At 33.1% G+C, this 71,558-nt stretch overlaps 8 protein-coding genes across 19 annotated transcripts in view; 5 read left to right on the top strand and 3 right to left on the bottom strand.

Moving 5' to 3' along the window:
* The first annotated feature begins 10,366 nt into the window (after positions 1-10,366).
* Positions 10,367-12,390, top strand: LOC11405516 (uncharacterized). Its single transcript, XM_003623193.4, has 2 exons — positions 10,367-11,135; positions 11,245-12,390. Exons 1-2 carry the CDS (start codon positions 10,448-10,450, stop codon positions 12,129-12,131), a joined length of 1,575 nt encoding a protein of 524 aa, XP_003623241.1. The 5' UTR covers positions 10,367-10,447; the 3' UTR covers positions 12,132-12,390.
* A 17,028-nt stretch (positions 12,391-29,418) lies between these two features.
* LOC112416655 (uncharacterized) lies at positions 29,419-31,581 on the bottom strand. Its single transcript, XM_024770960.1, has 3 exons — positions 31,024-31,581; positions 30,301-30,903; positions 29,419-29,571 (listed from the first exon to the last, which is right to left on the bottom strand). Exons 1-3 carry the CDS (start codon positions 31,579-31,581, stop codon positions 29,419-29,421), a joined length of 1,314 nt encoding a protein of 437 aa, XP_024626728.1.
* Positions 31,582-33,600: 2,019 nt separating this feature from the next.
* Positions 33,601-45,909, top strand: LOC11413506 (RNA polymerase II C-terminal domain phosphatase-like 2). 8 transcript variants are annotated; one of them, XR_005643149.1, is made up of 17 exons: positions 33,603-34,441; positions 34,727-35,194; positions 37,481-37,691; positions 37,882-38,039; positions 38,131-38,201; positions 38,280-38,385; positions 38,511-38,591; positions 39,201-39,342; positions 39,438-39,790; positions 39,873-39,930; positions 40,720-40,844; positions 40,927-40,980; positions 41,575-41,671; positions 42,401-42,561; positions 42,662-42,776; positions 43,124-43,200; positions 43,660-44,332. XR_005643149.1 is itself a non-coding variant. In XM_039828126.1 (16 exons), the coding sequence occupies exons 1-16, from the start codon at positions 34,169-34,171 to the stop codon at positions 45,601-45,603; spliced, it is 2,586 nt and encodes an 861-aa protein (XP_039684060.1). In that variant the 5' UTR covers positions 33,601-34,168; the 3' UTR covers positions 45,604-45,909. The 8 variants fall into 8 exon arrangements, 4 of the variants coding, with proteins under 4 accessions (XP_039684060.1, XP_039684063.1, XP_039684062.1 ...); XM_039828126.1 differs by lacking the exons at positions 42,662-42,776; positions 43,660-44,332 and adding an exon at positions 45,453-45,909 and having other exon boundaries at positions 33,601-34,441; XR_005643148.1 differs by having other exon boundaries at positions 42,401-42,776; positions 43,681-44,332.
* A 603-nt stretch (positions 45,910-46,512) lies between these two features.
* Positions 46,513-48,864, bottom strand: LOC11409445 (putative receptor-like protein kinase At3g47110). Its single transcript, XM_039827967.1, has one exon. The coding sequence runs from the start codon at positions 48,862-48,864 to the stop codon at positions 46,513-46,515; it is 2,352 nt and encodes a 783-aa protein (XP_039683901.1).
* Positions 48,865-52,389: 3,525 nt separating this feature from the next.
* On the top strand, positions 52,390-54,080 carry LOC11426316 (uncharacterized protein At4g19900). Its single transcript, XM_003623186.4, has one exon. It carries the CDS (start codon positions 52,459-52,461, stop codon positions 53,800-53,802), a length of 1,344 nt encoding a protein of 447 aa, XP_003623234.1. The 5' UTR covers positions 52,390-52,458; the 3' UTR covers positions 53,803-54,080.
* Positions 54,081-55,933: 1,853 nt separating this feature from the next.
* LOC11416568 (40S ribosomal protein S9-2) lies at positions 55,934-56,719 on the bottom strand. The gene has a single exon (XM_003623184.4). The coding sequence runs from the start codon at positions 56,656-56,658 to the stop codon at positions 56,065-56,067; it is 594 nt and encodes a 197-aa protein (XP_003623232.1). The 5' UTR covers positions 56,659-56,719; the 3' UTR covers positions 55,934-56,064.
* Positions 56,720-62,748: 6,029 nt separating this feature from the next.
* LOC11409936 (T-complex protein 1 subunit beta) lies at positions 62,749-68,367 on the top strand. Its single transcript, XM_003623182.4, has 11 exons — positions 62,749-62,868; positions 63,478-63,516; positions 63,608-63,664; positions 63,792-63,857; positions 63,960-64,200; positions 64,893-64,964; positions 65,124-65,239; positions 65,833-65,909; positions 66,159-66,644; positions 67,200-67,515; positions 67,853-68,367. The coding sequence occupies exons 2-11, from the start codon at positions 63,511-63,513 to the stop codon at positions 67,997-67,999; spliced, it is 1,584 nt and encodes a 527-aa protein (XP_003623230.1). The 5' UTR covers positions 62,749-62,868; positions 63,478-63,510; the 3' UTR covers positions 68,000-68,367.
* Positions 68,368-69,551: 1,184 nt separating this feature from the next.
* Positions 69,552-71,558, top strand: part of LOC11408637 (pentatricopeptide repeat-containing protein At4g28010) — a 5,860-nt gene continuing 3,853 nt past the window's right edge. For all 5 annotated transcript variants that reach the window (XM_039827518.1, XM_039827520.1, XM_039827519.1 and 2 more), the window contains exons 1-2: positions 69,552-69,817; positions 70,240-71,558. The exon at positions 70,240-71,558 is cut by the window's right edge and continues 1,173 nt beyond it. In XM_039827518.1, coding sequence (XP_039683452.1) covers positions 70,558-71,558 — 1,001 coding nt within the window. In that variant the 5' untranslated portion in view covers positions 69,552-69,817; positions 70,240-70,557. The remainder of the gene's footprint in view (positions 69,818-70,239) is intronic.

The raw sequence follows: 71,558 nt of genomic DNA, 5'->3' as shown, positions 1-71,558 counted from the left end.
ATAATTATGCTACCAAAATATTAGACTCTTTAAAAAAATGTCACATCAATTTAAAATGTCTAATAAGCATGTATTTTATCAATTCAACATAACACATCTATATGTTTCTACTGTCAGATCACACCAAATATCAAAAGTGAAGGAAATTTAAATAACAGAGGTTGAATAAAAAAACCATCATGAAAGTGAATGACATCCAAAATTAAAAATTTGAAATAAATATTTAAACAAATGACACCCCTAAACTAACAAAAACAAATCATTGAAATGTTGAAACTTATACGGAGCGTACATTAGATTGTATTATGACAGGCTAAGAGAAACCACACAAGTGAGTTTCAAATCACATCTTCATCAAAAGTCTTAAAGTATTAGGTATATTGGTTATTTTACTTATATGTTGCTCAACATATACTCTTACATACAATGTATAATTTTAACTCATAATTGACACATTACATCTTTCTATCAAGGGTCGGACTCACTATGTCAGTGATCCACTACTAAGAACCACTCTTGTTCCCCCACAATGTTAAACTGGGATATGATACCATTGTTGGGACTTGTGGGGGAGGCAAATACAGATGTGGATCGACAGCTTAGAGAGAGCAACCACGCAAGTGAGAATGATAACACATGTTCATACAAAAAATCTAAGGCTTAAGTATATGAGTTTTTTCAAGTATTTGTTTTTTTAACCACTGGTTTTTTATCCAATGTTGGACTTTAACTGACACTTAATATATCACAATATTCTCCCCCTCATGTATCATGAAATTCTTGTCTGTGCTTGGCACGGGTGTCCATACTAGTAGATATAAATGGTGGGTGGTTCAATAGTTGAAACTTGATACCAGGTGAATCAACGAATCTTTGAGGATGCTCTACCATTTTAGTATTTGTGACTAATCCAACCTAACAAAACCGACTTATAAGACAATTACTTTTTTTAATGGCAAAATATATTGTATATAGATAAAACAAGGGACTAACTTGAAAGTACGCAAGCATCAAAGAAATACAAACAAACACCGGCACCAGTAGTGCAAGGGAGATAAGAGAAGGGCAAAATAAACTAGCGAAAAAACGAGAAAAAAGCAACACTACTAACATAAAAAAAAGGCACCCTGAAACATGCCCCCCAAAAACAAACACCAACCACCCTAGGAAAGACAGCAAGCTGCCAGGAAAACGCCGAGCATGGGCAACCAGCCAAACACCCCCTCACAACTATCGCCCCACACCCACAACACCACACACCCTACCGATACCAGCACATGAAAGATTGCACCTCCCACTCGTATAAAGAGTAGACGCACGTGTAACTCTTAGCCTTGAACCATTTTCAAGAGGAGAACTTCACCCGATCCACTATCAACTCGATAGTCTAAGTCCCTCTAGCAAAGATAAGATCATTGTGGTAGTTCTAGACAGTCTACACAACCGCAAGCCAAACTAACAACAAGCCTATACCAACTCTTTTACTCGACCCCAACCCAATGAAACCCTCAAAATGACATATTATAGAGGAATGAGGGACAAAAGACCACCCCAACCACCTAGCTATGGAATACCAAATAGGGACAACATCAACACGCCTGAAGAGAAAAGAAAAAAAAAGGTGGTCCACCAACTCCTCTACGACCCCACAAAAATCACACACAACACTCATTGGGTCCACTATGATACCTCTCCTAAAAAGATTAAGGCGGGTAGGCAACCTATCCTACAGTAGTTGCCAAGCAAAGGAAGCCACCTTACTAGGAGCTTTTGACTTCCACACCCTCGTTAAAGCAAGGACCAAATATTGATCAAGGGAGCTAACTCCTACCTGTCTCCCACCCAATACCCCATATCCACAGCCTCCCTCCTAAGTGGAGAGCAGGAAACATGCAATCATATCATGCTCTAATAATCTTTGTCTAGACATCTGGCCCATGATGTGACATCCTCCATCTCCAGTTACCTTGTAGAGCTAGGTTTCTATGATGGAGATCTTTCAAATTAATACCCCCCCCCCCCCCCCTACACACACACACACACACACACACAAAAACAAAAACCTCATTTGGAGAGAAACCACTTGTTTTCACAGTTTTGTAGGCATATTCATAAAACTAAGGTACAACATTGATATTACAATCAACACTAAGTTGAGAAGAGTGACCCGACCACCCAAACTCACAAACCTATTGCCCCATGAGTCCAATCTCTTAGTCAAAGTATCCATGACCATGAGAGGTATTCAGGTACGCTCTTGTCTCAGATTCTCCCCCATTGGGAGACCAATATATTTGAAAGGAAAACGTCCTTCACTACAATCGAGAAACCGCACCGCCACACCCAAAAACATTGCTTTTAGAAAAACTATATCTTTAGCCCCGAGGCAAGTTCAAAGCACCTAAGGATAGCTTTTAGGGACCGCAGATTATACAGTTGGTTCCCCCAAGAAGAGAGTATCATTAGTGTACTAAAGATGAGAAACTGAGAGGCCAGAGTTCCCTATCTTAAAGCTATAATACAAATTTCTATCCTCAGCACTCCTAATTGCTCCACTCATACCCTCGACTACCAAGAGAAACATTAATGGAGCTAACGGGTCCCCCTACTTCAGCCCTCTCTGGATATTGATCTCCTCCATCGGGCTACCATTAACCAAGACAGAGAGACTTCCACTAAAAATACGATCTCTGATCCAGCAACGCCATATAACCCCAAAACTCAATTTCCTCATCATATAATCCAGAAAAATCCAACTGACCAAGTCGTAGGCCTTCTCAAAATCAACTTTGAAAGTCAGGCACTCTTTCTTTGATTTTCTAGATAAATCAATAATCTCATTTACCGCCACAACCCCATCCACCAGCTGCCGAACTTTAATAAAGGTTGATTGATTCGCTGAGATTACACAGTGTATCACTTTGGCCAATCTCCCTACCAACATGTAACGCCCTCTTTGAATTATTAGATTTATTTAATTATTTATTTGAGTCTAAAATTTATTAAGAAGAGTTTAAAATATATTTATTTGATTATGTGATTTATTAAGTGGCTTATGTTGTTATTTAATAGATTAAGATTTGAAAATAGAAATAAGATTGAGTTGAAAGTTTGTTATGAGATTTTAGAGAGTTTTGGGGGAGAAAGAGAAATAAGATAAAATAGAAAAAGGGTTATAAATAGGAGAAACCTAGTTTAGAAAAAACATAATGTACGATCAATTTTGGAGAAAAGGGAGAAAAAGCCGAGAGGAGGGGGAAGACCTAGGAGTGCTGCGATTTTCATCTATAAGGTAAGGGTGGGACTAACATTCAATAATCTTAAGTCATTGATTCTGAAAATTGGATTTAACATGTTGTAGGTTTTCGTTTTTGAGAATTAGGGTTAAAAGTGGTTAATTGATGATTTTCTAAAATAATGATTTTGGTCAAGTTTTATATGATTTTGAGTCTCTTTTGATCTATATAAATGTTTAGACAAATTTTGGAATCAAATTTGGGCATTGGGAAAGTCAAAATTGGGATTTTTGGGTGAAAAATTGGTTTTTCCCGAGAGCTGCACAGTGACAGCATCTTCTGTTCCATGTTCTTGCGTCTTTTTCACACGTTTCCGTTTTGAACTGGGTTTTGGTGTAAAAATGAAATTTGTAGATAATTTTGTTAGCTTTCCAATGGCTTTGGTGTGGCGTAAAAATGAGTTTTGGTTTAGGAGTTATGATGAAAATACTCCAAGGAGGTCTTAGTGAATTTTTATGAATTTCAGCACAACTTTGTCCGAATTTGAAATGAAAACTGGTATTGGTTGGTACAGAATTGGTCTTAGGTGTAAACACGAAGGTTGTAGGTATAAATGTTAGCTTTCTAATGCCGTTGGTTTGACTTCAAAAGGATTTATAGAACTTGAGTTATGGTCAAATTACTGCACGTAGGTCACAGTGAATAATTGAATATGATTCATGAATTAGTATATGTTTGTGAATACGATATTGTTCATGATTGATGAAGTGTTATATGTATATATGATGTTTTAAGATGTTGATTATTATTTGATGTTGTTATATTGTGATATAATTGTATATGCATTACTTGAATTATATGTGAATAATTGAGACGTTGTTGACTTGCATTTGATATTATTATGTCTTGTTTTTGTATACTGTTGTGTTGCTGTTGTTATTTAACTAAGCTGCATGAGTCGGTCTAAGTTGATTAAGATGATGAAGTTCCAAATTATTGGATTATATAAGAGGTTGTCGATTTAAGATATTACGAGGTCGAGTCCATGCATTAGCATTTCATTGTTGGGGGCTTGATGCCCTGGAGCCTTTGCTCAATTAAGTTGAGGGCTTGATGCCCTGGGAGCCTTTTTACGCTCAAATAAAGTTGAGGGCTTGATGCCCTGGAGCCTATTTACGCTCAAAGATTGGTACCACATGCATGATTAGAAGATTAAGTTGCATAGTCAAGAGGTTAAGTTGTCAAGTTGTCGAGTTGTTAAGTTGTTAAATCATGAAATTGTTTAAAGCTGTGATTCTTTATATGAACTATTAAAGAAGTGAATTATGATATATTATTATCTATGATGAATATTATGATGATTACATGATGTTGTCTATGAGTTGTTAAATATGATTGATGATGCTTATGTTGTTAAATGTAATTGATGAATTATATGCTTAATATTATTGTTTGTGAAATCTCACCCCTTCTGTTTGCCCACCATGGGTAACTAACAGGTAACCAAGAATAGTTGATGTCGTGTGAGCTTTCCTTCTCGTGTGTCTTAGGTGCTCTGATACGTAACGGGATGGGAACTTTGTTATTGCTTTTCTATTCCTTACGTATTGTTTTTGAAGATTTATGGCTATGTTTTTAGATTGGATTTTTATGAGACATTTATGAAGAGGCCTTCGTGCCAAAGACTGTTTTAGTTATTGAAATAAATTCCGCTGCGAAGTATTAAAGATCTTGTATTTGAATTTTAAAGGATAAATAGTTATTTATTCAGTTTATGATTTTAAGAAAAGAATGTGACATTCCGTTTATGTTGAAAAACTCTGATTATTTATGCGAAATTTTTATGTTGGGAAAACGGGGTGTTACAATTGGTATCAGAGCAGGTCGGTCCGTCCGGCCAAGTAGTTGAGTCGTGTCAAGTCGTGTGACAATTGAAATATTGGCTTATGTTGTCTTGATTGTTGTTGTGTTTTCTGACTAATGGTTATGTTTATTATGTGATCATGTTTGATTGACTAACTTTGATGTGGCTTACATGTTTTGTTTGAAGTTTCTATTTGGCTATGTTTGGTTTAAGATGTTTAGGCAATAATTGAATTCCTTTCTTGTGTGCTTTGAATTTCGAGGACGAAATTCTTTTAAGGGGGGTGGAGTTGTAACGCCCTCTTTGAATTATTAGATTTATTTAATTATTTATTTGAGTCTAAAATTTATTAAGAAGAGTTTAAAATATATTTATTTGATTATGTGATTTATTAAGTGGCTTATGTTGTTATTTAATAGATTAAGATTTGAAAATAGAAATAAGATTGAGTTGAAAGTTTGTTATGAGATTTTAGAGAGTTTTGGGGGAGAAAGAGAAATAAGATAAAATAGAAAAAGGGTTATAAATAGGAGAAACCTAGTTTAGAAAAAACATAATGTACGATCAATTTTGGAGAAAAGGGAGAAAAAGCCGAGAGGAGGGGGAAGACCTAGGAGTGCTGCGATTTTCATCTATAAGGTAAGGGTGGGACTAACATTCAATAATCTTAAGTCATTGATTCTGAAAATTGGATTTAACATGTTGTAGGTTTTCGTTTTTGAGAATTAGGGTTAAAAGTGGTTAATTGATGATTTTCTAAAATAATGATTTTGGTCAAGTTTTATATGATTTTGAGTCTCTTTTGATCTATATAAATGTTTAGACAAATTTTGGAATCAAATTTGGGCATTGGGAAAGTCAAAATTGGGATTTTTGGGTGAAAAATTGGTTTTTCCCGAGAGCTGCACAGTGACAGCATCTTCTGTTCCATGTTCTTGCGTCTTTTTCACACGTTTCCGTTTTGAACTGGGTTTTGGTGTAAAAATGAAATTTGTAGATAATTTTGTTAGCTTTCCAATGGCTTTGGTGTGGCGTAAAAATGAGTTTTGGTTTAGGAGTTATGATGAAAATACTCCAAGGAGGTCTTAGTGAATTTTTATGAATTTCAGCACAACTTTGTCCGAATTTGAAATGAAAACTGGTATTGGTTGGTACAGAATTGGTCTTAGGTGTAAACACGAAGGTTGTAGGTATAAATGTTAGCTTTCTAATGCCGTTGGTTTGACTTCAAAAGGATTTATAGAACTTGAGTTATGGTCAAATTACTGCACGTAGGTCACAGTGAATAATTGAATATGATTCATGAATTAGTATATGTTTGTGAATACGATATTGTTCATGATTGATGAAGTGTTATATGTATATATGATGTTTTAAGATGTTGATTATTATTTGATGTTGTTATATTGTGATATAATTGTATATGCATTACTTGAATTATATGTGAATAATTGAGACGTTGTTGACTTGCATTTGATATTATTATGTCATGTTGTTTTTGTATACTGTTGTGTTGCTGTTGTTATTTAACTAAGCTGCATGAGTCGGTCTAAGTTGATTAAGATGATGAAGTTCCAAATTATTGGATTATATAAGAGGTTGTCGATTTAAGATATTACGAGGTCGAGTCCATGCATTAGCATTTCATTGTTGGGGGCTTGATGCCCTGGAGCCTTTGCTCAATTAAGTTGAGGGCTTGATGCCCTGGGAGCCTTTTTACGCTCAAATAAAGTTGAGGGCTTGATGCCCTGGAGCCTATTTACGCTCAAAGATTGGTACCACATGCATGATTAGAAGATTAAGTTGCATAGTCAAGAGGTTAAGTTGTCAAGTTGTCGAGTTGTTAAGTTGTTAAATCATGAAATTGTTTAAAGCTGTGATTCTTTATATGAACTATTAAAGAAGTGAATTATGATATATTATTATCTATGATGAATATTATGATGATTACATGATGTTGTCTATGAGTTGTTAAATATGATTGATGATGCTTATGTTGTTAAATGTAATTGATGAATTATATGCTTAATATTATTGTTTGTGAAATCTCACCCCTTCTGTTTGCCCACCATGGGTAACTAACAGGTAACCAAGAATAGTTGATGTCGTGTGAGCTTTCCTTCTCGTGTGTCTTAGGTGCTCTGATACGTAACGGGATGGGAACTTTGTTATTGCTTTTCTATTCCTTACGTATTGTTTTTGAAGATTTATGGCTATGTTTTTAGATTGGATTTTTATGAGACATTTATGAAGAGACCTTCGTGCCAAAGACTGTTTTAGTTATTGAAATAAATTCCGCTGCGAAGTATTAAAGATCTTGTATTTGAATTTTAAAGGATAAATAATTATTTATTCAGTTTATGATTTTAAGAAAAGAATGTGACATTCCGTTTATGTTGAAAAACTCTGATTATTTATGCGAAATTTTTATGTTGGGAAAACGGGGTGTTACACAACACCTTAGCAACCAATTTATAACGGGATCCGAAAAGAGAGATAGGTCTGAAGTCCCCCATAGACTGAGGGGAATCCAATTTGGGGGTGAGAGTGATAAAATAAGAGGAGAAACACTTAGGGAGTTTAGCTTAAGCAAAAAAATTGATCGAACATAACACCAACTTCCCCTTTCATCATATCCCAACATCTTTTGAAGAAGGAGAAATTGAAATCAAGACGAAGGATTTTATTACCATCAAAAGACAACACCACCTCTTTTATCTCAGCCTCCTAGAAAGGACACGAGAGCACTAAGTCCTCCTCACCTGAGATCCTCACAAATTCAATACCATCTAATTGGGGTTGGTCAACCATACTCTCAATAAAGTGCTCTGTGAAATAGCCTACAACTTCATATTGAACTTCGACCACTTATTCAACCCACCTATCCTCCACCTTAAGAGCCAGAATTTAGTTCCTCCGCTTCCTCGTCTGAAGACTCGCATGAAAATACTTTGAATTTGTATCTCCATCCTTGAGTCAGTGCGCTCTCGATCTATGAAAAATTTGATTGTCTCTACACTTAAGGAGACTCCATAGATCAACAAACCCCTTTGATTTGTTAATATTACCAAATTGTTCTTTGTTTGTATGTGTATTAATGTTGACTTTTCATATTTCAAAATAAGTTAGTAGTATTAATTAAGGATATATTTAGGAAAAAAATGCATCTAATAATTTGAAAAGAGGTTTATATTAAAAGACAAATTTTTAATTAAAATGATACTTACATAGAGGGACAAAGAGTGTTCAAAGTTGTTAAATGATCGATATTCACGAGATGTTTCAAGTTAACATGGTATTTGCCAATAAAAAATGTTACAAAAATTCGAAGGTCTTGATAGGGATCACGTACAGCAGTACCGTTGTTGTAATTTTGTGTATGAGAGATAAACCATATGATAAAAGAAGGAGAAATCATGAAAGAGCATAAAAGGGCACTCCCACTAGGGATCCGCAGATGATGCATTTCCCACATTCTTATCACGTTTTCTTTTTTGCTTTAAAGAGTAGTAATATTTGAACAGCCATATAGGACAATTTAGGTGATAACTTCTTTTTTTTCTCTTTTCATTGGTCAAAATCAATGGAAAGAGAAAAAAGAAGAGAGAGAATAATAGTATAACGTGAGTATGATAGAGAAAGTTGTAAAAAAGTTGTTACAAAATGATTGTACAAATATCATTTCTCTTTAAAAAAATGCTACTTTCGCAAATGACTCGTATGAAGCTTGGATACGTACGGATACGTGTACGATACGATACGGGTACACAGATACGCGGAATTTTTAAAATTAGGATATGATACGTTCAAGATACGTTAAAAAAATATTTATACTAAAATTTATATGCATGTAAAATATTTTTAAAAAAAAAACATTTATTACTCTTCATATGTTAGGTTCTCTCTCTCTCTCTCTCTCTCTCTCTCATCCACCAAAAACATAATTTTTAATTGGTTATCGAAAAACAATTATAGTAATTCATATCTTAAATTGAATCTATGTGTATCTGTCGAGTATCTTATAAGTATCCGATAAAATATATATTTTAAATTAAAATAATTAATTCCGATACTCCGTGGATACGTATCCGAGAGTATCCGCGGAGTATCAGTATCCGATACAGATACGTCTCCATTTTGGAGTATCCGGACTTCATTGCTCGAATGCTCGTAATTAAAAGAAAAGAGTTCACAGATTCTAGCAGACAAAAATGTAAAAATTATTAGGGTTAAATGTCATAATTGAGATTTGTGTGAAAAATAACATACGAAGTCCAATACAACGAAAATGTCGTATGAATTTTTTTAAATTGTTTTTTAATTTTTTTAAATTTATTTTATTATTTTAATTTTAAAAATAATTTTCAGAATTTTAATTTTTTAAAAAAATTTAATATTATGTGGCACGCCACGTGGCAAAAGTTGCACAGTCAGCAACTGCCACGTGGCCAAAATCATGCCAAATCAGCTTAATAGTGGGTCCAGGATCCTTTTTCAAACAAATTTTTTTTTTACAGGGATGTATTTTAAAGTTTTTTTTTATAGGGACGATTATCATATTTAAGCCTTTATATTAAATATGTAACTTTATAATAAATAATTGTTGTTTTTCAATGAAAAGTTACTATTTTAGTAGTCTTAACATGTGCAATATTGCTCATGGCCGGTACACAAACACTTAAGGTATAAGTGTTTATTTTACAAAAATAAACGAAATTTATTCATTAAAATTAATAGAATACATCGATAAAATTTAAATTCAAAATCACTAAAAACAAAAAAGAATGAATATGTAAACAAACTCATAACATATATAAATTAATAGCATAAAAAGAGAATATATATGTGTTTATAAATATGATTATATTCAAATGTTCAAAATACTCTTGCATTTGGACTTGCAACTTGATGATGACAAATTCATTTTTTTTAAGGAACAAATTCATTAATCGTTTGTTTAAAGCTAATTTTTTCAAAATTTTCTTAGAACTGTGGTTGGGATTTTGTGTGTGAAGAGAGAGAGATACCGTAAATAATAAAGGAAGAAGTAATGATGAAAGAGGGAAAAATCATGAAAGAGACATGAACATAAAAGGGCACTAGGAAGCTACAGATGATGCATTTCCTTCATTAATTTATAACAAAAAAAACAACCAATATTAAATTATTAATTTATAACAAAAAAAATTAATTATTAATTTAGTAGTTTTTTTTTTTTTTATGGAACTTGAGTCCTCCACTTTACTGAAACCTGTTTGTTCATAGAATGAATATATACCTTGTCTGCTCTAGCATAATTCACCCAAGCTAGTGAATCAATCTTTCAAGGCAAAAATAAAAACATACAATGGATGATCAGTTCAAGGAGTGGTGTCATTCATTTGCAGCTTCGCTAGGTTCTCTTGAATTTTATAGTCATCATCAATCACGTAGCATTTTCTTGGTTCCAGAAAGACTTAAAAAACCAAACGTGGATGCATACATGCCAAGGGTGGTGTCAATCGGACCCCGATTCAAAGGAAGCAACGAAGACCTATTGCAGATGGAAGATATCAAAATAAGGTGCATGAAGCATCTCTTTCAACGAGGAATACTACGCGACCGCAGTGCTTATGAAACATTGGAATCATGCTGCAAAGCACTTTGGGAAATAGATGATGTGATTCGAGCAAATTACGGGCCCGACATCAACAACATTGAAACACAAGAGCTCACACAAATTATGTTAGTGGACGGTTGTTTTCTGTTAGAGCTTCTGATAGAAAAGGGATTATATGAAGTACCAGAGTCAGTAGTAGACAGCCCCTTCTTTCCTGGTCCAGCAATTGAACTGCTGAGAGATGAAGATGTCTTGTCTGATCTCACCTTGTTGGAGAACCAGATACCGATTCGGATCATCTACTTGCTGCTTAGAACACTTTTTCCTGAGTTGACTGGATATTCTACTTCCGAGGGTGAGACCAAAATTAATAATCTTATCCTGTTTGTTTTAGGCTATCGTCAAGGTCGGATTCTGGACATTCTGGACATTCGAGGTGATCATATTCTTGATATTGTCAACTTATTCGTTAACTGGGTTTTTAATAAAAATTAACGAATTCTTGACATTCGTTAACTTATTCTTGACAGTCATGTTTGTTTTAGGCTATCATCCAGGTCCGGTTCTGAGCATTCATGGTGATCATATTCTTGATATTGTCAACTTATTCGTTAATTGGGATTTTGATCAATATGGTAATTTTCTGGATTTGTTTCAATTTAGGGACGCTCCTCAGCAGCACCAGCTTAAACTGAATCGTTGTGCTCTGAGGCTCCTAACTGCAGGAGTTATCATAAAAGCAAGATTCCCTGAGCATCATGAAGAATATAGTAACTTTAATTTAAGCTTGGTGTGGAGGAGTTTATGTGGTTTGCTTAACAGTATCTTTCTTGTGAATGAGAGGGGCAGGCACTTGGATTTGGATTATATTCACCAAGAGGTGGAATTGAAATGTTTGAACTTTCACTTTAAGTTTGAAAAGGGGAAACTTGAAATTGAACAATTGCATATCACTAAAACAACAAAAGCCAAGTGGTGCAATCTAATTGCTTGGGAACATCTTCAAAGTAATCTTCGAAGTACAACAAGAAGGGGCTCTGGTAACTGCAAATTCACTTCGGCTGCTTTGATTTTCAATGGCTTGATCTGTTCTGAAGACGATGTTCAACTTCTTAAGAACAAGAAAATAGTTGTGGATCATCTCAAGATGAGCAACCGAGAGCTTGTGGAGTATTTCCGCAAAGTAGCATTGGGAGTTGACCATAAAGTAGTTGCTTACAGTATTTATACTGAAATGGTTCGTTGCATCAATAACTCTGAGGCGTTTTTCATTAAACAGATGTGGATAATGGTGTGGAATTCATTCACATGCCGTCAAGAATGGGTTGTAAGATTTTTGAACCGCAACTACAACTTCGTTGCAACGGTGGTCTCTGTTCTCGCTGTTGTGCAGACTGTTTATACAGTCCTACCGTATTATTTTCCCAAATAGCTCCTCTCCATTGCTTGAAGAAGACATGTTTCAATTTTCTGCTATTTGCATTTCTCTGTGATTTAGAAAAGACCCACCACTTCATATGGGACATGTTCTCATTTTCAAAGTAGCGTGACGAGACCTATTAAATTTCACTAAATAAAAGAGTGACTTGTTATTATGTCATTCTTTGATATAGATGCTAATCTTGATTGTGCTAGTTGATTTTTCGATTAATTTTGTTGTATGTTCTATCTAGATTCATCAATTTTGATTTTTTGTTTGTTTTCATTATATGTGATCCAGTTTTGATTATTCCGCAATAAGTTCTTACATTAGACCAACCAATTTCTCATGTTGACACACCTGAGAGCATAAAACTTTATTAGAACATTAAATCTAAAAAAACAAGGTACTAGACTTTCTTTGGTTGTGTTATTAAACTCAAACTGGTAATAACTCGGTTAAAATACTGGATCACCGGTTTACTGATCGAATTAGTAGGCCACTAGTTTTCAAGTCGATTAGTAGTTGAACTATATCATAATGAAACATTTATTGTGCGTACATAATAATGGAACATTTTAAAGTAAACCTTTCGAGGGAATACTAATACTAATAGTTGCAAAAGTTTAACTCTGATATAATTGTAGGAAGATCCACCTTTTGAGACTGAGATAGCTCAGCACTTAGCACTCTATTAATTGAGAATAAATCTTCAAGAATTGAACTTCTAATGCAATGCTATTGCACTAATTTCGTATTCTTAAGTGATGTAGATCAAAGAGCCTTTTCAAGAGCTCATCAAGGCGCATAGTAACATAATTTAAAGGAAAAGATTACATGATATGTTTTACCATCAGTATTAGTAACATGTCCAAAGCAAGATAGTTGTGGCAGGACGGATGACACTTGCATTATCACTCATTAAAAGAAGGGGTTAAATATGTTTTTGTTCTCTATAATGTGTATTTCGGTCAACCAAATAGGACCATGAACCCAATTATTATTACTATCTGCACTCCACCTCTTCATTAACTGATTTCTTCAATGCATTTTTTTCCAGTTCTCGCAATGCAAGTTTATAGTATGTGATGCGACTAATACAATGAGCAACCACTATTGAATTCTTCTATATCTCACAATGTAAAGCTTATGGTGATGCGAGTGAGGCAGTAGCAACTTCAATGTCGCGATGCATGGCTCGTAGCATGCGGCATAAAGTAGGCGGTAGCTGGTTTTCCTGCTTTTCTTCATCCCTTATCCCAATTCTCATCACCAAAACATTCGTAATGACTATACCCCAAGAATTAACATGATAAAACTTGTAATAAGCACAATTCCATCAGAGTTGTTTGGTTTGGGTGACTTTGACATGTTTCAAGGTCTTTTTTCCATTGTTGCTCTTTCATGACTTTTTGAATGATTACTTTACAAAACTCGATTAAAATACGCATAAACTAACTAATTTTACTCTAAAATGATGACAAGAAAACAATAAAAACCCTATAAGATTTTCTGTCATCAATTTCCTTACCTCAACCCAAAGGACTTCCTAACCTTGTGGGATCGATATTTTTACAACGACAATAAAATTGTACACTTGCGATAGTGACACCAAAGCAATTATAGTTTCATGAACTTGTTATGTGTTTTGTGGCATTTTTCACTCACTAAAGCTACCTCCTTTCATTCTATATTGGCTAAAAATTGAATTTTGGGGAAACTTAGACTTAGAAGTGAATATGTCAAAACTATCACAGCGATATTCTAATTCTGTTGTGAAATTGATGCTAGATAGAATATTTATTTGTTTCAATGGGAAATTTGGATTAGTACTTATTGTTGTGGAAGTGATGAAACAACGTAACTACAGTGAGTTGAATTTGGATGTTTGAAGCATTAAACTTTTTTCTGGTTTACAATTCAATCAAGGAGTTGTTCATGAAAGCAAAGTGTCAATATGGAAAGGTTGGGTAGGAAATTAGATAATTGAATGCTTACAAACTTTGACTAACAGACGTTGGAATGAGGGGTTAAAAGATGATATATTTATTGAAAATATAAGGAGGTTGCTCCTCATTTGATAAATAGAGGGGGTGTCGGTGACATTTGAACAAAAATTAAGAAAGGTTAGTGTTTTTTAGAGAGAGTGTGTGTGAAAGAGAGAGAGAAATCTATAGGAGAAAAAACAATACTACATTAGTTGTAGAGCTTTATGCTAAAACTACATTTAAAAAGAAATAACGAGAATAGTAAAAAAAAATTAGAGTTACAAATAAATGATTGAATAACTTATTAAACAATCTTTTAGAGTACAATCTTGTCATAATCCTCGAGCAAGCATAACTCTAATCTACCTTTTCTAATACCTCTCATATTAGTTTCAGATACAAAAGGAATTAGCCAAATTTAGGTGTCTAACCACTTTATACCAAGTTTTAGATGTTAGTTTCAGATATAAAAGGAATTGACCAAATTTTGGTGCCCAACCACTTCAGATCAAGTTTTAGATGTTAGTTTCGGATATAAAAGGAATTGGCCAAATTTGGGTGCCCAACCACTTCAAACCATCATCGTCATTATCTAGTTTTATGTCGGTTCCACCTTCCCATTTAGGTATTTTCACTTGAAACCTAGGTCCAATGGGAATAACGGGTCTTAGTAGATGATTACACCTAGGAGTTAAAAAATTGTTGAGTGAGCAAACAAGTTCCATGTCTTCTTCCTCAGTTGAACTTAACTGAAGTGAGGTCTTACCATCAGTAAAATATTTATCACCCATTGACTTCAATGCTTTCACAAAGTATATATTTGGTTTATCATTTAATGATGGTTTGGTACTGAAGGAGAAACTATTACCAACCATTAAATCTCTAGGTTGGTTTTCCAAGCTCCCTTGATGCATAGGGTAACTCAAAACCTTAATAGAATCTTCAGATTCACTCAGGTGAGAATAGTCTTCTGTACAGGTTTCACAATATTCTCCTTTGTCGTATATGGCAGGAAAAATTTGCTCTTCTGCTACTTGTAAAATAATTTGTTCATCTCTAGGTTGGATTTTAGTGCTTTGTTGATTCATGGGGTAACTTGACCCCTTAATAGAATCATTGGGGTCACATAAGTAAGAACAATCTTCCATACAAATACCACAATGTTCTCCTTCATCATCTAGAGTAGCAAAAATAAACTCCTTTGCTCGTTGTGAAAATAAACACTTTTGCGCCTGATCTCTGACCTTTTTACTACCATATTTTTCTTTATCTAAGAGTTTTAAACTAGTAGTGAATGTACCGTCGTATATATACCGGTCCAATTTCCTCTTCTGAAATAAAAAAATAAATAAAAAATTTACTCTAGTGAAAAATATCTATACCTATCTTTTATTCAAAATCTAAATTATTTTAATAAAAATCTAAATTTCACAAAAACTAACGCTAATAATAATAATAATAATAATAATAATAATAATAAATCAAATGATCACTAATAAAAAGATAAAAATTAAAGAAAGACCATTTTAAACTGGGTGAAATGTAACTCAGATGGTGCATCTATAGGTTGTCCTGGAGCTGCGGCCTGTGGAGGAGTTTTTAGAAACTCCATGTCAGACTTTCTAGGAGCTTTTGCAGTTAATCTTGGAATCTCTAATGCTTTATGCTCAGAACTTATAGGTTCTATGTTGGCCATTGAGATAGCTCACAGGATGAATTGGCGGTATCTTTGGTTAGAAACTGATTCGATGTTAGTTTCCTCGGCTTTCAAGTCTTCCAAAGTGCTCCATTGGCATTTACATAACAGATGGAACAATTGTATTCATCTCATCTCTTCCATGCATTTCTGAGTCACTCATATTTATAGGGAAGGAAACAAATGTGTTGACATACTTGCAAACATTGGCCTATCTACTACTTCTCATGTTTGGTTTTCTCAACCTCCTGATAATATTAGGGCAGACTTAGTGACTAATAAGTTAGGTTTACCTAACTTTAGAATTGCTTAACCTTGAGGTTTTGGTTTTATGTCCCCCCTCTTTCTTGTTTTGTACCTTTCCTTTATCTATATATATATTTTGGGGTTGCAGCAGCCGCTCTAATCTCCTTTGCTTAAAATAAAAAAAAAGAATGACCATTTTATTCCTTCAAAAAAAAAACGACCATTTTTTTTGGTCAAGAGAACGTCCATTTTTTTTTTTGGTCAATTAGCGTAGTCGCTAGAGCTCACACAATTTAATTGTAAAGAAGTGGAGTGTCCGGGGTTCAAACTCCGACTCCTGCATAGAATATGCAATATCCCTACCAACTGAGCTAACCTCACGGGGATACGTCCATTTAAATATGGGTGATATCACAATCAAATCTTTTTTTTTTTTTTACCAACAATCAAATCTTAAATATTGTAGATGTCTTTTTGACTTTTGGATTTAGAATTCAAAAGTACGCCAACTTCTTGTATTTGATTTTGAAGTCTATGGTGTGAGACTTCTTGTCGCAACGTTTAATGGCAAGTTTTCTGAAGCACATCATCGTGTGATGTGTTGTTCCTCCAATGCAAAATGTTCTCAAATATTGTAACTACAAAAATTCACATTTGCAAAGGTAAACATGAGACACCTTCAAATTTTGTGATATGCCCCCTTCTTAAAATAACCTCGTGTATAAAATTTTATGAATCATAACTACTTTCAAATAAAAATTAAGCTACAAAATATGATAACAATATTTGAAAATCAAATTAACCAAAAGATTTAATATAGAACCAAATAACCAAAAGATTTAAGTATATCATAACACATTAATTTTTTTTTTCTTTTTATGTCAAGTACCACTAAAGCTCATACAATTTAATTATGGATAAGTGAAGTGTCTGAGATTCGAACCTCTGCCCCTGCATATAAAATGCAATATCTCTGCCAAGTGAATTAAGGGGATAACAAACCTTGAAAAATTCACGCCCTCTTCTCAAATCAAAATATCGATGAATATATAAATACAAATATGATCCATATAATCGATAATCGATTTTCCTTAAATATTTTTTGATTTATCAATTAGAAATCAATACAAGAGAAAACAATAAATAAATAAAAATAGGTAGAAGCAAATTAAACTCGACAATGGATGATTCAATATTCAATCCCAATCATGGTTTCAAAATAAGGTTATGTAATGAAGCTTCAGAACCTTTCCTCAAAATTTAAAACACGAACTATTTTAATTTTCCACAATTCCTTATTTTCACAATAAGAGAAAGAAAAGAAAAATCCAAATTAACTCATGTTGAAGGGGGACACAGCAGGTGAAACAAAATTCAAAAGAATAAAATACGGAAGCTTTAAAAATTGTTTCATTCTTGAAAATCCAAATATGATGATTTGCAGCCCACAAGAAAGAAAAAAAAGTAAAATCGTTTTACAAACGTCGAAAACGTTAACAAACAGTAATCAATAATTTAGGGTTCATAAGAATTGGGGCCAAAACATAAAACACAAACATGACATAATTAAATTCAATTCAATTCAAGCAATCTCAATAGATCAAACATTAATACCTCGCTCAGATACCACTCGTTGGAAATTTAGGTCAAATTTCATAAAAAAAAAACATGTTCAATATAAAATAAATATATAACAGAAGCAAATAAATCATTGAACATGGACAACATCATCGATTTACCAAGGATAACAATAATTAGGTATTAGGAATACCTGAAGCTTTGTGGCAGCCCTCCAACAATAACTATAAACAGAGGGAGAAGGTGATTTGCGGTTAGCGGCGGCTGATTTGGTTATTCCTTAACCACTACGTTTATCCAAACAACAAGGTTGACTGCAGCTGATTTGGTTCTTCTTCAACAGCTACCTTTATCCACTTAATCTCCTCAAATGGGAGGGGTGATCTGAAACAAGCAAGGGTTAGCGGCGGCTGATTTGGTTCTTCCTCAACCGCCCGCTACCTCTATGTCTTTAATTCTCTTCAGATGGAAAGTATCCTTTAATTATGTTGGGAGAAAATGAAGTTTTGTTGTGTACGATCTACTGCAGATCATAAACTCTTTTATATTAGATGATCGTTAGGTTTCTCATTATTCTGTTAATGGGTCAGACATCCACTCATATTGAGTCCATATTAACTAATTAAATATTGAATATTACTTTTTCCACCCTATCCCTTACTAGCGTGTCCTGTAAATTTTTCAAAAATGCCCTTGTGCAATTCGGATTTTGTAATCCGAATTCAGTTTTTTCTTTGTTATTGGGTGAAAATTTGAGTTTTTCACAAATTCGAAATTTTCGAATTATGTAATCCGGAAACTTCAAAAAATAGGGCTCACTATTTGATTTTTTCAGATTATACAATCCGAACACCCCTCAAACACCCTTTTTCAAGGGAAAAACAGATGGATTATATAATCTGAACTGTATCAGCATAAATTTTAAGCATGTTTGTAACATGGATCGTCATTTTATGGACAATATTAATCTACCTAACTCTCATCCTTTTGTTTTGGGTCATTGTTACCCGTTCTTAGTCAATAATCGGATTTTTCGGGCTACTTGATCGGATTGCTCCGAAACTTCTCCATAAAATCAGAAAAAATTCAAGGATCATGACTCCCTTAGGGACTTCTTACAGGACTTTACCCCTCAAAATCCAAAATTCAATCGTTTAGATCTACTTTTCATTTTTTTTTTATTTTTCATATTCTTAGAAAAATCTGAAAATATTTGCATTAGTTTTATTTGATTTTTAGAATTTTTTGGGGGTATTTTTATATTTTTATGATTTTATTTGACAGATTTTTAGCATTTTTTACTTAGTTTTTTTGTTGTTTTTAAACTCAAAACTATTGAAATATCAGAGAGTTTGATGGCTGATTATACATAAGAATTGTCCGGATTATAAAATTCGAAATAGTGAAACATGAATACGGATTTTAAAATCCGAATTACACAAAGGCATTTTTGGAAATTTTATAGGGCGCGCTAGTCATGCATAGGGTGGAAAAAGTAATACTCTTCTATATTTAATTAATTATCAAATTAAAAATCTAATAGCCTTATTACGGATTAAATTAAAAGTTATTTTGAGATTATATTTTAGAGATTTTATGAAAAATCAGAATCTATTTTACGTTTATTTATTGTAATAAAAATCACTTTTTTAAAACAAATAATTTAGAGCCCGTTTGTTATGGCTTTTTTAGGGAAAAAATCGCTTATTTTAGAAAAATAATCATTTTTAAGAGTTTTGCATCCGTTTGTTACAACTTTTTTAAAAAATCAGAATTTAAAAAAAAATCTAAAAACAGTTTCATGAGAAGCTGTTAAGAGCAGCATCTCAAAAAATAAATTTTCTAGAGAAGGGAGAAAATATTATTTAAAAGATTGAACTAATTTTGTAACAAAAAAAATCTCTTTTATATAGTTGTATCCAAACAAACTAGATTATTTGTTTAAAAAAGTGATTTTTATTAGGGTAAGCAAACGCAAAATAAATTCTGATTTTTCAGAAAATCTCTAAAATATAATCTCTAAATTATTTTATGTCAAAATCACTTTTATTTTAATCCGTAACAAACAAGCCCTTAGTTTGTTTTGATACAACTATACAAAAGAGATTTTTGTTACAAAATTAGTTCAATCTTTTCAACCATATTTTATTTCTCCTTTTAAAAAATCTATTTCTTGAGAAGCTGCTCTTAACAGCTTCTCATTTGAAACTGTTTTTAGATTCTGATTTTTAAAAACTGTAACAAACGGATGCAACACTTTTAAAAGTGATTATTTTCTATAAAAAAATGATTTTTTTTTCTTAAACAAACTATAACAAACAGACTCTATATTTTAGAGATTTTATAAAAAATTAGAATCTATTTTGCGTTTGTTTACCGTGATAAAAATCACTTTTTTTAAACAAATAATTTAGTTTGTTCGAATACAACTATATAAAAATGATTTTTTGTTACCAAATTAGTTCAATCTTTTAAACCATATTTTCTCTCTCCTCTAAAAAAAATTATTTTTTGAGAAACTGTTTTTCACAGCTTCTCATTTGAAGCTGTTTTTAGATTTTTTTTTTAGATTCTGATTTTTTTTTTTTAAAGTTGTAACAAACGAATGCAACATAAAAGTGATTATTTTTTAAAAAAATAATAATTTTTTCCTTAAAAAACTATAACAAATGGACTCTAATTTTTTTTCCATAAGCAAGAGTCTCATTACATAAAAAAGGAATAGAAAGCAGTCCAAAAGATGGAATGTCTTGGAGATTCCAGTTTATGTCAGGTGCTCATGTATATTATAAAAAAAGGAAAATAAATAAATAAATAAATAAATAAAAGAAATGGGGGTCATAAACCTAACTCAATCAATCCACACAAAGTGTATGTCAACCCAAACAGGTGATACAAAGAAATAAAAACAACACCGGTGAATGTCTAATATGCGGTGTATGGACAAACCGTCAACACGGAATGGATCCAAGAACCAACAACTCCTTGCAACAGCAACAAGTATAACGTCTCTTTCGAGCCAAAGAGTCGAACATTAGGTAGACTGATGAGGATTTTGAAAACCTCCCCAAGTTAAATAGAGCCAAAATTGGTGAAGGTGAGAGATTCTACCACCAACACGGATACAAAACCCCACGCCTACAACCCACTATGCTACGACAGTAAGCTTAACGACAATTTCTAGCCAAACCCAATAGAAAACAACTCAAAACCAATTGAAGGCCAGATCGAGGGATGGTCAATCAACGGTCTGAGCACCACGAGCACCGCCAACACAGTAACACCTGCACCCACCATTTGAAGCAACAACGGACAACTAAGTGCATAACCATTTCTAGCCTAGAAGACACATGTTACGAAACACATCCATTATCTTGGAAGAGCAATACAAGAGAATATAAAACAAAAGTGCAAAGCAACCCTAACAGGGAATACAACCAGTATCAAACTACACTTTTTAGGAACAACCTTAAGGGGTATATAACAAAATAAACAGAGTATTGGAGCTGAAGCAAAAAATCAAATCTTGCCCAAAGTTAAAAGAATTAAACCAACATCTTCAAACTAGATCGAGCTCTCAGAACCAGAACGAAATCAAAGATCCATCCCTCTTTGAAGAATTGAAAGAAAATGAAAGAAAGGAGGTGAAGAAGAATGAAGGAAAATGTTGAAGATCTAAGCCTTTTTATAGCCTTAAATAAGTCATAGGTCTTAATTACAATTAAATAAAACGTGTTCCACATTCAAAACCGTCAAAAAATGCATTCAAACACCACTAACCGACCTAACCTTTAGTGAAACATCACCGGCCAAAATGTTTCTGATGGTTTCCGGATTTTATAATCCGAAAAGCATGAAGGTGGTTCGGATTATAAAGTCCGAACTGCACCAGACTCTTTTGTTTGGATCGTTTTCATTGCGATTGTCTTGGAAAAAAAATAGAACAAAGGTACATAACATAAATAGAAGCAACATAAGACAAATAAACAGTTAAAAAAAACCATAATAACAGAAATGACGAATCTTTTGGGAAGGTGTTTTCAAGAGGATTTCTTTGAGTTAGATCTTGCTGGCTTGCCACATGACATATTCATCTGGCAGGCAGCAAGATCTAACTCATAGCAACCTCTTGATATTTTTGAGTTATTTATCTATCAAAGAGGCAGCAAGGAGTATCTATATATATTTGAAAGCATGTTGAGGATCTTCATCATGCTGGCACATAGAGAGCAATCTATTTGTCACATAGAGAGAGCAATCTATTTTGCGACAGCATGACAAAGATCCTTAGCACAATGACAAAAATTTGCATGATCTCTTTGGTGTGTTTGTTTGTATTTTTGACAGCATGGTGAAGATCTTCATCACGCAATCAAATAGAGTTATCTATTTGCGACCGCGTGAGAAAGATCTTCATTTCCTCACAATTTCTCACACTCTCTTCTTTCTCCTCTTCTCATCTTCTATCTACAACGATGTGTTTCAATTGTTGGCCTTTCATAGAAAGAGACCTCTTTGGAAATCCATCAGGGGTCATATGACCGGTCAATAGGGAAGGGGTCAGTCTGGGTGTGAGGTTGGTCTGTCTGGGTGCAAGTTTGGCCATCATGGTCTCTTGCTCCCTAGAGGCCCATGTGCCCCCTCTGTCTCCTCACCAACAGTGAAGCTACTGCTATGTCCTATTCGTAGGAGCCACTGGTATAGCTTACCCCCTATAAATAGTTTTAGGTTCTTATGTAATAAGATTAGAAATAGTTTTAGGTTCTTATGTAAAAAGCTTAAAAAGCTTCAACATTATTGTAATGTATTATTCAAATATCAATAAAATGATTTGTTTTTATCTTTTTGACTTTTTATTTCTGTTTTATATGTTTATTTGCATTTATTTTACGAATTTTAAAGCTTAAAATTGTAAAAGTTATGGAAAAAGACCATTCCAGAATTTAAAATCCGGATAAATCCGGAAAACATTAACAATCCATTCCGGAAAACGAAATCCAGACTAGGGGTAAAAGTGAAAAAAAAAATAGGGCGCGCGAGGAAATGAATAAGGTGAGAAAAGTAAATCTCTTAAATTTTTGTTTGATAAGGAAAGAATGCAAAATATATTGGACCTAGTGGTTGACTTGGGATCTTGGAGTTTGCTCCTTTCAAAGTAGGGGTGTACATGGGTTAGGTCAACCTAGAAAACCAGGTCAAATCTACCTAAAAAAAACGGGTTGAGCCGGGTAAGTGGGTGGGTATGGTTTCTAAAAATGAAAAACTCATAAAAATAAATGGGTTTCGGGTAAAACCAAACTCAGACCCAAAAATCTCATTTATCCAATAATGTCAATCTTCTTTATCTTTATCTTTATTTTTATAGTGTAAAAGAAAAAGGGTTGTGTTAACCAGTGCCCCGACACTAGTTAAGAAAGCTAGAAATAATTTTTTTTATTAAGGACAACAACTTTTTGACTTTTCTAAAGTGGAATATTCCACTTTTCATCATTTTCCAATGCAAAGTTTCTATATTAATCACCTTAACTAGTGGTCCGGGAGCACTAGTTAACATTTCCCAAAGAAAAATATTACTCCCTCCGTCCCAAATTGTATGTCACTTTAGAAAAAATATTTGTCCCAAATTGTATGTCACTTTACAATACCAATGAAACATTAATGTTATTTTTCCTATTATATCTTTAACTATTTATTACTCTTTCTTCTTTCAATTCTTTCATTTATCTTTCCAATATCATTTATTAAGGATAATTTTGTAAAACAACTCATAATATCTCTTTCCCACACTATATTAATTACATTTCTTAATATGTGTGAAATGTCCAAAACGTCATACAATTTGAGACGGAGGGAGTAAAGGTTATAGTCATAAACCAAGTTATATTTGCAAAACATACACATTGTACCCTATATATTGAAAATCAAAACATTATAGAGTTACAAATCAAGATGTTGCACTTTTGGGTTATTTTAATACTAATGTAATTTTTTGTTATGCAACTTTAGTTTGTTGCAAGTATTTTATGATGCAGTTTATTATTTGATATTATAATTTATTATTCTATGATGATAAAATTATAGTAAAAATAAGTTAACCAATTATTTTTAAGAAAAATAAAAACTAGAGTAATATTTAAAAAAAAATTATGAGTACTTGTTATTTTAGTCATTTAATATTAAAAAGAATAGAAAAATAAGTTGGATAACCCATTACCCAATCCAACCCAATCCTGAAATTAATGGGTTTGCCCAAACCCATCCATAACGGATGGTTATTTTACCTCACCTAAATCGGAGTCTCCTATGTGGTTCGGGTTTTGGGTTTGGCCAAACCCAACCCAAACCGACCCATGTACACATTATCTCAAAGTCTTAGGTTCTATTTTCCTGGGGTCAATATCGGTGCAAGTCCATTTAAATGGCCTCCTGCAAGTGGACGGTGAAATTAATCCGTTCATATAATTAATCGGTTCTTATATCAGATACCGAGTTTTAAAGAAAATGCAAAACATATTGATCTATAGATTGTTAACATTGTAGCCTCAATTATAGCCTCAATCTACTATACTATATAGGAAAGTTAATGTCCCATGAATTTACCATTTTGCCTCTATAAGGGGCAATTTGGTAATCTACTTATTGGTTAAGTTTTTTTTTTTTTTGAACCATGGCCTATGAATTTCCATTTTTGCCCCTAACCAATTTTTTTAATTATTTTCTAATTAACTTTTAATTATTTTTCAATTTTTTCTTCCAAATTCAGTTGCTTCTACATTCTTTCGAAGAATTTTTTTTATGCAGTGATTATCTAAGGTTATTATTTTACCGTAGATAAACATTAAATGTAAAAGTGTGGAGGAAAAAATTAGGTTAAAATTAGAGCTGACATTTTGCATAAATTAAATCTAGAGTTACTATAGTAAAGTCACGCGAAAAAATAGGTTAAATCTAGGGATAATATTGCGTCACGGGTTAACATTTAGAAATAAGAGATGACATTTTGCTTAAAATCAATCTAGGGTTAGTATAGTAAAGTCACACGAAAAAATTAGGTTAAATCTAGGGTTAATATTGCGTCATAGGTTAACATTTAGAAATAAGAGATGTCATTTTGCATAAATTAAATCTAGGGTTAATATAATTTGTTTAGTAAAACTAAAGAGAAAAATTAGGAGCGATTTGTTTATTTTGATTTCCCTAACAATTAACGTTAACATTTTGATTAAATTAAACAGTGTTAATTAAATATGGTTAATACAGTAAGATTAAGCAAAGAAGTTAGGTTAAATCTAGGGCAAAATTTTGCGTTCGGGTTAACTTTAAGAAATAAAATAGGCTAAGTATAGCAAGACGGGTTAACATTTATAAATAAGAGATTAAGTTAAGCATAGGGAGGCGGGTTATCGGTTATTCCTTTCCAAAAAAACAGCATATAATTGGGAACATACTTTTATTTTACTTTAGATAAACATTAAATGCAAAAGTGTGGATGGAAAAATTAGGTTAAAATTAGAGATGACTTTTTGCATAAATTAAATCTAGGGTTAATATAGTAAAGTCACGCGAAAAATAGGTTAAATCTAGGGTTCATATTGCATCACGGGTTAACAGTTAGAAATAAGAGATGACATTTTGCATAAATTAAATCTAGGGTTAATATAGTAAAGTCACACGAAAAAATTAGGTTAAATCTAGGGTTAATATTGCGTCAAGGGTTAAAATTTAGAAATAAGAGATGACATTTTGCATAAATTAAATCAAGGGTTAATATAGTAAAGTCACACGAAAAAATTAGGTTAAATCTAGGGTTAATATTGCGTCACATGTTAACATTTAGAAATAAGATATGCCATTTTGCATAAATTAAATCTAGGGTTAATATAATATGTTTAATAAAATTAAAGAGAAAAATTAAGAGCGATTTGTTTATTTTGATTTCCCTAACAATTAACGTTAACATTTTGATTAAATTAAATAGGGTTAATTAAATAGGGTTAATACAGTAAAATTAAGCAAAGAAATAAGGTTAATTTTACGTTCGGGTTAACTTTAAGAAATAAAATAGGTTAAGTATGGCAAGACGGGTTAACATTTATAAGTAAGAGATTAAATTAAGTATAGCGAGACGGGTTAACGATTATTCCTTTCCAAAAAAACAACATATAATTAGGTACATACTTTTATTTTACTTTAGATAAACATTAAATGCAAAAGTGTGGAGGGAAAAATTAGGTTAAAATTAGAGATGATATTTTGCATAAATTAAATCTAGGATTAATATAGTAAAGTCACCCGAAAAAATAGGTTAAATCTAGGGTTAATATTGCATCACGGGTTAACATTTAGAAATAAGAGATGACATTTTGCATAAATTAAATCTAGGGTTAATATAGTAAAGTCACACAAAAAATTAGGTTAAATCTAGGGTTAATATTGCGTCACGGGTTACATTTAAAAATAAGAGATAAGAGATGACATTTTGCAGAAATTAAATCTAGGGTTAATTTAGTAAAGTCACACGAAAAAATTAGGGTAAATCTAGGGTTAATATTGCGTCACGGGTTAACGTTTATAAATGAGCTGACATTTTGCATAAATTAAATCTAGGGTTAATATAATTTGTTTAGTAAAATTAAGGAGAAAAATTAGGAACGATTTTTTATTTTGATTTCCCTAACAATTAACGTTAACATTTTGATTAAATTAAATAGGGTTAATACAGTAAAATTAAGCAAATAAGTTAGGTTAAATAAGTTAGGTTAAATCTAGGGAAAAATTTTGCTTTCGGGTTAACTTTAAGGAATAAGAGATTGCAATAGTTATTATGTTATTTTTTATGTAGTGCTTTAGACTCTGTGTTGCAAATTTTTGGCTTACGCAGTTTTGATTTTCACATTTATAAATGACAACAATTTTCTGTAATTTATAAAATTTCTCCTTCAAAACTAAATTTAAAAAAAATACGTTATTCAACCCGTGCAAAGCACGGGTTTGTAACTAGTTATATAGGAGAAAAGCATGTAAGAGATAGTAATGTTAATGTTATTGAACAACGTCCGGATAAATTTTCTCACATAGTTAATTAAGAGGATTGGGATATATTTGTAGCCAAGCATGCAGTGATGATTTTCTTTCTTCTTCTTCTTCTTTACGGTAAAACAACTTCATTCAAAAGATTAAGCAACAAGCGTTACAAACAGTTTGAGATTGTCGAATTGGGGCATTCCCCATTATTGTCTAAAAGCAAATTTGAGGGAAAATCCTACACACACATGGTTGACAATACATACATATATATATTGTTCAAAAGACAAGAATACATAACCAAACTAAGAACATCAAACTATCATCCTCTCATTCAATCTCTTTTGACCCCAGACTTTGGCAACATAAGAATGGGATATTTTAAGTTATTAGCGTTTAAAATTCATATTTAATATATATCTTGCTAAAAAAATTAATTTTTTGTGCAATTTTTTATAATAATATTCTAAGAGTAGGGCTAGAAACACTATTTTTCAACACTCTCTTAAACATGTCTCACTCATTTATTGACTTAAATCAAGACGGGTCTCACACTTTAAAAATGAGTCTTACTTAAAGTGATGGGACATACATTAATTTCATCTAATGAGAGTGTGAGTGTTGAAAAGATGGTGTCCCTAGCATTCTTCATATTCTAAACATTTTTGTAAAAATTCATTAAAAAAACATGAAAGCTACATATGAGTTGACACAAAAACAATGATCAAAAGTCGTGAAAAAAAAAATTGGAAGACCAAAACTTGTTGAAATTTTTTAGAGTCTAAAAACGAAATTAGAGATATTCATAAGAGTACAAATTTATTTAACCCTAGCAGTTATTTATCAAGTAAGTACATTTTTATTAACCTAATTACTTTTTGATTAATGCATAAAGTTATAATGGAAATTGAGAAAGAGCGTTAAAACCTCAACATACATATGAGTTGCATTTATGAGGTATGCTCGTCTTGAAAAAAAGATGGTATGTGTATAAATGTATTGTACAAGATGGTGAAAATAGTTTTTAAATTGTTGTGTTAATTTGTCAAAATGTATATGGCAAAAAAAAGGGAAAAGAGAGCATGCCCCTTCCTAATAAAAATCTCCCCTCACAAACAAACATTGGTGATCTTTATGTTATCATAAATGTGATGGCTAAGATAATGGAGACGTATGAAGAGATAATAGACAAGTTACATTTAATATAATATAAAAGAGAAATGATATTTGTATAACCATTTTCTTATAACTTTTGGGACAATCCTCTCTCTCATACACTCATTATGTCCTTGCTTTCTCTTTTTATTGTTTTGGTTTTCGTGTCAAGACATACATTTCTTTCTATATTTTTTGTTGTCTCATAAGTTATCTAAAAAGTGGTTGTTCAAATAACATACCTCAATATAAAATGGTGTAATTTGATCCATGTAGTCAATCCAATGTTTATGGTATAAAATTATTGATGTCAATGTTTATGATGTAATTTTCATAAGACTTGGTTGTTGTAGCATGATATATTGATGTCATAAATTAACTATTTTAAATTATCTTATTTTAGGTTAAGAATATACCGATGGAGAGAGAGATTGGAAGCTTATTGGCCTATCATACAAAAAGGGAAATCTAATGAATTTTTTGTGGCCATGAATGATATGTTCATGATACTAGTTAAAATCTTGATCAGATCCAATATTTTACTCTTGCAATTAAGTTGTACAAAGACAATAATATTGGTCTCATTTTTTACCGAAATTTCATAAGGCTCTATGCCACAAATGACAACACATTCTTGGAGATCGCTAGTGCATTGAAGCTTCAAACGGTATAAAAGGAGGCCCAGTTGAATTGCGATGCTTCTGGAAAACTGAGAGATGTGATAATTTGTGTTGAAAAACATGACCCCAATGAGTGTCGTTTTAGCTAATTGCACATATATTAAGGAATGAAATAAAGTAGTCAAATGTCATAACAATTTTACCAAATTATTCTAATCAACTATTGATTTGTTTTTCATTAAAGAAAAAATAATACTTTGGAAGTAATGCAACATAGCATTAATTAAAGGGTACAATTGAAAAGAAAAAGTTATTATTGCATTGGAAACTGAAAATGACATTCATTTTAAAACAATTTTTTTGAAATGGAGGGAGTACCTCTTATTTCTTAATGTTAAAAATGATGAGTTTCTTAAAAAATAAAAAATAAAAAAATAAAAAAAAAGATGAGTTGTAGTAAGTTATTTTGAATGTAATTTCAAACACTTAAATTTGTTATGACAAAAGAATATGAGTAAATTACATTCTCCTCCTCCTCAAAGATGTTTGAATTACATTTCTCTCCCCTCTTATGTTAAAATATACACTCTTCTCCCTTAAAAAATAAAATTTATACTCTCCTCCCCTATAAGATGTTTGAATTTCAACTTATTCCCTTAATAATTTAAATATGGACTACACGAATTTATTTATTTTGGCTAAAGGCAGACTAGCAAAGAGCTAGAAAAAGAAAGCATACAAAGAGAGGAAGGGGACCAAACCAAAACCTCCTAATGGCTGATAAAGATATAGATGGGCATTCCCAGTCTATTTTGAGCAAAAAAACTACTTATACAAAGAGGAATATAAAACCAAACACTAAGGTGGTTTAAGGATAAACCAAGGTTTGCAAGAGCATCAGCACAATAATTTTCTTCCCTGTAAATGTGTGTAACAAAGAATCTTATGGATTGGAGCATGAACATACAATTGTCCCATATATTTTTGAGTTTTCAAGGAACAAGTTTGTTGTTTTTGATGGCATTCACTACCAGTAATGAATCTACTTCAAGCCATAAGTTCTTCCAATGATAAATATGAGCCAACTCAATTGATTTCATTGCACCACATAATTCAGCATGATAGGCAGAACCCTGGACAGTGTTCTGAGCAAAGCAAAAGAGAAATTTGAATTGTTATCTCTGAAAATACCTCCACAAACAAATGTTGAAGAGTTTGATGAGCCACCAGTGTTGCATTTGATCCATTGAAAGATAGGAGGGTTCCATAAAACTTCAATGATTTGAGGTGCCTTAGGAGGGTGCACATTCACATTGAATTTTGGCTTAATAACAGTTTTGGCCCCCTATGTTTCAAGAAATTGCGATTTTGGCCCCCTAACAAAATAAAATACAAAACAGCCCCCTAAGTATTGCCATTTTTGCAGTTTTGGCCCCCCCGGCCAAAATAATAAAATAAGATATACCAGATGATGTCACTGCAGATGTGTCGTTACCTATGAATGTTGTATTAGCTAAAACAGTAGAAATAGAGCTTTTCCAATGAACTCTTTGATTTTTGAATCTGACTTTGTTTCTAGCATACCAGATGGAATTAATGATGTTGATCATAGCTGCTATGATTGTAACTTTACATTGTGCATTCCATGCTCTTTCACAAATAGACTAGATATCTTCAATACATTGAAAATGCAGATTGAGATTCAAAATTCTAGCAAACCAGTACCAAATATTGAATGAGTATGGACATTCAAAATACAGATGAAAAGAGTTTTCTGATTGTTTAGAGCAAAGGGAACACATGGAAGGGAGGTTGCAACCTCTCTCAGTGAGATTCTCATTAGTTGGTAGCTTGTTGAGCATTAATCTCCACACCATGAGGTACTTTGAGGGAGGATAATCTTTGGACCATATCAGCTTTGCCCATTTCCTTTTAGGATAGTGATGCTTTTTGGACTCATAAACTTCTTTCATAGACAAAGTGCCATTAGTGCTATGACACCAGATCAATTCATCCTCTTTTTGTTGCACTGGTATGGTTACTTGAGTAACAAGCCTTCTCAAATCTGGCATAGCATGCAGTAGTTCATTTGGGGTGTCCCACTGATTATTCTGAATATAACTACTGATGCATTGAGGAAGATTTTGGATCTGATTCAGAGAGAGATTAAGAGCTTGTATAAGAGGCTTCCTACACCAGGAATCTAGCCAAAACTGGATGTTATCCCCATTTTCAACTAGCCAACTAGTGTTTTCTTTGATTGTATTGAATTCCTGCTTAATTCCACTCCTTATGGAAGAATAGATATGATGATGAATACAATATGTACCCCTCAGAGTTCTACTTCTGATGATGACAGCCCATGTCTCGTTAGAATGCAATACGTCCCAGCAAAGTTTGAGATTGGTAGCTTCACTAAGACAAATCAGAGATTTTGTTCCAAGCCTTCTTTCATCAAGATCAGCACAAACCCTCTTCTAAGCAACAATTACTATCTTTCTTTTTTGTATATTCCCACTCCGTATGAAATTTCTAATCCATTTTTCAATCTCTCTCAGTAAACTTGCTGGCCATAAGTAAATGGAGATTGTGTGAACCATCATTCCTTGTACAACTGACTTAACCAATTGGACTCTACCTGCAATAGATAGAAGATAGGCTTTCCAGGAAGCAAGTTTAAGTTTGATTTTGTCAGCAATAGGTTGAAAATGAATGGTATTAGGTTTACCTTTAAAGATTGGAGCACCCAGGTAAGTGAAAGAAAGAGAACCAATATTGAAACCAAGCAGGTTAACCATAGTGCTTAGCATATTGTTTGAAACTCCACCAGAGAAAATAAAAGATTTTCCAAGATTAATGACTTGACCAGAGCAAGAGGCATACCTTGTAAAAAGATCCTTTAATGCTTCAAGACTATACAATTTACCTTTACAATAAACCATCAAATCATCTGCATAGAAGCAATGGGAGGGGATTTGAGTATCTCTTGAGGCTTTTATCAATTCTACTTTCCCATCATCTACAAGTTTCAAAATACCCCTACTGAGGACTTCCTCTGCCGAACAAAACAGTAAAGGAGATAAAGGATCTCCTTGCCTGACCCCTCTAGCACACTTGAAATATCCACGTTGAGAACCATTGATAGAAATAGACATGGTGGCTGATTGCAGGATAACACTAATCCAGTTGCAGAAAGTATGATTGAATCCAAAGCTTTGATAAATTTTATAGCGCAAAAACACTTAGAATTTTTTTTTTTTACAAAATTTCAATATTAGAATTTCTTAAGTGTCGGAAGTCTACTGAGATTTAAGTTAGTTTACCACTTTTAGAATATAAAAGTGCAAACACCAATCAAATTTGAAAATTTTGATGGTAGACGTCGTCAAGTTAAGGGAAGGAAATCTTAGACTTGTGTGTTAAAGTAATTGTAATCTTGTGTGATTATACTGAAAAATCTCTTAGAAGTGTAAGGAGACTGGACTAGCCTCGGTTTGTGGGGTGAACTATGATAGTTGTTTGTCTTTCTATCTTCTCTGTTTATCTTTGTTTACTCTGCTTTGTTTAACAACTAAGAAAGAAATTAAAAGAAACACAATTCAACCCCTCATTCTTGTGTTTTTTCACCTCTAAGATATAGTTGGTAAAAATGCTCCACCCCCTGAGTGAAACACATAATAACACCCTAGTCATCATCGTTCTAACATGTTTCACTATAAAGAATCTAATATATTCACATGTATTTGTACGCACACATCCATAATGACGTGGTAGTGGCTCTCACCTAAGCATGCAGACAAGATCTCCTTCAAATATTCTTGAGGAATTTGGGCATGCCCGTTTTAAGTGCATTTTTGTTGATGCTTAATTATCGTGAGATATTACTCTCTCACTAGTTCAATGATACCTGTCTAAAAAAAGACAAAATATTCAAAATTTATTAAGAAGATAATACTAAGTCGGTGAATAATATTTCACTCGCATGCATATTTCATTATACAAATATCAAATCATCTAAAAGTAAATCTCTTTGTAATTTAGAAAAGAAACTCCCTCACGATATTCATAGAATTTCAACCTTACACGTTATTTATGTATTAAAAGATAAATTAAGTTTACAAATATGAGTTGAGTCCAATATAAGATATTAGTCTCACGTAACATGACGAATTGTAGTTCAAATCTTAACCGAGAGATATACCTATTCTACACACCTCAAATATAATTACCACATGTAAAGAGAAACTACGATAAAGAAAAAATTGAATTATATTATAGCTTGAATGATGAAAAACCCCTCGACGAATATATTTATCCTAACTCAATGATCAAAACCATAGAGAAATAAAAGACAAATGGTAGATTCTACGATGGAAAATGCTATTTATCCCAAAAACATTATTCATGACAAAAAGCATAAATGTAACCGCCTCATCTATTTCAATATCATCTACCCACGTATTCCGCAAAAGCTAAGATCTAACGCTTCACCTTAAATGAAACTTCCTGTGGTATTTGTTCACGAGATATATCACAACTCTTCGACAGTAATGTGTCCAAAGTTTCACATTTCTGTTTTGTCTATCAACGATGTAATAAACACCACCTAAAGATGTGTATATGAACTTCAACATTGGCGGTTAATTTAGACTAGGGCTGGACAGATTGGGCTGACCTGTCCAAAACTAGCTGACCCGTGGGAGAAAAATGACACACGGGCAGTCTGAACCGGTTTGGACCCGTGGAAAGCACCGTTGCAAACTGAAACCAACCCGTTCCCTTAGACCCAAATAATTTCAGCCTTTCCCCAACCCAGCCCAACACAAAACACCCTATTATTAATACTAAATTTTTCTCAAACCCTAATATTTCATCTTCATCTTGCATCGCCGTTTCTTCTCTCTTGCCCATGCCATCCCATAAACACTTCTTATCTTTGAATTTGTCGATTCTCTTTCAAGTCTCCAACGACAAAGACACAATAGCTTCTCTCTAACTAATAAATCATATTGCTTCTTGCTTTTATATCCAATCGCATCTTCTTTGCTCATATCTTTATTGTTTTTGGATACATTTCTCCAGAAAAACTTCTTCCTCCACCCTTATTTTTTTGCAATGTAATTTTGTTTTTGGAAGTTTTTTGCATAAAATTTTGTTTGATCCGCAACTGACACAGTCCGCCCGAACTACCCCCAAAACCGTCGAACCGCCACCTGCTGAAACCGAAGATGCATTTGGACGGGAATAATTTGTGATATCGAATTCGTCGATTTTGGACAGATTTGCATTTTGAGCCCGAACCCCGTCCAAAACCAGCCGTTGTCCACCCCTAATCTAAACCATACAAATAAAGTTTCACCTCTTATTTCTCACCTTCATGCAACCCTAACATCTCCCCACAAACACTTTCAGGGTACAAAAGTAATCTCACATATCATCCACGTTAGCTGTTCAACCAAACCACACTTCATCCTATAAATACCAAACCACTGTATTATTTTCAAATAATCGCAGACTCACGAAAGAGAAATTCCCGAGAAAGTGAGAGAAACTGCAAGAAAAAGAGAGAGAAATAGAAAGAGAGTAACTGTGTCAGTGTCTCCATAATCAGAAACTTCAAAACCAAAAAGGACACTGCAAAAATGGCGTAAACAGTTTCAAAACAAATTATCACCACCGCGCTTTTTTTCTCTTTCTCTCAATTTCTTAATGTCGTTTTCATCCTAAGCTACCGTGCACGACATGAATCGGTTAGGGTTAAAAGTTGAAGTGTTTGAAGGCGACGCGCGTTTGGGCGAACTCGATTATTTTCCAGTAATCGCTTTTCAGAATTTTCGATTCCCAAACAACGAGATTCACATCCATCATAGAACTTTCCGTAGTGAACGTTGTCCTCCTCTTTCGATTCTTCAATCTGTTTCCGCTTTCAATGTTCGATGTAAACTCGATTCATCGCTTTCTGTTGAACAACCGCTTTTGATTAATCTTCATGCTTCGATGTTCCATGAAATGAAGGTGAAGATAATCATAAGCTGAAAATTATGATTTCAACTTTAATTATTGATTATTATTTTTATTTTTATTAATTTATTATTATTATTTTTATTATCTATGTTGCATCCAACACATCTGACGCATGTCTAACACCGACACATGTGATTACATTCAATTAGTTCATTTACCCAAATTATCACCGTGTGTCGGTGTCAGTGTCGTGTCACGTGTCTGTGTCAGTGCTTCATTCATTATTACTTGAATTGTTCTAATTTTGAAGATTTCATTTGAAACGGTGGGTTTTAGACGGCGGTGGCGGTGATTGGAGACGAAGAGCTTCATTTAGTGGCGATGCCGAGCAAACGGAAGAAGTTTCCATGTTTTTGGTGCTATACAGTTCCGGCTAGACTTTATGATGCGTGTATGGGGATGTTGAATTTGAGGTGTTTATCGATTGTGTTTGATTTAGATGAGACTTTGATTGTTGCGAACACGATGAAGTCATTTGAGGATAGGATTGATGCGTTGCGGAGTTGGCTTTCGAGGGAGACTGATCCGTCGAGGGTGCAGGGGATGTCTGGTGAGTTGAAGCGGTATTTGGAGGATAGATTGTTGTTGAAGCAGTTTGCTGAGAGTGATTGTGTTGTTGATGGGAATGGGAGGCAGTATCAGGTTCAAATGGAGGAAGTGCCGTCTTTGTCTGAACAGAAAGTTATGAGGCCTGTTGTTAGGTTGCAAGATAGGAATATTGTTCTTACTCGAATCAATCCCGAGGTTTGTATTCTAGTTTCTTAGATGGAAATTATATCTTTCTATATGTGTGTGATTTAGTATGATTTGTGGTTTATGGTTTTTGATTTATGGATAGAGTGTGAGCTGTGGTAAGTGTTTGTTATTGATTTAAGATTCGGATCCAATAGATTGGCCAAACTCTGCATCATTCGTCTAATAGTTGGTTAGTACTTAGGAATTGATAGTGCTCTATAACAATGTTGTTAAATAGCTGCTGTAGCGTAGTGGAATTTGCACAAACCATATTCAGTACAAAATGTTGTCAAATAGCCGCTATAGCGGCACCATATCACTGTTGCATAGCTGAATTTGAACAAACCACTATTTTCTGTGATCCGCAATTAACAACACTGCTCTATAAACACCGACACTGACACCGTCTACACTGATACTGATTTTAGAAAAAGGAAGTAATTTAATGTGTGATTTTGTGTGCGATTCTGTTTAATGTGATTTATGGTTTATTACTTTTGATTTATAGATGGAGTGTGAGTGGTGGTAATTGGAGAGTGGTTGTTAATGATTTAGGATTTAGCATCGGGATCCAATAAATTGGCAAAACTTTGCGTTGATTCGTCTGATAGTTGGTTAGGACTTAGGAATTGTTAGTGCTCTATAACAATGTTGTTGAATAGCTGCTATAATTGTAGCAGAATTTGCACAAACAACTATTGTTCCGCGATACTCTATTTAGTCTGATAGTTGGTTAGGACTTAGGAATTGTTAGTGCTCTGTAACAATGTCGTTGAATAGCTGCTATAATTGTAGCGGAATTTGCACAAACAACTATTGTTCCACGATACTCTATATAGTACAAATATTGTCAAATAGGCTCTATAGCGGTGCCATATCACTATTGCGTAGCAGAATTTGAACAAACCGCTATTTTCCATGATCCGTAATTAACAAAACAACACTGCTCTATAAACACCGACACTGAAACCGTCTACACTGATGTTAAATTGAGAAAAAGGGAGTAATTTAATGTAACCACATGTGTTGTAGTATCGATTTGGATAGTAGATACATCTTCAATCTGAAGTGAGTGTTGGTATTACCTAGGTAGTGCTTAATGACAAGGTGTGAAAGTAGAACTAGGTTCGTGAGTGGATTTGTCTATAATTAATCTTTTGCGAAGAACACCTTTCCTTCATGTTGGTTATTTATAGTTGGCTATATCTAAAGCCCAAATGGCCAGATTTCAGAAGTTAGACCGAGTGCTTCCCCTACCCCCAAACAAAAGAAGACACCTTTGTTTTTCTACACCCCTCTTGTACTTGTTTCCGGGTCACATGGGACAACTTTTTATGTATAGGATCAGTATCAGTGTTGTTAAATAGAAGTGCTATAGCATAACATAATTTGCACAAATAGTTATTGTTCTACAATACGCTATTTAGTACATAATATTTTCAAATAGTGGCTACAACGGTTCTATAGCACCGCTGTGTTGCGGAATTTGAACAAACCACTATTTTCCGCGATCAGAAATTGACAATAACAGTATTTTGACCTTTGTGTGTCTTGCTTAATTTTTTGAGGTGCATAGGTTGTCAGCTATTTTGTTTTTTACTTATTCATTCCTGCTTTACTCAGACATTGGGGTTTACTTTTAAAATTTTTGGATCAGAAGACAAGTAATTTATTCTGTTATTTTTATGTCAATAGGAATGCACTGTTACCAATGCAAAAGTGAACTTTAAGAATGAGATGTTTTTTTTGTGTTCTATTCATGTGGTATAGTCCTCCTTTTGGAATCTTGTATTTAGGATGATTGGTCATTTAAGATTTTTTTGGTTATTATGTTTTAGTTTTTGTTGATTTACTATTGTAATTTTGGTTTGTGCAACTTTTTGGTCTGTAGCAGCTTCATATATGTTCAAATTAAATGCCCTTGCTGAATAATAAGGGGGCTAAGGCATTAAGTTTTTTTTTTTTTTTTTTGGAATGACAATTGCTAGTTTGTCAGTATATGTTAGTGTCATGTCGTGGGTGGGAGATCTTAGGCATTAAGTCTGAATGAATGTATATTTTAACAATTTACTTGGGCAGCCATTTTTGAAATCAACATCATTTTGTTTAGTTAGCCTAGCCTTTTTTATTCCCCCCTCTTGTGAGTTAATTAATAGGATAAAATGTAAAACCGGCAATTTTTCTATGAATTTGTTTATATGCAATGTAGTTGTGTTTAAACTTAATTGGTGTAGCTGTGTTCGGTATCATTTTGATATGCCTAGGACTGAATCTCAATTATTTTTCTTTACATAGATCCGTGACACTAGTGTACTAGTGAGGTTACGGCCTGCTTGGGAGGATTTAAGATGCTATTTAACTGCAAAAGGACGCAAGCGGTTTGAAGTGTATGTTTGTACTATGGCTGAAAGGGATTATGCTTTGGAAATGTGGAGGCTTCTTGACCCAGGGGCACATCTTATAGGTTCAAAGCAAGTTTTTGATCGGGTTATTTGTGTTAAATCAGGTACGGCTCATATTATTTACTTAGTGTCTGTACCTCCTTTGATACTCTTTAGATTATTGGAGTTGAACTTGTATTGAAATCTTATCAACATTTTAAATTTAAATTTTTCTATGGGATCTTGTTGGTTTTAGTAACAAGTGCAAGCTATGTAGTGTTGTTATTCTTATAGTGGTTATGGAATAATTTGCAGGCTCCCGGAAATCTTTACTAAATGTTTTTCACGATGGTATGTGCCATCCAAAAATGGCAATGGTGATTGATGACCGTTCAAAGGTTTGGGAGGACAAGGACCAGCCTAGGGTTCATGTCGTTCCCGCCTTTACTCCTTACTATGCTCCTCAAGCAGAGGTACTTCCTTACGTATATTATTTGCAAAGAAATATTTTCTCTCTTACTATGCTTGATTGAGTATTAAGTTTTTTTGTTTTTTCCCCATTAGACAGCCAATGCCGTCCCAGTCCTATGTGTAGCAAGAAATGTTGCATGCAATGTCAGAGGTTGTTTTTTCAAGTAAGTCATACCATCAAGTAGTTTATTGGCTCAAATATGCTTTTCTCTATGCCTTTAATTTATTGTCCCTGTGCTCAGGGAGTTTGATGAAAACTATTTACAAAGAATTGCTGAAATCTTCTTTGAAGACGAGGTTGGAAGTTTACCTCACCCTCCGGATGTGAGCAGCTATTTGATGTCTGAGGTATTGGATTGGAATGTGATTTCATTGATGATTATTAGTCTTCTGTGATTATGTGCTATCATTTTGACATTTGTAGATTCTTGTTTATCTGCTGGTTTAATATTGGCTAATCTAATGGATGACAGGAGGTACCAAATGGTAATGGTAATGCCCCCATCAGTGAAGGAATGGCCGGAGCAGAGGTTGAACGGAGGTTAAACCAACCTGTAAGTGCATGTTTGTTTTAACACAGATAATGGATATTCACGAGCAAAATTATGTTTCCATGCTAAATGTAATTTAACTTTTGTTTGGTTATTGTTTGAGTCGTTTAGCCAAACTAGGTTTGGCCCCAAACGCTGGTTGACATGGAAGTAACAAGGCTGTTGCTTTTTCCGTTGGATATATTTCACTTACTGTTTTACTATGTAACTACTGTACTATACGACAGAACTCACAACCTTTTCGATAATTACATGTTCAAAAGTACTCTTGATTGGTATATCCGAACAAATTTCTTTCTGTCAAAAATATGTTTCTAAAAATGTACACAGACATAAATCGCGCCATAGCTAAACCACTTTTCGCAAAATGTGGTGTAATCAAGCTTAAGTTTGCTAACTTTCACTCAAACATACTCTAACTAAGTTTCCTTGTTTCTTTAAGTGTTACTTGCAATCTCTGTTGTAGCAACATTTTCTCAAACTATCTAGCAAATCTTGACAGTGTGTTTCTTATGCTGTGTGTATGTGATGAGTATTCAGGCCTGTTAAGATATGTGCATGGAACATTTGTCGATATTACAATAATCCTGGTCTTTTTGTTATTCTTTTAAGGATGATAAGCTTTCTGCTGATTTAGTCAGTCGGCCCATGGTAAATAGTGTTGAGTTCAGACATGAAACCTCTCAGCCAACTGCTGGCATAACTCCAAATGTTGCTGGTCCTGGATCTTCAAGGCCCCTGATTCCTTCTCAGAGTAGTGGACACTTTTCTATGCTGTTTGGGTTTCTATATTGCGGTTTTGAAAATTTATGTTATCTTTTAATATCATCTTTCCCATCCTTGTCTCAGAACCTGGTCTGCTTGGACCTCCACTCAAACATGACGGCAGTTTTATTGATCGTGATAATGACATGAAAAAAGGACTATTAACTACGAGGCATGGTCCAGATTTAAGAGGTCAAAGTTCAGCTGAACCCCCTCTGATATCAAGGCCGCCCATTCCATCATACGGAGGCTGGTTGGTAGATGATGATATAAGCAACAAAACTCAGACAAATAATTGGCCTTTTGCATCTGCTAAAGAATCCAATTTGCCAAAGTCTGAAAAGCATCAGGCTCAACCAAAACCCTTTTCTCATAGAATGGAAGTTTCAGCCTCCACTGTTCCGCTCTCACAAGCATCAAAACTTAAGGCTGAAGAGGTTTGTAGATGAATGTTATGTTGCTTCCCATTTTTTACAATGAAAGTTTTGTTTGGAGTCTTGAAAATGTTGTTATATGCAGGCAACTTCTGTATCTGATTTTCAGAGGCGAAATATTCCATCTAAGTCTCGGCTAACAGGTATAGCTTATTACTTAATTTCTTTGCATATATATGAAGGCTTTGAATCTTATTTAATATTGTTATTAACAATGACAAACTAGGTGAATGTTAATAGAGTAGCGGTCATGGGTGGTTTACTTTAGCTTTTAGATAGATTTTACATGATTATTTAATGGGTTTTGCCTTGGAATTATTGAAGCTTGGATGTATCTTTTAAAAGTACAAGTGCTATATCTGAAGCAGCATTTATTGTTTCTTGTACCTGTCCAATTTTGATAGTTTAAATTAAACCTATGACTGTAATATTCATGAACTTTAATATTTTTTAACCTTCTACTCTATTTCACCTTTTGATCTTTCCACTATTCTTATTTCGCCTATCTGTAAATGTAAATGATTCTAAATTGTAAATGTAACTAGAGCAGGAATACATCCGTTAGTTTTTTATTTGCTTTGTTTTGACTATTTTATGTAGTCACCTGACCTGTATGACCCTCTTTTTAGTGAGGTTGAGACCTTAAAGGCACCATTTGCTAACTGGATTAGAATAGGACAGAACATAAATAACTAAGGAGGCCTGAATTTTATACATTTATACGAGTTATTCCCCCGCTCCCATTCCTAATTTCATGTAATTTTAAAGTTGTCTTACTGAACCTTCCAATCATTTTTCTATCTGCTTTGAAGAGCTGGAGAATTACAGAAATTTATACGATCTTGTTTATTAAAATTTTCATTGGCATTTTTTTCTTTCTCATCTGCTGTATATAATCATTGATGTTTTGTTATGGACCAAACTCTTTGCAGAGGATGTGATATCTCCGAATCATACATCTTCTAATAGCAAAGATTTTCAAAATGAAGTTGGAAAATTTGACCCATCTCTATCTATTGGAGTGCTGCAAGAAATTGGGAAGCGGTGTTCCTCTAAGGTATGCCTAGTTTCTGCACCCAAGTGAGCATTTCTCTCCTCTATTTTCGCTGAAGTGCATTTCTATGCATTCCTTTTAATAGGTTGAATTTAAGCCAATTGTAAGCACCAGCAAAGACTTGCAGTTTTCAGTGGAGGTGAGTGAAAGTTCTGTTTCTTTTTAACAATTGATTATATACTACTTTTTACATGTATTTATTGACTTTCTTGGCTTATTGTAGTATTTGTTATGTTCTATAAGATGAATTCACTGATTTGTTGTTTTTAAACTGTGAGAAATTAATTATATGGGGTATTTTGTAGATTAATGATTATCAAGATCTGATATATTTTGACTTCCATGATAGTGGCCAGATTAGGTCTGTTTTTTATTTGGCTTTATCTCACATAATTTACTTTAGATGCTTTCTTGGTTTTGTACTTTAAGCAATTTATCATGAACTGCTTGACTATTGTTCAATGTCATTTCCCAGTTTTTCTATCATCATCTTAAATGCTATTGATTTTGTACTCAATTTCCGGTAAATATGTTATTGTGGCCCGATAGTATGTGTTGCCATCTTTGGTTGCCATTGCTCCTCTTGTTTGCTTGTTGCTGTGTTTAACCTTTGTTAGAAAAGTTGTTATCACATTTTACTTGAACCTGTAATAAACTTTGCTTTAGATCTAGTCTTCTGTTTTATTTTACTTGTCATAACCTATGCTGTAAATTCTCTGATACCTTGGTTTAGGTACTATTCACTGGTGAGAAAATCGGCTTTGGTATGGGCAGGACAAGGAAGGATGCTCAACAACAAGCTGCCGAGAATGCCCTTCGCAGCTTAGCAGGTATGAGAAGTTTGTTCAAGCTATCCCAAAATTGTGTTTGTGATATTCTTTCGTAGTTTTGAAGAGAAAATTAATGGAACATATGAATGGATATTTATAAATTTTGTCAAAAAATTATGTATTTATTCTTAACTGTTGCTGCATTTGGTGGTGGGACATTATTCCATGTTGTTTATAATTTGTACAAATATGGAGAATTTTCTTTTTCCTTTCTGGTGTGAGAATTGAGATAGTGTTTCCACGGTGCTTGTGACAAGCGTCTAAATATGCCCTTGCAGCACTATGTATGCATGCAGAACAGCTCTCTAGTTTCTGTGTTGGCGATCTGTAAAATTGTACCTATTTAAGCATTTTAAGCTTATTAAAAAACATGATGAACGCTTAATAGTGAGCTCAAATTGAAGAATAGCTATTGTTTTTCAGTTTGTGATTTATTTGTGTACTTGATTTTTCTCCTTGAGAAAACCCCATGTTCTTGTGTGTGTAGAGGTAGAAATCATTAGCATACATTTTCAAGCTGTAAATATTGTTATTGTATTTCCTTCTTTGGGCTTGAGGAACGTTCCTCTACATGGTTCTGATGACTAGTGGTTATGTGCATGTTGGTTGCTTGATGAAATTAGTTTGTTTTAATCTAATTTTGTTGTTCTACATTAATTTTCTTTTAGCCTGTTCTTTACTGAACCTATACTAAACTACTAAATGCATTTTTGGTGTATGAAATTACAGAGAAGTATCTAGGACATATGGAGCCTCAAAGTAAAGCCGTTAATACAGAATTTGACAAGCTTTCTATTGAACATGAAAATGGTTTCTTGTGGGATGTGGTCAATCCGGAATCTGTTGAACTGCAGACAGAAGATGGATTACAAAGAGAAAGTGCTTCTGAGGTGGGGAATTTTTATGCTTTTGGTAGTTGATTTATGACCTGTTTTGATTAAGGAAATAGGTGATGCTTGGATAAGGGGTAATGTGGACTAGATATTCCAGATCGTGTATGGAATTGTGTAGCATCATGTGAAGACTGAATCACTGAATGTGGAGTGAACTGGCTTCATTTCTTCTGCCACTGTCTTAGACAGGCTTCTTAATTCCTACTTGAAAGGTAATGACTTGGTGTCAGTCCTGGTATTCACCCATTATCCAAGTACTCCTTTGTAGTCATTCAGCTATAATGCTGTTGCATGCTTATAAATCATTGTTGCTTTCCAATTTATTTTGGAATACAAGAAGGAACCAATGATTTTTAATGAGCTTATGCTGTGGGTTTAATTATTCTCATAACAGTGGTTTGAGGGAGGGGTCTAGTCATGGAATTTTTACAGAATCAAATAATTGGTACTGCAATATTCACTTAAATTGGTTGTTATTCGAATATTCATTGCAGTGTGCTGTATATTCTACCTTTGGGGGAAAGGTTGATTGATCTTATGACAATTCACTGATTTTCAGGCTTCAGATGCTGAGACCCTGCCATTGAATCCCAATCCCATCAATCAGCAAATAGAAAAACGTGCCAGCTTCCCAAGGTAATTTATTTACCTTATTTTGTGTAGGGAAAGATAGAGAGGTTTTTTTTCTTTTTTTTTTCTTTGTATGGAAAAGGTAGATTTGCTTTTAGCTTAGGTTTGATCTATCTAGGATTAATTTTTTGTTCATAATTTTGGTCTCACGTTTTTCCTCTCTACATTCCTGGTTTTTCTTCTTGCCATAGTTACATGACTTTAAAATTTTATATTTCCTGAATTTTGGTCTATATTTTATCCTACAATGATATATTATCTGTTAGGCAGAATGCAACTACAATAGTTTGAGTCCCCGCCTCCATCCAAGAAGAAAATTGTTCTTCAGTTTTCCCCTTTTGTTAAATCTAAAGATTTTTGAAACCACTAACTTTAGTTGTTGGGGTGAGTGTGAGTATTCCTTACAACAGGTATAACTTTAGTTGTTGGGGTGTATGTGCTTAGTTTTCTTAGTTTTAATTTCAGAACGCATCATTCTGTTTCCAGCAAACGATTGAAGGAATGAATCTGTTGCTAAATGAACAAGAATAACCCATCACTGCAGCAACTGAAGAATGTATGATTCATGAGACGGCAGTTTGGAGGCGAAATGTTTCTATCTATGCCCTTTGCTCATGTAAAACCTCTAGCATAGCGGTTTTGGATATGCTGAGGGGAGACCTCCCCTTCGAATTTCTGTTATCATGGAGAAGGGCATTTTTTTTTCAATTTTGCCCAACCATAGCCAAATTATCAATGTTGTATTAGCTTGATACAGTTATTGTCTTTTTCTTTGTAATTACTTTTCTTCTTTGTAGTTTATCCACTACCGATCTGATGTGGTGGCTGAATTTTTCTTGCTTCTAGGACAAAACTCCATATTGTAGCTTCTGCATTCATAAGTCACCCACTGCGAAACCAAACAAACATGTTATTAGTCTGTTTCCTCTGGGTTAGTTGTTCATTAGGAATATACACAACCTAAGGAAAATTTCCGATGGAGGCAAAATGTTTTTATAGATGTCCTTTGCTCATGTAAAACCTCTAGCATAGTGGTTTTAGATGTGTCCCCGATAATTTCTGTTATATCAGAAGACATCTTTTTTTGCCTGATCATTGTCTGTCTCGCTAAATTTCAATGTTGTATTAGTTCGATTTAGTTACTTTTCTTCTTTGTTGTAGTTATATTTTGTCTTCTTTGTATTTGATGCAATAGTGATCCGCTATGGTGGTTGAATTTGTCGTGCTTTTTAGGGTGAAGCTCCATGTTGTAGCTTCTGGAGATAGGTTTTCCTCTGGGTCAGTTGTTCATAATTAAGGATCTAATTTACATCCAATGATAGTTTAAATTTGTTGCACTTTCAGTTAATCATAAATGTTTGATCATTGAAAAGTTTGACTTTCATCATATCTAGTTTAAAATTCTCCATTACCAATATAGGAATTTTTTATGGGATAAACATTGGTAAAAGAGTGCAAGCGAAAATGCAGTCAAAAAGAAATGTACAGTTGTTAATATTTCGAGTTTGAGTTGACTTTAAGTTGGGATTATTTCCTAGTGAAATTTAAAATAGACACAAATAATTTAAATTTTTTATTAACAAAAACTATTGTTACACGAGTCGTCAATTTTAATTAAGCAATTTGCCGTCTTCTCTTTTTGCAGCCCACTTTGTCTACATCTATTTTTGCAGTGATTTTTTTTCACGAATCTTAAATTTTAATGATAGTATTTTGAATATTTACACATTCTAAAAGCAAGATTTTAGTGCCTAAAAGAAAGTTTTGGAAGTTCATATTATTTTTTGTCGTTCTGAAGTTCAAGTTTTCAAATGTAAAAAATAGTTTGACTCCTTTTTCGTTAGGAACTAAATTTCAGAATGTAAAAATTTGAATAAAATGCATGTGGTTGTATTTTGTGTCTATCAATTAAGATCGGGTCTAACAGAAGAGGTTACTATTAAATAATGTGGAGGATTCAAATTCAAATTTTTTTTTTTCTTTCTAAAAGAAGTTTTTGTATTTTGTGTTTAATGGTACCTCAAACATGATTATCTCTACACGAAACAATAAAAAATTGTTATTGTTTCTAAACAGTTCCAAAATAAATATAGGAAATTAAAAAAGTATAATTCATGAAGTATACAATAATGATTCTCCATTCCTCTCTCTTGTCATCCAAAAATTTCATTACAAAAGCATTTTTCTACTTATTATTTTTCATCTATCCTAATTTGACAAGTTAAGTCTCACTTAAATGAGTTATTGATTGCATGCAGTTTGTTGACAACCAAAGTCATAGGTATTCGTTCATTTGGTGAAGTTGAAGAGCATGACACTCCAATTTGCAACACAGAAATCAAACAATTCTCCATAGTAGAGAAGTCTCCAGGTTCCTTCTCTCTTCTTAATGCTTTCTCTTCACTGTAATCATGATCTTTTCCATCAAATTCTTGATCATAGAGCAATGAAGGATCAATTATATCTATGGCATGATTTGGTAAAGCCAAGGCTGTAAACTGTTGGATTCCCATGCCACCTTCAAACATTTCATTTGTTGGTCTTTTTCCTGTGAAAATCTCTAGCAATAGTATCCCATAACTGTAAACATCTCCTAGTGCAGAAGGGTGTCCACCCATTCCATACTCTGCATAATTTGTAACACAAATATTGTTAGTGTATTAAAAAGGGGTCCACAACCTTGTTTTGGAATGCAACATCAAGGTTTTAAACGAATGTGAAGATCTGTTCTTTCTTTATAAGTGTATTATAATTTGGTTAGCGTGGCCGCAATTGAGGCTGTATCAACTGCATTTGACTGTGATTGTCCACAAGATCAAGATGTAGGCTGCGATTTCAAACATTGAGATATTAAACTATCAAATTGAACTCAAAGTAGAACATTTAACAAAATTACTCCCTCTCGACTTAGTTATAAGCAAGAATACTTACTTTCACACTTATTATAAATGGTTGTTAAAAGCACTTAATTTTGTTGATTTCATGTAAAAATGAAAATATATTCATTAACCTACACGTAGTCACATGGTTCACAATTCGCTTTGGGACGTGGTAAGGGATCGGGTACGCGATACGTGACATGAGAAGAATTCGGTACGCGTGGGGTTATAGAGCTTCGGTACGTTTGCGGTATATTATAATATTTTAATCGGTATGCTTTTGATAATTTTCTATCTAATCTAGCAAAACAATCAATTACATGTTGAAAATATAAATATGTGCATTTAACATTAAATGTAGATAGATTAGTTGACATTTACCTATATTTGAGTCCAACAAATTTAGGCAATTTTTTAAATTATAATCAAGTCCGGATAATTAAGGGAAAGACATACCTGGAGGAATGTACCCAACAGAGCCCTTTAGGCTAGCTGACATTGTTGAATGTTTGGGAGAATCACATGATTCTTCAAACAGAAATGTAGCTAAACCAAAGTCACCAACACGTGCTACCATATCATTGTCAAGTAGTACATTGCTTGGCTTTATGTCACAATGAACAATTGGAGTTTCACAAAAGTGGTGAAGATATTCAAGTGCACAAGCAACATCAATTGCTATGTTAAGTCTTTGTACAAATGTTAGTGTTTTCTTCTGATTTATAGGATGCAACCAATCTTCTAGACTTCCATTGGACATGAACTCATACACAAGTGCTTTGAAGTCCTTACCTTGATGATCGATACTTGAGATAGCAGTTATGATCTTCAGAAGGTTGCGGTGCCTTATAACTTTCAGAGCATTGCATTCATCAATGAAGCTTTTTGAAGCTCCTCGTTGTTCAAGATTCAACACTTTAATTGCAATAGTTGTTCCATCACTTGAAAGAGTTCCTTTGTACACAGAACCAAAACTTCCTGAGCCAATTAGGTTATCGTTGGAGAATCCACCGGTACACTTCACAATTTCCGAGTAAGAAATGTTCAGCTCCAAATCCTCTATAGTAGTAGTTTCTCTTGAAGTTTTCTTTCTTGATCTTTTTATCACGATGATTATTAGAAAACCAGAGAGAAAGAGTAGAAAAATAAGTGCACTAGCTATAGGGATAATCACCTTTAAGCTATGGAATTTTTCTTTTTTGATAGTGCATGCAGGTAAATTTAATTCTGGAACACCACCACAAAGCTTGATGTTTCCATTGATTGAAAAGGAAGTTGCATTTTTGAAGATTCCGTTCATCGGTAATTCTCCATCCAAATTATTGTAAGAAAGATTTAGATGCATTAGTCCTTTAATCTCACCAAGAAATTCAGGAATCTTGCCAGATAAGTTATTACATGAAAGATCAATATGTTGTATACCTCTCAAATTCTGTATAGTTGAAGGAATGTTTCCTTCAAAAAAGTTACCCTGCATATGCAGCCATTCCAAACTAACACAGCTTCCAATTGAGGACGGAATCATTCCCGACAATTTGTTCTTTGATAGATCCAAATTTGCAAGATTAACTAGCTTACCAATTTCAAAGGGCAAGGACCCTGTGAGAGAATTATGAGATAAGTCTAAGTATATTGAAAGAGAAGACAATGCAAATACTTGTCTTGGTATCGAACCATTGAGCATGTTATGACTCAAATTTAGCATCAACAACCTTTGACAATTTTCAAGACTTGTTGGTATACTTCCCTCAAAATTGTTATCAGCTATGAGTAGCTTTGTTAATCTAGTCAAGTTTCCAATGGAGGAAGGAATCACACCAGAAAATTTGTTGCTATACAATTCTAAATCAACCAGCTTTTGAAGCATACCTATTGTATCAGGAACAAAACCACTAAGGTTGTTCTTTTCCATTCCCAAACTGGTCAAGTTAACAAGGTTACTTATTCCAATAGGGATACTTCCATATATAGCATTTTCACCTAAATCAAGTGCATTCAAATTGATTGAAAGATTACCAATTGAGCTAGGCAATTTTCCTCCGAATTGATTTTCGGCAAGACCTAAAACTTCAAGAGCAGTACAATTAATCAAGGAAGTAAGAAAATTTAGTTCACCATCTTCCCCATTTCCAAGTCTATTGGTATCAAAATTCAGTCTTTTCAAAAGGGTCAATCTTCCTATGTTCTTAGGAAGTGTTCCAATGAGATTATTTTCAGCAAAATCTAAAATTTCCAATCTTGAAGCATTTGATAATGATTCAGGTATTGTTCCAGTAAAATCATTGACTCCACCGGCAAATGTTTCAAGATTAGGAAGAGTAAAACCAACATCATAAGGTAAATTACCATGCAGATTATTTTGAGAAAAGGTTAAAAAGGATAAGGAAGAAATATTAAAAACTGAAAGAGGAATGGTTCCATACAAGTGATTTCCATTTAGTGCAAAAAGTGTTAGCCTTGATAACTTTCCTACCTCATTTGGTATGGTTCCATGCAAATTGTTCACAGCAAGATTAAGTAGAGATAAAGAAGAAAAATTTCCTATCCATGTTGGAATTGTTCCTGTGAAATTGTTATGACCAGAAGATAATATACTTAGCTCTATACACTGACTTAGATTACTTGGTATGCTACCACTAAAAGAGTTATAACTAATATTTAGATGTTGAAGATATAGTAGATTTCCAACTTGTTGAGGAAACTCTCCATGGAAACTATTATTTCTAAGGTTGAGTTTTGTAAGGTATGTAAGATTTCCTATTGATGGTGAAAGTGTTCCAGCTAGTGTCATATCTGCAAGGATCAAATGCATGACTCTTCCATTGGAGATGTTACAAGTGATTCCTAACCAGTTGCAGTGGTGGATTGAATCATTCCATAAACTTAGGGCTTGAAATGGATCTTGAGTTATTCTACTCTTGAAGTCAAGTAAAGCATGTAAATCAGTTTCATTTCCTTGTAAGGTTGATGCAGTTGAAGAGTATTGATATTTGCTAATGTATAAAAGAAAACTATAAAGGAATTGGAAGAATATCTTCTTGGAGATGATCACACATGAATTTCTCATCATTTTTTTTTCCTATTTCAGAATTCAGAAATGGTGATTTTATTTTTATTTTTTGTTTTGATTTGTTAGAAATGGTGATTTTAATACAAACTTCAGTAAGTCAAAGGTGGAGGCAGGCACACAATTCAATATTTCAATTCAAATTAAAGGGATATTAAGACTTATAAGTTCCATGGAAATTATTGAATGTTGAAAACACCGTTGATCACAAATATGGAGAAAAGAAGAGTGATGAAAGCATTGGACATTAGTAGTTGTGCCAATTAAGGCCAAGGCCAAAATGCAAACACGTCGCACATGACTATTTCATTTATATTCTTCTTAGTATTATTCTTATTATTTCAATTAGTTTTTATTTTATTTTTTGAAAAGGGAATTAAGTTTTTAGTCAAAATAAATATATCAAATTTTATTTTAAATCCTCATAAAAAACGGCATGTTATAGTCCTTCTAAAAAAAATTATGAAGAGGTGGTGATGATATATAGCTTATTTATTTTTGACAAAATGATATATTGCTTTGTTGTGTGATACACAAACAGAAGATTTGAGATTATAACTAAAATGTTTATTAAATAGTAAATAAATCATATAACCAATTTAAAGTCTAGTGGAAGAGACTAAAAATTCTCCTAGTGTAGCAAGTTATTGTTGAAATTTTAGGTAGAAAAGGCATATTTAGTGTTTGATAGTGTCTTGAATAAGATAATCATCTTCACCTAAGAGAATCAATGAAAAACATATATACGTTGTTAACAAAAAATTATGTTATCGGAAATCTTAGTGATTTTTGTAGTTAAAAGCTAACGCATATGCAGGGGCGGATCCACATTGGGTCTATGTGGGGCTAAAGCTCCACATGCTTTTCCTTTTTTTGTTTTTTTTTTTTTTTAAATAGATAAAACACAACATCGCACCACTTTCACTTTCTTTTTCTTTTTCCCTTCCTACGCGTCTCATTCTCTTCTCATCCTCTCTCACACTCAACTTATGTTACAAATGTTCAATTTAACCGAAAATTTGTTAAGTTGAAAGGGCTTTCAGATCTTTGCACAAAACTTGTGGAAACAAATAAGTGCAACACATTTGCTATGATTTATAAACTTTTGAAGTTGGTTTTGCTCTTGCCGATAACAACTGCAAGTGTTGAACGTGTTTTTTCAGCTATGAAGATTGTAAAGAGTAACCTATGTAACAAAATGGATGATCGGTGGCTAAATGACCGTCTTGTAACTTATATAGAAAGAGATGTTCTATTAACATTAGCAATGATGTCATTTTAACTCATTTTCAACAAATGGATAGGAAACGATTTTCATTGTAATATATTGTATCAAAGAATGAGGTAAAGGGCGAATTGGTGTAGCTGTTGGCAGTTTTGTGATAGTGAGGCTTGGGTATTCCTTGTATTTTGGTTCTGTTTTCACTAACAGGTTTAATGTCTGTTGTTTGCTTAGGCATGTATGCGGCTGCTTCTGTTGGAACATTTGATGGAATATGTTAGCATCATTATTGGTAGCGCTAGCCAGTTTATTTTGGGGTTAGCATGGAGGGTTTTTTAGTTTTGGTGTGCTGCTGCTTCTGTGTGGTCTGTCACTTTGGCAGTAAGCATTTTTGGCTTGCATAATGTTTATTTTTATAGAATTGTTGAGTATTGGGTTGGCATGTGTTTGCTCTTTTGCTTTTGGCACCTTTGTAACTTGTAAGAGCACACTACTGTGTATTTTAAACTATTTGATCCGCGAGTTTTTATGTTTCTTACACAATCTTGATGAGAATAAAATTTATCGATTAAAAAAAATAAAAATAGTTTGCATTATTATTTATTTAAAATTTTAACTCCACATATATCTAAAATCTGGATCCACCCCTGCACATATGGTTCATATTGATAATGTGCATGGTTGTATTAATGTGTTGGTATTTTTCGTAACTTTTGTGGCACGTTTATGGGTGGCTTCCATTATAAGCTTAATAATGTTTCTTTCCTGGATGTTGAGCTTTTAGGAATTATTATTTAATGCGCTATCTCAATAATGTAAGCTCAATTTAGCTTCTATTTAACATCTTAATTATTGAGATGTCTTCTTCTCTCTTTAATATGCTCTTGATTTAAAAAAAATTATAAAAAATTATGTTATCAAAATATATGCAACAAGAAATGGGAACGAAGTGGGATAGCTTGAATAAAATAGCTTGGTTAAAATATTAATTAATCTAAATTGCCGAGAAATCTCATCTAACAATATATGATATTCCATACTATAAATTACAATATGTAGCCTTTGTTTTTTTTAATAATAATTGTAATTACTTAATTAATTAAACAACCGGCAATATTACCTCTTGCACGTTGCTTAGTCTTTTAAAGCTTCTATCAACGTGTACCATGCAGTCATAAAATAAAATTTAAGCTAAATATCATTTTTGATCTTTGAAGTTAAATGTTTATACGTGTTAGTTTTTTCAAAAAAATATCTGAATCATGATCATATTTTCATCAAACTCAAGTAAAAAGTATTTATATGTGGATATTTAATATTATGTTCAAATTCATCGCACTCAAAAGGATCAAACCAAAATGATTTTCGAGTATTTGGTTGTTCAAACCAAAATTAAAGATTACTCATGAGATAGAAACATTTATATAACAGATTGACATCCCTCAAATAATAAATGCTTATCTATACAAATTATTTTTCTTCGACAGAATGATTTATCCCTTTGGTGATGGCTGAGGTTCGAACTCTGGACCTTACATATTTTATGCATTATCCATACCAACTGAGCTAAGCTCATATGGACACAGAATGACTTATATATACAAACTTAACAAGGTAATGTGTTGGCTAATAATCATAAAAATAAAAAAAATAAAAAATAAAAAATAAAAAAATTGATAGATAGACAAAATGAAATATAGTTATTGAAACTCGCACACATACATAATTGGAAAAATCATTTCATCCCAATCACGATGTGTGGCCGAGTAACTTCCATATTTTTGCTAATTGAACTAGGGTTTTTGAACTAATAATCATCAATATAATACTACATTAAAACAGTTTAGATAATTTGAAATAAAAAATAAAATAAAAAAACTATAGGAAGCGTTGAATTATGTATCTGCATGATTCATCCATCTATCCATATATAATAATGCATATTTGATAAGACGTGCGTATGTATGGCGGCTATCATATGGTCGAAATTCAACATTCACTCAACTTTGAATATTTCAAATAAAGACAATATACAAGAATTTCCTTAAAACATCACCAAAAATGAATACAATTATTTTGAAGATCTTCATGCCAACATGAAAGTCAAACCTAAGGCTATGTCTATTCTACAAAATCTCTGTCACATTAAAACTCTCATCACAAATAGAACAACAACTTCTTCCTCTAATAAAATGTTTAATCCCTTGATTAAACATGCCAAGATTTTTTCTATCTTCTCTCTAATCACATTATCTACCATATTTTTTCTCATACAAGGTGATCATGTTATCTATCATGATTCCCTTATACTCCATGCTACAAATAAAGAACCTCTTGTGATGTTGCAAGCTCAAAGGTCAACACTTACTCTTGAAGGTCACAATTACAATAAACCTTTACTACGTTCCATGCAAAAAGAGAAATTAGAAGAAGTTGATTATGCAAATCAAAAAGTACTAGTTGCTCCATTAAATCTCAACATAGAACAAAGAATTGTATGGTTCAAAGAAAATCTACAAGAGTTCAAGATTTTAAGGTCAAATAAATTGGCAAAGCAATTCCATGCTAGAATTCAAGGATTTCACAAAAACAATTCATGTGAGTCACAATTCTTCATGACATGGATTTCACCTTCAAGTTCATTTGGATCAAGAGAAACTTTATCTATAGAAAGTGTTTTCAAGGTTCAACCTCAAGCATGTTTGACAATTTTATCAAGAACTTTAGACTCAATTCATGGCTACAAAATTCTCAAACCATTCATTGATAAAGGGTTCAAAGTTCAAGCTATAACACCAAATTTGTCATTTTTGTTAAAAGGTACTCTAGCTGAAACATGGTTACATGAGTTAAGGAAAGGAAAAAAAGATCCTGGTGAGATTCCTTTGTTTCAAAATCTATCTAACTTGATAAGACTAGCTGTTCTTTATAAATATGGTGGTGTTTATATAGACATAGACTTTATACTATTAAAACCTTTGAGTGGTTTGAGGAATAGTATTGGAGCACAAAGCATGGATTTTGGTACTAAACATTGGACTAGATTAAACAATGCTGTTCTTATTTTTGATAAGAATCATCCACTTGTTCTAAGGTTCATTAATGAATTTGCTTTGACTTTTGATGGAAATAAATGGGGGCATAATGGTCCTTACCTTGTTTCTAGAGTTGTTGAAAGACTTAAGAAAAGACAAGGTTTCAATTTTACAATTTTGCCACCTATGGCCTTTTATCCGGTTAGTTGGACTAAGATAGGTGGTTTTTTTAGGAAGCCTAAAACTAGAAGTGAAGAAAAATGGGTTGAAGCCAAATTGAAGCAACTTAGTGGTGAAACTTTTGGGGTTCATCTATGGAACAAACAAAGTAGTGGATTGGTTATTGAAGAAGGAAGTGTCATGGCAAGACTTGTATCAAATCATTGTATCATTTGTAAGTTGTAATAGTTTTTTCTTACCTTATGTATAGGAACACTTGTGTGATGTAAAATCTAGCTTTACAAGTTGTGAAGAAATTCTCTTTTAACACATAGTTTGTCTACTTGATGATTCCAATTTAAGGATTTAAATGATGGTGGTATCATTCCTTAAAAAATGATGGTTGCATCACGATCTTTTATATTATGGACAATTGGATCAAATGTAGACTGAATTACCAAGGTGACATCATCCTTAATAATATAGACAATTGTGATCGAATGCAACGAACATGTTCTTGATTATGATTGTGTTGGTGTCGCAGAGATATCCAAAAATTTGATCTTGCAATTTAAAGTCGTTGACCTTTTTCTTAGACCTTCACTCCAATCATATTAAGAATCAAAATTTAATATCAATAGAAAGGCTTTAACTAATTTTTCTACCCCAAATTCGAAATTTAATTCGTCTTAATGTCAAAGCAAATCTAAATCTTCCACATCTCCAAAATCCTAATCCAGGCAATTTCCTAAATTTTCTTTTCCTAGTCAATTTATTATGCTTTACCTTTATGTCATTCCTATTGTGAGAACCAAAATCCTCATCCATGCGACTACCCTTTGAAGCTAGCTCACTTTCTCTATCAATACCATGAAATTTTTTGGATCCAATCTTCTTGATCAAGTCCCAAGGGTCTTGAAATTCTCTCTCTGAATCACTATCCCACAAAGAAATAGGCTTAATTATTGGTGAACCACTATAGTAATCAAAATGATTTGACAAACTTGTATGCTCCATGTCAAATAATCTTCTCATAGATGTGCTTCCAACTTTCATCAAATCCAACAAGCTACTAGATTTAGAGTAAGATGAAGAAGATGCAGCTGAAGATGATGAAGATGATGATGATGTTGATAAATATAGAGATTTTTGGTATTGAATAATCTTCATGATCTTTTCCTTCTGTTCTTTTGTGTTGATAAACCAATGAGACTCTTCCTCTTTCTCCTCAATAATTTCATGTGACATGTTTGTTGTCTATAAGGATTCCAATAATTTGTATGAGGTAAATAAATTTTTATGTATGCAATTCTTTTAATTTTATGGAGAAGAAATAATGCAATGGACAAAACCAGAAACGGCATTGCCATTTGTAAAGAATTATATGAAGCCGGCAGGATTTGAGATGTGTTGCACTTGCACATACCAACATAGAATGAGACAAGATTTTGATTCTATAATTTAAGTGATTAAAATTATCAAACATTCTCTTAAAAAAAAAAAGGAACATACATTCTGAGAGATGGTCTTATTTAATGTTCACCCTTAATAATTATTATTTTGGCTTAATTGATCCTCCGGTCCCTTAACTTAATTCTTTTATTTAAATTGGTCCCATATCTTTTAAAAGTCTCAAGTTGGTCATTTATATGTGTTTCCGTCGGTTAATTTAGTCCTATTTCGTCAATTTTAATCTCCTAAAAAAGGAGACCGTTGGATAAAGGAGGTCTGGGAGATCTAACCATGTATCACCAACACTTAATTTATTCCACTTTCCTTCATCTTCTTCTCTCATCTTCATCTTCATACAACATTGAACAATCTTCATCATCTTCATAAAAAAAAAATATATATCTTTTAATCAAATTTTCTAATAATAAAATTTGTCAAATTTTCATACTTGTTCTCCGCAAAGGGTTGAGTAATCTGTAGATCTTATCAAGATAAAGGTTTTCATACTTTTTTCTTCATCTTCCTCTTCATTAACTTCATAAATATTAAGTAATTAAACCAAAAATAAACCCAACAAATCTAAATTACCCACAAAATCAAAATTACCCATAAATATTAATATTCTTCCTTCCTCTTCCTATTCTTCTGTTCTCTTCTCCTAAATTAGAATTACCCACAATAACACCATCACCAGATTCGCATCACCAGAATCTCAACACCAACACCATCTCAACAGAAACAATAGAACATGCATGTGTTCTTGAACCTGCACCAAAATCAAATCTCCATCTCACGGTCCTTTTCAGAATCACAACCACATACACAAAATCAAATCTCCGTTGGAATCATTTTTATTTTATTTTTTCAAATGTATTGGAGCAAAACTTAATACTTGGAAAAGAAAAGATCAAAAACAACATGTTTTGAGCAAAGATTTCCTCACACAATAAACAGGGATGGGAAAACGGTAAAAGTCATTTGCATGATAGAAAATCTAAAGTCTAGGACAGATATAAAAAGGCTAGAGCAAGGATCTAAGAAAATGAAAATCATAATTTAATCTTCATCCTCCTCATCACCATCACCACCGGAAGCCTTCTTGGCTGCAGCCTTAAGGTTCTTACGCTTCACACGACCAGGAAGACCACCACCGAATGGACTTGTGAGTGAAAAGTCAATGTGCTTCTGTGAATCAACCCTTACCATGAAGGATGGGATGTTCACAACCTGCCTCCCAACCCTGATGTGCCTCTGCCTGATTAGAACCCTAGCATGATGAATAGACTTAGCCATGCCAGATTTGAACACAAGAGTCTGAAGACGACGTTCAAGAAAATTCTCAACAGTGAGAGCCAACACATAATCAAGCTTGTTTTGTGTTTCATCAAGAAGACCATGTTTGAACATTCTCCTCAAAAGTGCTTCACCCTCAAAGATCCGACGAGGATTCTTCTCATCCAGTGTCAAAAGTGTCCTAGAATTGTTACGGATACGGCTAAGAGCATATTGAACCCTCCAAAGCTCGCGCTTGCAGCGAAGACCGTACTCTCGGACGAGCTTCAACTCAGCATCTAAACGCTCCTTCTCATATGGACGACGTGGCTTCTTGAAAGTTTTGCCATAGTTACGGTAAAAGGCAACGTGAACCATGTTTGCTCACCGCCGGTATGCCTCCGCCCCTAATAGGTTTTTGATGAAGTCAATCTCCGTTGGAATCATATTACAATGGGAAAGCAATCAATTGCAAGTATGAGATTTTTTATGCTTAATGGGTTTTTGAGAAATGGGTTTTGAGATTCATTTAATCAAGCATCGAGTTTTAAGATTCTCTTTTCCTTTCATTGAATCTGTCGTTGTAGAGAGATTTACTGTTGATGATGAGTTTTGAAGTGATGACGGGTTTCAAATTTCAAATGGGTTTGAAGGGATTTTATTTTGTAAATGAAGAGGTGAGGAGTTAAGATGATGAGTTTTGTTTTGTTTACTGGGTTATTTGTTGTTGATTTTCTGGGTTTATATTAATATGTTGGCGATGTTAATTCTAGATTTAAGGGTTTGATTATGTAGTATTTATTGAAATTAAATGGTTTAATTTTTTAAAGAAAAAAATGGGTTTTTCTAATGAAGATTGATGAAGCTTTTATGAAGATGAAGATGAGGGAAGAAGATGAAGAAAAGTGGAATAAATTAGGTATTAATGATACATGATTAGATCTCACAAACCTCCTGTATCCAACAGTCTCCTCTTTTAGGAGATTAAAATTGACGAAATATGACTAAATTAACCGACGGAAACACATATAAAGGACCAACTTGAGAATTTTAAAAGATATGGGACCAATTTAAAAAAAAGAATTAAGTTAAGGGACCGGAGAATCAATTAATCCTATTATTTTTGACAAAATGTATATGTGAATTTGTATTATACATGGAAATTATCTTTATTAATAGTATATGTGAATTATCGTGTTGACGAACACGATTCATTCGCCAAATTATAGACCTGTTTGGTACTCACAAATATACATCGTTAATGGGTTTTTTAGAATTGATTAGGGTTGGATCCATTGTGTTGTTCTTTTTTATGTAATACCCTTTAGGGTTTATTCACATGGATTGACAGTCGAGGATTCCAAAAAATCTGCGGCACTTAACTGTTGAGGAATAATGAAACCGGCGATAGTTAAATGTCGAGGGGTACTTTGGTTATTTACTGGTGTGTTTCAGCCTACACACATGTGTGAACAGCAATATTCCAGTAAAAAAATGCATTTAGGCTATAACATATGCATTCAAAAGTATTTATTTAATAATTAATTGTCCGGCCTTATAATGGTTTGGACTGTGAAACAAAGGTCATATCGATTTGATCTCCGATTCAATTTCCAAAACATTGATTACAAGAGATTATAAGAGGACATATATAACTTAATATAAGATTAATTTTAATTGAATAAGATGGAATATTATTCAAAATGTTTGTCCTTAAAATTTTAATATATGTGCAATCTGAAGTTGAATATCACATGGAGAATTGAAGGTTGATCATACTTTTCTCAATAAAATCTTAATATATACACATTACATGGAGATTGACCATAAAGAGTTAAATTTGACCATTGTGAGCTCAATTTTGCTAAATTGATATGTATATTGTAACATCAACGTCAAATTGAAAGTCTATCTGTTATTTGACACATAACGATGACCCTAATCATGGTCGAGAAGAGCCACACCACCCAGAGTCTCATACGTCAAGGAACCAATTCTTTTATTAATACATTGATATTTTGTATAGTATAATATTTTTAAATATTTAGAGGTGCAACAATTTTTTTAATGATAATTAGTGTTCAGATGGAAACTCCGTCCGCGTCTGCCATATCTTTTAATGTGTCAACACGTGTCAATTATAAACAATATTTTTTTTATGAAATTTAGATTTTTTATTAAAATTACATGTATAGAATAAGATTTTTTTAAGCGATGTATATAATAGATCTGTGACTTAGTCTGTAACAGTCTGCTTATCTTTTTCAATTACACAACAATATAACAAATATAACATAAACTCTTTTCACTTAAAATGACATCAACAATATTGCATTATTACAGGAAAGTTTGTTTAAGGGTTTAATTGAAATAATGAAAAATGTAGCCTAAAATATCATATTTTCTTTATATTTTTACTAGCGTCTAGACGGCCCGTTTATTCGCTCTTTTTATTTCGCAAACGAGTATAAATTACAAACAATATTTTTATGAAATTTTGAATAAAATTATATTTATAGATAATATATATTTTACACTTTCATATTGTAATAAACTGTATTTATTTTTTCAATGATACCAACAATATAACAAATATAATATAAATTCTTATCTTTTTGAATGAGACCGACAAAATAACATTCTTATGGTTAAATTTGCTAAAGGGTATAATTTGAAGGAGAAAAACCCAGCCCCAAAACAATATACTTTTTTTTATATGTAGTATAGATAAATAAGATAACATTGTTCCTATTTTAGTGGAGTAGTTCATATTTTAATGAGATTTAAATGTTTTTTAATTAACAATTTAAATAATATTATAAATAGAATAAAATTTAAAATAAAATATTTTAAGTGAAGGGTAAATTTGGAAAGGGAAAAAGGAATCACAAATTCATATATGTTCTTTATATATGTGTGTGTGTTATTAGTTATAGAAAATTGTTTTTAATACTCATATGTTTGCAAAACTGCTTTATTTTATGTATTTGTGCAAAAAGATGGAAATGCATAAGAATAAATAAAAGACGAGAGACTAAATAAATAATTAACGTTGTTGATCTTCTTTTTTCATTTTAAAGTGGTGAATGATGTAATTTATATATTTTCATAAAATACATAATACATAAGTGTACTTGAGATTAATATTTACAATCACTATTTATTTCTAGCATACATAATATTTATTCTCACATGATAATCATGTCTCAAAGCTTTATATTTAATACATGAAAAAAAATGCATACTCTTTGTAAGATATATTGTTGGTTTGTTCATGTAGTTGGTGGTATTGTTTGTGATTTAAATGCATGGCTCTTAGAGTATAATTTTACACAAGAATAATGAGAGAAACATGTATTATTTTTCAAATATATTGGTGAATTAAGCATGTACTTAGCGTTGTTAATAGTGATTGAAATGCATGCCCCCAAGAGTCATGTTTTATTCATGAGAATGTGATAAAATCAATTTTGTGTGATTTATTTAATATTAAAATTTGATTTTATAATGTAAATTTTATGATATATTAATCATGTTTTTTATCTTCTTTATTAATTAATAAAACATGCATTCATTTCAACAAAAAAAGAACATGCATTCATCATAATTCGATATGTTTATAAAATGTTTCTCTTTGTCAAATGATTCAAGAAAGTTTTGAATCAATTCATAAGAACATTAAATGTTGAAATGACTAGTTTCTTACTAGATTTAAGTTATTTACCGTTAGGACATTTCATATCAACAAAGAGAGTAAATTTAGTTGTTTATTGAGACTATTACTTGTTGAGTTTTGAGAAAAATAATTGATAGTGTTATCATGTGTTGTTTGTTGTGTTAGGACATTTTTATTTTTATTTTGATAAGGCAAGAGCAAAATGACATCAAAAAGAATAGTGTCCAACTAAGTTGGTACCCTACTCTAATCTTGTGTCAATTGCTCATATATTATTAAAAAAAAGAAAAAAATTACATAAAAACTTGGGGGGGGGGGGGGGGGGACATATAACCTGACTCAGTCAATCCATGTGAATAAACCCTAAAGGGTAATACATAAAAACAATCGATCCAACACTAATCCATTCTAACAAACCCATTAACGTTAGACGTTTGTGAGTACCAAGTGGGTCTATAATTTGGCGAATAAATCGTTCGTCAACACGAAATCGGATCACGTACCATCTTGGATGTTATTCGCTCAATGAAACCACATAATAGTGTAACAGCTTGTAACGGTCAAGATGTTACAAACATTCATGGGAGTTGTCTCAGCAGTTCTACCATCACTACATAAAGGTCTCCTCGAAGCCTATATAAGCATGTTTCCAACACAACTCAAGGTATGCATTATTTCATCATTAACCTCTCATTTTTTTCTCATATACTAACTTGAGCGCCGAAGTGCCTGCAGATACACCCCCTCCTTCCATCTCCTCCTTGAACTACTTTGGCAATTACCTCCATCCACATAGCACCTCCTTCAGCAATTCACCACCACCGTGAGTATATTTTCTTTGGGTAAATTCTCTTATTGTTCAAAACAGTGGCGCCACATGTGGGAATAGCCTTTGGCAGCGTCTGGTTGTCAAAGTGACAAAATTTATCTTGCTCGACGTGCATTTTGTCGATGAAGTTGGAAAGAAACCATAAAACCATCAATAATCCCTCCAAGGGATACCTTGAAACAACGAGCCCCATCATTTGAATTGTCCTGAAACTATCCATAGAGAAATGTAACGAATGAAAAGAAACTATGCAGAAGATCATAAAACCACACAACACATGTCACAAGATTATCAGCACCGGACTAAAGGTCTCGGATAACTTAAACATCACCACTCCTATCTGATAGACATACCTTAATAAAGGCCAAAACCTGGGGAAAGATGTGCAAGATTCGAAGTTGACAAACCTCTCAAACAAGAGAAAGAGAGAATCAATGAACCTCCCAACAAAGGTCCATTTACCTAGCGGGCAACACTATCATCCACAACGGACCATGAGCCTCGTAGAACAAGCAAGCTAAAAACTTCTGAAAGACCTCCTAAGGCATAATAATCAACAAGAATTTTAAACATTCAAGTTACAACCTGACTCTTTCAGCCTATAGGTTGGGGCAACTGTTCCTGGCTGAGCTAAGGTCAAATCCGGGTTAGACCCTTGCACAATCGAGACCTGAAGTCAGACAAGTCCATATTGTAGGAACGCCCTAAATTCCACTAGATAATTGTCCACAAATCTTAACTCAACAACCTCTAAAAATTGTCTAACTTAACTTACAAAAAATATCAAAATTGTTAGATCTAATCGTAACCGGGATTTGAACTCCATACTATGTGGATTTTCAATGCTATTTCTATTTCATCTATCAAAAAAAATATATGAATTCAATATTTTTGTTTTATAGCTTTTTTTAAAAAGACATAATATTTTGATATTTTGAAAGACAATTTCTACTCTACATTTGAAAATTCGACATGTATTAGTTTTTTTTAGTGTCCATGGTTCAAATCAGAACTTATATATATAATGCATTGTCCTTGTCAACGAGGACTTTCAGATGTAATCGATCTTTACATATCATTATTTTGATAAATAACTATTATATCATCCCTCAAAAGAAAACACAAAACTATGAGAAAATAGTCAATTTCCCCCCGATATTGTAAGTTTCATCAATTACCCCCCTGAAATTAACAAAACTTCAATTACCCACTGAAATTTCACAACGTTAGTCAATTTACCCCCTCCGTCAAATTTTTCTGTTAGTGAACATAACTTTTGCAAATACCCCCCTGAAGTTTTGCACTTATGTGCAAAATACCCCCCAAACTTAAAAATTTATATTATTTTTTTTCTTAAAAACAAACAATTAATAGTTAAATATTAAAACTAACTATTAATTTTGGAATTTGGGAAAACTACATGCATATGGCTCCAAAATGGAGAAAAATATGTATTTTTTAAAGTGACAATAATGGGATGATTTGTGGATTAATATTGGGGGTTGTGTAGTTTAAATGGTTTTAGCAAATTGTTGAAGGAGTTGGAGGAGTTAAATGACTAAGATGGTGAAGGAGAAAATATAAATTTAAATCTGATTACTAATTTGTTTATAAACCTCTAAAAATAATAATTTGTCTATTAGAAATAACCATTATTGTCACTTTAAAAATACACATTTTCCTCTATTTTGATGTATATATGTATGTAGTTTTTCCAAACTCCAAAATTAATAGTTAGATTTAATATTTAACTATTAATTGTTTGTTTTTAAGAAAAATTCAGGGGGCAAAACTTCAGGGGGATATTTGCAAAACGTCATGTTCACTAACAGAAAAATTTGACGGAGGGGTAAATTGACTAACGTTGTGAAATTTCAGGGGGTAATTGAAGTTTTGTTAATTTCAGAGGGATAATTGATTACAATTTCAGGGGAAAAATTGACTATTTACTCAACAAAAAAAAAAAACTCTATATTGGTACATTTCATGATTTTTTTTCTTATATAATTTGGAAAGCTATACTATAGTTCGTGAGTTGCTCTTTCTCAACCTAGCCAGCCACTGCATTTCACTCTCTGCTGCGGTATGCGTTTCGTTTCATCCTTTCAAATCTCCATTTTCACTTTCAATCGCTTCAACTTTTTCTGTTCCCGATCTCATTTCTCAACTTGCTCTACTTTTTGGTGCTGTAGTTTTGAATCCAATAACCTAGGTTTCTTTTTCATAGGACGATGTAGATTAATACTTATAACTTCTTTTTGAAATAAATACATACTTTGCAATGCGTTAATTACTCTGTAGAACTAACTAACAACTTCATTTCTAGTGTTTAGTTTAACATATACCAACTGATTAAGGTATGTTTGTTTGAATGATTTTGGAGTGTTAAATATTTCAGATTCTAATAAACTTGAAAGAACGAAAAAATTGATAATCATGTAGAGCGTTTCAATCACACTTAATTCATTTTATTTATAACCTCCTTAATTTAGAAAACACCTCCAATATCCTCGTCCAAACATGCCCTAAATGTGTTTTTCCTTAGCCTTTGTGCACCGTAGATTTTCTATTTTATTTCATATATTTTCCATGTAGTTTATGACGGTCGTTGTTAGCTTTGAATGGACCGTAGATACCCTGTTTTTGTGATTGATTATGTGACGCTGTGTATTTATCTATCTTATCTTTGCAGGTAGGTGATTTAGTACATTTCTGAGTTTCCTCAATGGCGGTAAGTTGCTTGCTACTAATCGTGTTATTTTGTTTCATTTCTGACTTTTTGTTCTATATGTTGATGATTTCTTGTAATGCGAATGTTACAGATTGATAGAATTTTTAAAGATGAAGCAAGTGAAGAGAAAGGAGAGCGGGCAAGAATGGTGAGAGCGCGTTATAATTTCGTTTAGATGTTTTCACTTTGAAATTGCATGGGTTAATATTACAATGTGAGTCTAGGGATAGTTGGTTAACTCTAACTAACTGTGTTTATGAATTGGTTTTGCACAGTCATCTTTTGTTGGGGCCATGGCTATCGCTGACTTGGTTAAGACTACCTTAGGGCCAAAGGGGATGGTAAAAATTCTTATTCACTAGTGAAATGTCATGCTAAACAATTTTATTTTCTGCTACCAAGAAAGAACTAAGTAATTCGCATATTTGGGATGGTGTTTGCAGGATAAAATTTTGCAGTCAACGGGTAGAGGGCGTGAAGTTACTGTTACTAATGACGGTGCTACAATCTTGAAGTCCCTTCACATTGATAACCCAGCTGCTAAAGTCCTTGTTGACATTTCTAAAGTTCAAGATGATGAAGTTGGCGATGGAACTACCTCTGTTGTTGTATTGGCTGGGGAGCTTTTAAGGGAGGCAGAAAAGTTGGTTGCAGCTAAAATTCATCCAATGACTATAATAGCAGGTTTTTTCTTTTCTTTCAACAATGGTTTAGATGCCCTTATGATGGGGATTTATTCTCTTTTCGCACTGACAAATTTCCAATGACAACTTCATTGATTCACATTCCGAGTGTTAGGAAATTCACCTTGATAAGAAATTGATTTGCTGATGAAAGCTACATTTTCCTTATCGTCTACCCTAATATTTTTATGTATATTGTACAGAAGATATTTCTTTGGTTAGTACTTAGTAACAACTTTGAATGCTACTTTTAAGCAAATAAATGTAAAATGTTTATAGTTTCTAAAATTTAGTTGTTCCATCTTTGTAATTAAATTAAGGACCAATTATTGATGTATGTGATCTAATGTAACAGTAGTAGTCAATGAAAATCTTTCATTTTCAGTTTTTTTCTTTCCAAGGCTGCAGCATTTATTCTTCCTTTAGTTTGGTTTCATTGTCAGCAGACCCTTCATTCTTTCTGAAAGATGAGTGAAAAGTAAAAATTGCGGGAAGCATCAGAAACATAAAGCACCAAAGTTTGATAACAGTGCTTTAAAAATCTTTTATAATTCTGATAGACTTTGCATGATTGTTGTCCCACTCCGTCCACAGTGCATTTTTCTGTCATGTTTGGTTTCACATGATTTTCTTTCCAATGATGCCTTTGTGATTAACATCAATATATTTGACATTATCGGTTATGATTTATAGGTTTCCGAATGGCGGCTGAGTGTGCTCGTAATGCATTGGTTGAGAAGGTTGTGGACAACAAAGAAGATGCTGGTATTTACTTTCCCTTTTGGATGTTAGGTTTACCATTGGCTCTGTAGCTTTTGAATACATCGTTATCATTAGAATTGTTATTGTTGTGTTTACAGCAGGGTCATATACAAGCATTCTTTTGTCATAATATCTTATACATAAATTTTCTGGATTGTGCAGAGAAATTCAGGTTAGACTTGATGAACATTGCAAGGACTACTTTGAGCTCCAAAATTCTCTCACAAGATAAGGAGCATTTCGCAAAATTAGCTGTAGATGCTGTGATGAGACTAAAGGTGATTGATGACTACCCTACTAATAATGAGTCCAGTTTTGATAGATTTAGCAAATAGTTTATGGACTGTTGCCATGTTTTCTTCTTTGCTTCATATCTGCGAAATCTCTAGTCTATAAAAATTTTATACGATTTTGATCTATATACTTTTCTGCATGATTGGCTAAACACTTAAAAGTGTGTTTTATTTAGAAATCTTGCAGTGCTTTTCTATGATCCTACAATTTATAACCAATTCTTACAATATGAATATATCCCCTTCAATTTCATCCAGGTCTTGAACCACAGTTTTTTCAGTTTTCTAATATAATTTCATGATAGCTAGTTTGGGCCTTGGAGTGCTTTGTAAAAGATATTCACTGAAAAGGGTTGAACCTGGTTATATTTTTGCCAGGTTATAAGAATATTTCATTTGTGATAAATTTTTCCTTTTTTTTTGTTCCAATGTTTTTAAAGGCACAGAATGTTTGCAGTTTAATTTTTTTTAGTTATACAGTTTTTTGTGCTTACAAATATGCTACATGTCAGGATTTTTTTCCTTTCAGAGTGATCTCTATTGTTATAAATTTAACTATATGAATTTTCATATTACAGGGAAGCACCAATTTAGAATCTGTCCAGATTATAAAGAAACCTGGAGGATCACTGATAGACTCGTTTTTAGATGAAGGGTAATATTACTGAAAATTTGGAATATTTTTTTAGTTTGAGTATCAAATGCTTCTATTCTATCCTTTTTTGAAACCTGCTGTTTTTTTTTTTTTTTTTTTTTTTTGTATTGAGTTGCATACATAGTCTTCAAGTAACCTGAATTAATTCAAATTATTGCCAACCTCACTATCCTGTATAATGAACCATTTGTATCAGTCTTGATAAGAAATAGTATTTCTGTTTCTAAATTGGATTATATTTTTGTTTAGATTTATTCTTGACAAGAAAATTGGTATTGGACAACCCAAACGCATAGAGAATGCAAAGATACTAGTTGCAAACACTGCAATGGACACAGACAAGGTGAAGATATACGGAGCTCGTGTTCGTGTCGACTCTATGACTAAAGTTGCTGAGATTGAAGGAGCCGAGAAGGAGAAAATGAAAGAAAAGGTGAACAAGATAATAGGTCATGGCATCAACTGTTTTGTTAACAGGCAGTTGATTTACAATTTCCCAGAGGAGCTCTTTGCTGATGCGGGAATATTGGCTATTGAGCATGCTGATTTTGATGGTATTGAGCGTCTGGCTCTGGTAACTGGTGGTGAAATTGCTTCAACCTTTGACAACCCTGAGTCTGTTAAGCTTGGGCAATGTGAACTTATTGAAGAGATTATGATTGGTGAGGATAAATTAATCAAGTTTTCTGGTGTTGCAATGGGGCAGGCATGCACAATAGTTCTGAGAGGTGCTAGGTATGTTTTCTTCTTTTGTCGTTGTAAATTCCTTTCCAATGTTGTTCTTTTACATATTCAGGGATTTTTTTCTTGAATTCTTTATGAGGTTTTCTTATTATGGCAGTATTTGATTGCAGTATTTCACTGTCTATTCACAGCCGATCAGTGTTTGATATGAATTGCGTAGTACAAATACCCTTTTATTCAGTTTTTGTGCTGGTTTATTGAAGGTTAATGTAAAGGATTCTAACTTATTATTTTCCTTAAAAAATAAACAACTTCAATTTTTTTTCTTTTTTTTTTTAAATAGTTCATAAATTTTTGCTTATAATCATTGAGTCCAATGGTTTAACTAGACTGCTTAAATTGTGAACATTAATTGCTTTTATGCACACATGTTCTTGTATTATCATACAAAGTTAGTTTATGTCCTTTTATTGCCCTGCTCCTTACCGTTTTTTATGGCTTCGATCGATGCATTTGAGCTGGATATGTATGTTACTTTTTGTATGCATGAGCAGATAATTTTTTTTGACAAATTTGAGTTAAGCCTGACATCTGTTTTTGTGGCAGCCACCATGTCCTTGATGAGGCTGAGAGATCATTGCATGATGCTTTGTGTGTGCTATCTCAGACTGTCAATGATAGTAGGGTGTTACTTGGAGGCGGTTGGCCTGAAATGGTAATGGCAAAGGAAATCGATGCATTGGCTAGAAAAACTCCAGGAAAAAAATCTCTTGCAATGGAGGCATTTTCCCGTGCACTCTTGGCTATCCCAACAACCATTGCTGACAATGCTGGTTTGGACAGTGCTGAGTTGATTTCTCAGCTCCGTGCTGAGCACCAGAATGAGGGATGTACTGCTGGAATTGATGTCATCTCTGGTTCTGTAAGTACAATTCTGAGAATTGCAGTGATATATCATTCTATTATCTTTTTCTTGGCAGTAGATCTGTTTCTGATCACTGCATTCACTCTGGTCATTCATAGTGATTTTGGTATAAAACATGTCTCATTAAAATTAAAATAAGTTTGTATTTATTTCATGCAGTCATTTCTTAATTAGATTTACTCCCTAGTGGATACAGTGACAACTAGTTTTTAAGAATTTTTACCAAGGTTTATGTTGTATTTTAGAAAAATATCCTGTAGGCTGCTAGCTCAGCATGCTTACTTTATATTTTCTATGTGGCTAATATACTATGTCCGATGTGTAATTCTTGTAGGTTGGAGACATGTTTGAACGGGGCATTTGTGAAGCATTCAAAGTCAAGCAGGCTGTATTGCTATCTGCAACAGAGGCAGCTGAGATGATCCTTAGAGTCGATGAAATCATAACTTGTGCTCCAAGGAGGAGAGAAGACAGAATGTAAAAATCTAGTGATCATCCATCTTAAGAAGCTTCTTATGCCTTGGCAAATTCCGACTTATTCCAGAAACTTGCAATCTGGGACAGCTACCGAAACCAAATCACTACAGAATTGGTGCTCTAACTGTTTAAATCAACTGGTCACAATTGAACTTATGTGCTTGTTTGAAATTTTGATTATTGTCATGTACATTTCCTGTCACACCTGGGTGCTAGCTTTTTCTTTAAATCATTTTTGTTAGATTTCACGTGTCTCTGGTTTGTATCAGTCTAGCTGCCAACTGGAATTTGACTACTTGAATCCTCAATGAATGTACTAGGGGTTTATTTTGATGATATTGTTTGAATGTTAGTTGAAACTTTTTATAATATCATACGGAGTTGTCTCAATATTTTAAAAATCAATGATTCTTATGCACATGTATAAGAATCAGAAAGTAGAATTTTACATTGAAAAAACAATTGTTTAACTTTTAAATATTTTTTTTGTAAACAACTTTTAACATGTTGCCATTTTTCATAGTTTTTTCAGATAGTATTGCCAACCAGGGTTTTATGTAGAGAACTGAGTGCATGATGCATTTAAAATTAAAAAGGATTTATGGTCCTAAATTTGGGGAAACTATGATTCTGATCAATGGCTTGTCAGTCAACCCATGTTTCTCAATGAATCTCAAGAACTCCTTGTGTAGTATGTACCGTTACCAAATCTCAGACAACTTATAATAGAAAGCACAATATCATTCAATGCATTAAAAACTTAGGATTTTTATTTACCTCCATAAGGAATGAAAGATATCAGGCAATTAAACTAACTGTTGTCCAAGAATGTTTATCCTTCTATCCTAAAATGAGTAACTTAGTTTGATTATGTACGCACTATATTCACATAAGATATTTTGATCATATTTTACTAGTTATAAATGGAGAGGATCCTTGCTTATTTTAGTAGTTCATTTTACTAGTACTAATAAAGGCAATTGGAGGGAGTAGTTTTTTCATTGAATTCTATTTTGCAATCATCCAACACCTAAATTCTGAGGGATTGGATTAACCATACGAGAATCATCAATTACTTGAATTTTAGCAAAACATTCATCTAATTTTACGTGACAGCAACACTTATTTCGACACAAATCTAAATATAAATGATTTAAACATACACATCAAATTATATAGTTTACTTATTTAAAAAAGAGTTTTTTTTTAATATGTGCAAATTTGAAAATTTGAAAATATAAGTTTGCATTGAAATTTGTGTATATAATATTAAATATGTATATTTTTAATGAATAATTGTTGTTTGTCAATAAAAAAATTCCATTTTTAATTACTTTAACATGTGCATATTGCACATGTTAGACAAACCCTTAAAAAAAATATACATTATTTAATTCTTTTTACTTTACTTTTATTCACTCTTGTGTGCTTAAAACTTTTTATTTAAGTTTGTGATCAACAAATGTATGTCATTTAAAAAGTCTTTCAATATAATTTTTTATTTTTTTTACATTTGGATTAATCTGAACCCTCTATTACACAACACCCTCCTTTTGATCACATGCGCTTACAGAACAGAACAACCGCAAAACTAAACCCTCTCTTCTTCTTTCTCCTTTCGTTTCACTCAAAACATTTCACCTTCTCTATACCCTCAAACCTCGCAGCAATCGCCACCGTCACAAGAGAAGGCGATTCCGGCCGCCGAGACTTCGTCTGCTAAATCACCGCACCAATCGGCAATCGTAGTACCGGTGCTCTCACAACCCTATCAGCTCATTCAGCAGAGGTTAAAGAACCATTGCTTGAGCTAGATCATCAGGTTCAAACTTCTTCATTTCTTTTGCTGGTTATTCGTTAATGTGTTTTTCATTTGCCTTTTGCTGCTGTCAATTTTCTATTTTGTTATAGAGTTTAGTGGATGTGCTCTGTCAGTGTAAATTAATTTTATACTGAATAGGAATCAATTATTTCTCCATGTCATACCGTTAAAGTTGGGTGTAGTGAAGTAATTTGGCAGAATAATGGTTTCTATTGGATCATAGTGTAAAAACATTTTTTTTACACTGTTAGTGTGTATCCTACTTTCTCCTTATTTTATGCTATTTCTTTGATGCAGTAGCTTATGATTGTTGTTGTTGCTTTTATTGCTTTTATGACTGTTGTTATTGTGAATTGAAACATAAATACATGCCCTTTTTGTGATTTGATTATGTGACATGGTGTATTTACCTATCTTTGCAGATTGTTGATTACATTTGATGATTTATTGTATGGTGAATGCTACAAATTGATAATTTTTTTATAGATTAAGCAATCGAAGAGAAAGGAGAGTGGGTAAGAATGGTGCGAGTCTTATGATTTTGTTGAGACGTGTTCACTTTGAAATTTTATTGCCTAATATTTCAATGCATTGTTAACATTTTCATGTGACTCTAGGGAAAGTTGGTTAACTTTAACTAATTCAGACAAATCTATTCTTTTGTCCAACTGTGAACTTTGTTAGTCCCTTCCGCCTCCGCAAGAATCAACCCGCATCCAAAACCTCACCACCTTGTAACGATGATACTAAAACGCCTCTTTCAATTTTCTCATTCCATCTCCATTCCCACCACTCTTCGCCCCTTTCACTCTTCTTCATCGTCATCATCATATTCCTCACTTTCTCCTGCCCTTTCCGAATCCCTTTCTCACTTCCACCATACCCTCCAAGACTACCCCAATTCAATACCATCTTATTCATCCTGCAACACTCTCATAGATAACCTACGAAAAGCAAAACACTACGACCATGTAATCTCTGTTCATTCCAAAATGGCCAGTGTTTCTGTTTTCCCCTGTTTCACTTCTTTATCTGCTTTGATTGAAAGTTTTGTAAATACCCAGAAGCCAAGTTTTGCTTTTGGGGTCTTGGGGTTGATTATGAAGCGTGGTTTTCATTTAAATGTGTATAATTTCAACCTTTTGTTAAAGGGTTTTTGTCAAAGTGGTGATAGTCATAAGGCTATGGATTTGTTTTGTATGATGAAGAGGAATTGTTTGATTCCTGACTGTGTTAGTTATAATACGGTTATTAATGGACTTTGTAAAGGTAAGAGATTGGTTGAAGCTAAGGAATTGTTTAAGGAGATGAAGGGTGGAGAATGTAAGCCGAACTCTGTTACGTTTAGTGCTTTGATTGACGGGTTTTGTAAGAATGGGGATGTTGAGGAGGGTTTTGGATTATTGGAGGAGATGGAGAAGATGGGTTTGGAGGGTGATGTGTTTGTGTATAGTGCTTTGATTAGTGGATTTTGTAGCAAAGGTGATATTGAGAGGGGGAAGGAGCTTTTTAACGAGATGTTGAGAAAGAATGTCACTCCTAATGTTGTTACTTACAGTTGTTTGATGAATGCTCTTTGCAAGAAACAGAAGTGGAAAGAAGCAGCGCAAATGTTAGATACTATGACGGGTTGTAAGGTTCGTCCTGATGTTGTTGCGTATACGGTTTTAGCTGATGGACTAAGCAAAAATGGGAGGGCATCCGATGCAATTAAAGTGTTGGATTTGATGGTGAAAAGGGG

This window comes from Medicago truncatula, chromosome 7 (assembly GCF_003473485.1).
Source record: "Medicago truncatula cultivar Jemalong A17 chromosome 7, MtrunA17r5.0-ANR, whole genome shotgun sequence".
NCBI classification, from domain to species: Eukaryota; Viridiplantae; Streptophyta; class Magnoliopsida; order Fabales; family Fabaceae; genus Medicago; species Medicago truncatula.
This window is presented reverse-complemented; position numbering and strand designations above follow the sequence as displayed.

Coding starts and splice junctions, on each gene's coding strand:
- LOC11426316 (XM_003623186.4), top strand. CDS start 52,459: ATGAAAGTCAAACCTAAGGCTATGTCTATTCTACAAAATCTCTGTCAC.
- LOC11405516 (XM_003623193.4), top strand. CDS start 10,448: ATGGATGATCAGTTCAAGGAGTGGTGTCATTCATTTGCAGCTTCGCTA. Junction 11,136..11,244: donor GGACATTCTGGACATTCGAG/GTGATCATATTC, acceptor TGTTTGTTTTAG/GCTATCATCCAGGTCCGGTT.
- LOC11409445 (XM_039827967.1), bottom strand. CDS start 48,864: ATGACACTAGCTGGAACACTTTCACCATCAATAGGAAATCTTACATAC.
- LOC112416655 (XM_024770960.1), bottom strand. CDS start 31,581: ATGTCTATTTCTATCAATGGTTCTCAACGTGGATATTTCAAGTGTGCT. Junction 30,904..31,023: donor CAGTTGTACAAGGAATGATG/GTTCACACAATC, acceptor ATTGTTGCTTAG/AAGAGGGTTTGTGCTGATCT. Junction 29,572..30,300: donor CTCCCTCAAAGTACCTCATG/GTGTGGAGATTA, acceptor TGCTTTGCTCAG/AACACTGTCCAGGGTTCTGC.
- LOC11413506 (XM_039828126.1), top strand. CDS start 34,169: ATGAATCGGTTAGGGTTAAAAGTTGAAGTGTTTGAAGGCGACGCGCGT. Junction 37,692..37,881: donor GGTTATTTGTGTTAAATCAG/GTACGGCTCATA, acceptor AATAATTTGCAG/GCTCCCGGAAATCTTTACTA. Junction 38,040..38,130: donor ACTATGCTCCTCAAGCAGAG/GTACTTCCTTAC, acceptor TTTCCCCATTAG/ACAGCCAATGCCGTCCCAGT.
- LOC11409936 (XM_003623182.4), top strand. Junction 63,858..63,959: donor CCTTAGGGCCAAAGGGGATG/GTAAAAATTCTT, acceptor TGGTGTTTGCAG/GATAAAATTTTGCAGTCAAC. Junction 66,645..67,199: donor ATAGTTCTGAGAGGTGCTAG/GTATGTTTTCTT, acceptor TTTTTGTGGCAG/CCACCATGTCCTTGATGAGG.
- LOC11416568 (XM_003623184.4), bottom strand. CDS start 56,658: ATGGTTCACGTTGCCTTTTACCGTAACTATGGCAAAACTTTCAAGAAG.